Genomic DNA, 72,089 nt, shown 5'->3' with positions numbered 1-72,089 from the left:
GTCTCCAAGGATCTGCGTTGTTGCTTCTTTTTCAAACACCGTCACACCATATGGTTCGATGTGGATTATTTTCAACAACATGCCATCCGCTTTGCTATCGGTTGCAGGTGAGGTGTTGAATGTAATCGGACAGCCTTCCCCTCTTTCCAAGCATAAAAGCAGCATTATCAGTCGAATGCTTCTAAATGTCGTAAAGGCAGACAGTGCCATAGTTCCTTTCTATCCTGAAGAATTAAACAAACATTAAAAACAAACAAATATATGATAATCATGGGCTAAAAGATTTACAGAAACATTTTTACTGATTTCTTGTAGTGATGAAATTTACCTATCAAAAACGGAAGGATTCTCCTTCTGCCAAGGGATTGTCAGCACTCGGACAGAATGACCTTTTAATAAAGCGTCCAACTCAGTTCACTGAGGCTCAAGGTATCAAAAAATCCTTTCAAAATATGATGAAATAACTTTGATTAGTAAACATGCATCTTCTAATACGCAGCTACGAAAAATTAACGATTTCGCCGTATAAAAAGTCTAATATGTGAAGATTTCTTTCCAATGAGATCTAACTTAATATGTCATTATCGCGATATGTGTGTATATACATTTTTTTATTCATTACCCATTACTCGGTAGGTTAGATTTTTGCCATTACACGCTGTCAAGAAAATTTGGTCTATCATAAAAGTTATTTCATACAGTACAACGTTGGAATCATTGACGGTATGTGTTTGTTGTTTTTATCAACGGAGCTAATACGTACCAATATCTTTTATTCAATTGTTACATTGCAGATGGCCAATCATACATGTATGAATAAATGTTTTATAAGGAAATACACACAAACACACACACACACACATATATATATATATAGATATATAGATGTAGACATAGACATAGGTATAGATATAGATATAGATATGGATATAAACACATTCTGCAGGAAAGGAAACATGATACTCACTTAAAAACTGTGTCCAACTGCTTTATTGCTGTTTAAAACCAGCCTTAGCGAGTACAAAATTTAGTTCCTCTCCGCACTTGATTTCGCAGAAATATTCCTGCAAAGTGAAGCTAAAGCTTCCTAACTCCCAGATTATCAATGGAAAATGTCAAATGGCTCTTAGTAAAACTGCGCATGCGTGAAAAAGTAGCCAATGATATGGCTTATTGGAAAGTGGTGACATAAGAGAAAGAGAAAGAAAGAAAAGGAATGAAAGCTGAGATGCAATGCAATATTTATAATCAATTCTGTCACGTTTAATGCTATTTTGTACTATCACATTTTATTGGTAGATTATATCTATAAAAGTTCTCCTTTATACCTGTTCTTTAAGATTAGAAATGTTTATATTCATATGGCTAGAAATGTATTGACATGTTATCCAATACAAACAGTGAATAGTAAGTGCAATAGCCTATAGAAATAGAACAACTGAAGAAGTTTGGTTAGGCGTTAATCATAATTCAATTTTATTACCAAATACACGTCATTGTCTTTCAAAATGAAATATCCCCTGGTTATGCAAAATAACAAGAAAACAAAAAAAAATCCCTCTAAATTTATAATACCAATAACTATTCCTACAATTTCACAAGCAGAGTAATTCAGTTGGTATATTGTTATTGTTAAATGTGCTTTAGTCTATTCCGTACGTTCTTAGTGATTGATGTGTAGAGGAATGAGAATGTGCATCTTCTTGTACCCTCTTCTTTTTTCTTTTTTCTTTTTTATGACGCTGACTACATAGTGTGAGTTGGTGTGCATGCATAATTGTTGAAAAGAATGATGGAAAAGCACTAAAGAGCGAATATATGTAATTGACAGGGGAAAGGCCTATAGAGCTGGTATTGTGTTTCTTTATTGCATAATGTGATCGATTTTGTTTTTATAATGCAAGTCAATTCGAACTTGCCCAGAGTGAAGGTAATTAATGTGATCGCATTTTATATTATTCCTGTGTTTGTTTCTAACCCCCCTCCCCTTTATGTAACCAGCTATCACTGTCTATCAAAGTTTCTTTGCACAAATTTATACGTTAGGCATGCTAGGTGCATTCTTCCTTTTTTTAATGATATTGATAATATATAGCTATTTGATATATATCATAGAGCGCTTAATACTGATGTTTCTAAGCGCATCGATCCGGGAAAAAGAAGTATGACATTGAAATGTAATACAGCATTACGTACATGTACATATTATAATATAACAACAGCAACAACACCAAAAACATAATTAAAGTTGATTAAACAGATAAGTTTTAAACAATGACTTGAACTTATCAACATTTTCAGCATTACGAATATAGAGAGGGGGTTTATTCCAAAGAGACGGGGAAATAACAATAAAAGCCCTATCACTTAGCGGATACAGGTGCGGGGACCATGTGATAGTTGGAGAGTGGAAGAGAGAGTGGAGAGAAGCATACCACATGGAAAAAATAACAGCTATATAACTTTTTAATCTGGATATATATATATATACATATATATATATACACGTATATTCATCCATCTATAGGTTGATGTTTTGTAGAATAATATAGGTTTCTAAGAAGTTGGGGGTTTTTTCAACAGGAGAGATGAATAGTTTGGGGGACAGGATTTCAACGCAAGAAAAAAAAGTAATATGAGTAAAATCAAATTCCTTTCATTGTGATTTCTTGAAAATATTGAAACCATTAAATGGCGGTTGAAGGGAGAGAGCAAAATCACGTCCTAATAGAGTGAAAATAGAAGGATAAGATATCGATTGTAGATGAAACTACAACAATGGAACCTTTAAATCGATATGTTAACCAACACACCGAGAATTACGTATGAGACATACAGGGGAAAACCGACGTATTGGGAGGTGAGTCACCCCACCCCATCCCCCCCCCCCCCCCCCCCTTACAACAGACATTACTTTGTTGATTTAGTTTTGCTTTCTTCTATGAGATCGCAAGATAGATGGAAGATTTTATCTCATAGTGATTCCATTTGTGACCCGCTACAACAAAAAGGTCCTAAAGTCGCGCACGGTCGAAACCGTGAAAATAGAGTTTGAAGTCAGAGCATCATAATTGGTCAAAACTTACGATTTTCTGATTTTGACATATTATTGGACTCTGACATGACTTCTATCATCTGTCGAAATTTTGAAGCAAAATGATGAAAGGAAAGACCAAAAAATAGCGTTTTTCTGGGCCATGTTTTTGGCGTTTCAACCAAGCAGAAACCGGTTCGAAAATTTAGATTGAGCGCCACAGATAGGCTCCGCCCCTAACAACGACCGGAGTGATCTCATTGGTCAGTTTGTTGCTTGCCGCTATTAAACCGAAGCGTGAAGCTCGCACACTGCCAAGTCGACTGGTGCGTGCGGGCGGGGTGCGCTATGCCCAGCCGCTTCTCCTGGCATCCTGGTCACTGATTGGTCGATGAGGAGACCGCCGACGCTGTGCTTGAATGAGCATTTCGGGGGTTGCTAGGGTTTACCTTCTTAGTGGGGTGGCTTAGTGACAAATATACTGATAATCGTGACACGCCGGACAAAAGTGTCATTTTTTCCTCAGACATTTGTATATATATGAGGATCAAAATTAGGGGGTGCTCCAAGAAATCCGCTAACAGAAAAGATGAGAAAATGCCCTTAATTTGTACATAACAATAGTGTCTGAATTCAAAGACTATACACAGGGCATTCGCCAGGTTTCTGTACAATGCAATGCAATGTACATGGTTGCTAGTCTTAAAATTCAGACCCATAATACGACATATTGTGTGCATGTTTACAGTAATACACCATTTTTACTGGTTTTCCTATGGTAACAGGTGGTTAGTCTGTGTTGCAGACCTGAGGGAGGTGTGTTGGAATAGTCCAGTTTTCTTAAGCACCTTTTCATTAAATAATTTCCTATAATTTCTGGTAAAGGATTTTTTTAGTACTGTCTACCTCCTGTAGAGAAATGGCAAAGAGTGACATGTGACTCTGGCTCAGATACTTTAAATCTTGGGCAATGACTGAGCCAGGTGTAGGACTATGTCACAGTTCATTTTTTCTCCCAGAACTACTAGTTTACCAGTAGAAGAGCTGCATATTCCATTGAGAACTTAAGGTTTTGGGTATTGACCTACATATTTCCTAACAAATTTAACCCGTTTCCTCCAAGATTGTGTGAATTCCATAGGTTTAGCGCAGGGATTACCTGGTTCCCGTAAGCAATTTTTATAGTCCGCACCTCCCCTCTTTATATGTTTCTTATTTCTTGTGGGGGTTATTCAAATGTTTAAAAAGGTTAAAAGTCTATTTTCATAGATGAAGTTGAATTTAGACAATTTGAATATTTTTAAAAATATATTGATATTTGTAATTTCACTCATAAAGACTTAAAGCGGTTTGAATATTTTTGGTCTGATAGTTATGTATAGACATGTTATTAAAAAGTAAAAGCAATGTTTGATTGGTTCACATTATCCAAAGAGGGTGGGATGTAGTTGGCTGGTGAACAAAGTCTATGGGGAAGTTTAAAAAGTTGATAGAAATAAAACAAAATCGGCATAGAGCAGAATCTAAATCACAATATGATATGACAAAATTCCCGACCCCAAAGGCGGTTGATTCTATGATGCTTTATGTCAAAATACATTCCACCCAAAATACATGTGATTGATAGGAGGAAAAAGTATAGTACATTAAAAACAATATAGTTCAACTAACCCCATTAGTCGAGCAGCATAATGAAATGATTGTTAAGTTTTATCGCCTTGTCCATTGAAGATGATGTTACATAATGACAATTATCAAAGTCAGCTAGATCTACGAGTATATCAAGAAACCAAAAAGAAGGGGTGGGGTGGGGTGGGGAGAGAAGAATGAAGTAAGTTATTAGTATTTGTAGTTTTGGTTTTCAGTATATTCATTTTAATTTCCTTAATTTCCGTTAGGTCATCATGGATTGGAGCATTTGTGTACTAGTAATCTGCCAGGAACAAACACAAGAAAAACTTAAAGGTCCTATATTATACACTTTTGGGAGAGTGACTTGAAAAAAAAAATGTTCAGGATATCACATTTTATGCATAATATGTGTAGGTCTGGGGGCATTTCATGAAGCATTTTGTCCGACAAGTTGTCGGACAAATTTGCTCTCTGCCAATCAGATGCAAGGATTTCTGTAGTTTGTAACAGTTTGTCAGAAAAATATCTGACCAAACTGCTTCATGAAATGCCCCCCTGGGGGGCATTTCATGAAGCATTTTTGTCCGACAACTTGTCGGACAAAAATGCTCTCAGCCAATCAGATGCAAGGATTTCAGTAGCTTTTAACATTTTGTCGGACGAAATATCTGACAAAACGCTTCATGAAATGCCCCCCAGTTGTATCACAAGACATCCTACCATATACAGTTTTTGCAATCAAAGCAAACATATAAAGAGATATCAGTATTTTTCTCATTAAAGCATAAATGCGGACGGTTTAGTCTGGAAACATGTTATCATAGAAATATTGTTCACATTTTGTGTTATTAACAATACTTAACATTGATTATACAGATTCATTTTTTACAGAGGTTCTTTGTATCCGTAACTTACACTTAAGAATAATTTTCAAGCACTAATTTTGGGTTTTTGCCTTTAATTATCCACAAAAAGGAGGACTCAGTGCATAAAAGGTGTATGCTTTATTTTTGGAAAATGTTGAGGAGATCAGGAAAATAATATATATTGATGTAGATTTTGGACCTGAAGGAGCAGTTGAAGCATTTTTAAGAAACAATGCCTTGTGGCATCGTTCTTATCATCAAAAATTAATAATGGCAAACTCAAATGAAAATTGGAGGGGGGAAGAAAAGATGAACATAATGACATGAGACAGCTTGGTAAAGATTAAACGCTAAAATAGACAATGCAGCCTCTTTTCTCAGTTCATACTTATCCAGAGTGTGTGCTTTCTTTCCAGTACCGGTATTATTATTTAGATAGGTTAGGGGAATCCCTTTGAATTGTGTGATACATCATTTTAAAGCTTACAGTCTGCTCTTTCAGAATCTGTCCTTAAAGGACAAGTCCACTTTCATGCGCACGTGGATTCAGTGAATACAACAATATTAGTAGGACACATCACAGAAAGCTTGGAAAAAATCGTACAATCCGTTCAAAAGTTATGATTTTTTAAGGTATCTGCACAGTCGCGGCTGGATGAAAAGACTACCACAGTGTATGATGTCACATGCACACATTCTAAGGAAAATGAAATGAGAATTTCACAAAACCATACTTTTTGAATAAAGTTCACATAGTTTCTTTGACTTGCTACTTACGTATGTCAAGGGTAAAATTATTCCCCCTGCCTTCTGAAAGAGAAGTCGAGTATCCTTTTGTAAGCGAAAATAATTTATGTTGAATTTTCTTTATTCATTCTTTATATCGTTGTACACATGTGACATTACAAGGTATAGTAGTCTTCTCATCCAGCCTCGACTGCATGAGCAGAAACTTCAAAAATTCATAACTTTAGAACGGATTGTCCAATTTTCCTCAAACTCTCACTGATGTGTTCTACTATTGTTGCTGCATTCACTCAACCCACATGCTATAAAGGTGACAAATCTTTGTCTGGCGACTTTTTTGTTGATCAATTATACCAACCCTGATGGAAATCTCTTCAAATTCATAAGTTCTGAAGTCTCCTTTAAGTTTAACCAAAATCTATATATGTAGTTGCCATGGCAACATACCACTTAACACTAATGAAAAGTATTTCAAACCTCTATACATCCCGTTGATCAGTTGTACCTATTCAAATGGAATCTCTTCCAAACTGGAAAATAGCCTCCTGTAACTAACTTCAATCAAAAACCCTCGTTTTGGGTTGCCATGGCAACGCACAAATCAACAATTATATTTGACCCCTGGTTTATACTCTTGGTACCTTCTATATAACGTTCATATCAAATTTTGTGAAAATTGAATCTTCCTACCTGGAGAAATAAACAAAAACATGATTTTTAGAAAAAGTTCATTGACCTTTGACCTTTGACCTTTGGAAAATTCACCCCAAATTCAATCAAAATATTTTACTTGTTCTCAATATTCTTCCTGCCAAGTTTTATCCAGATTGGATATTCCTGACCTGAGAAATAGCCAAAAAACCTATTTCACAAATAAAGGTCATTGACCTTTGACCTCTGACCTCCTTCCCAGCATCAATTTTCTTGGAGCACCCTATTTTTTGAGAAGGTACATCATGAAGTACCTTTGGTGAAAAAATCATGCTTTTGTCCGCCGTGTCACGATAATTTCACTAAGCCACCCCACTATCTATTGTCCGGAGGTGAAAATTGACTAGCGTGACCCTTGAGCGCGATTGCGTCGCAAGGAAAACTTTTAGGGCGCTTTTCTCGAAACAGTGATTTCCCATACGTCTCGACATGCTCTCTTTTAAACATCGATATCTCCGCAGCCGATTATTTTCATAAGATGTGTTATATATCAATTTAAAGCAGAAAGAGTAGGGAATTTTGTCATGCAATTTTTAAATAATCGACCTCACCCGACTTTAGGATCATTATGTTGTAGCGGGTCACATTTGTTTTTTATAATGGATGAAAATTTGCTTCAAGTAGTGGAGTGCATATCAGTTTCCTATCGAAGTGAGGACAATCCGCCTTTTCAAATATTAATCTGTTGAAGAATCTTTCATCGGCTAAGGTATTTTGTTGTGTTTTGTCGATTTTTTTTTCTTTTAAGCAAGAGTGATACCGGAGGCATTATGTTTTCGATTTGTTCGTCCTTCCGTCCGTCCTTCCGTAATCAATTTTGTGGACAGCGTAACTAAAAAGCTTCTGAGCTATCCTAATGAAACGTGGCTTGTTATACATTATGAGGAGGTGAAGTTTGTGCCTATTAGCTTTACGTTGCACATGTTCAAGGTCAAAGGTCAAGGTCAAATGTTAATTTGTCCATGCTCATTTTATCATATTTCCCCATATCAATGCAATGCCCGAAGGTATTTTTCTTGGAATTTAGTGTAATACATGAACTACCGAAATAAAGATTCTCCAGAGAGAATTTCGGGTCAAGAGGTCGAAAGTGAAAGGTCAAGTGAAAATGTTAGGATTTCATTCTTTCTGAAAGCTTTCAAGGTATCTTCATGGAACACAGTACATATGCATACGTACTGACTGGCAGTGATTACCTAGGGAATTTGGGGGTCATGGGGTCAAAGGTCAGGGTCAAAGGCCAAGGTCTACTCTTCAAAATTTGTTTTCCCTCATAATTAAGGAGCGCCTGCAGGATTTCTTTTTTTTAATTTGGTATATAACATATGTATTACCCAGTAGAGATTCTCTGGGAATTTGTGACAAACGTGTCATTTTAGTATTTTGCCAATTATGTGAAACTGTCATCACACACTGTCATAATGTATTGTACACCTATAAGGAGAATCTTGCATTATGGCGGAGGCATACCAGACGCCACAGCGACATTTCTGGGCTTTTTAATGGCATTATACTGTACTTTCAAGATCAGAAACGAAGGAGGAGTATAAGTAACCCTGCATCACGAAATGAACAAAAAAAAAATGGCAGACATGGATTTATAGGTAAGGAAATATTCTGAAAGAACAGACCCTATAAACTTCAAAATGATGTTTAACTCAATACAATTGGACTTTCCCAACCCATTTACATAATGATGGAAAGAAAGGACACACCCTGGAAAGGTGTTTACTGAGAAAAGAGGTTTTGAAGTTTAGAGTCTATTCAAGTGCTTTGTGTTGCGGGTCTATTCGAGGGCCGTGATATTGCTCAGTCAGTACCACGTCAGGCTCCAGATCTTGGGGACCCGCGGTTTCGATTCCCGAGTCTAACTGAGCAATGTTGTCTTATAATCATCCTGTCCCTTCAAGTTAGAGACAAACACTCTGTCCCTCGAATAGGACATTCAATGAATGACCCATGTGTGAGAAAGTGGAGAAAGTATGCTCAATTTGAGCTTAATACGATAAGCCTTAGAGATTAACACCTTGTATTATCCCGTCTATTACACTGAACACAGTATTGTGAAATTAAATTGAAATCGAACAAGCATTTAGCCTCCTTTCTCATTTAACACTTTTCAAAAGTGTGTACTTTCTTTTCATTATTTATATAGGTTTTGATACAAAAGTCCATTTTTACAGAAAATGCCCTCATTCGTCTTGAAATTGAATCATGTAAGAAAGGGTTCTAAGAATTGAAAAGATACCTCTAAGGCATACTCGATTACACTATTCTACACAAAAAAGTGTTGAAATAAACGACACAAAAAAAATAACACGATGTCCCAATCCTCTCAGTATTTCTCACTTGATGACAAATCAATTATTGAATTATCTTACCCATTTCATCCATTTTTAGTCTTTGTGTATCTTAAATCGGGGCGTGCGATTCTTTTTCTTGGTTTTGGAATGCACGGTCAGAAATACAGTGTATGATGGATTAACAGAATGCAAATTTCCCTTTAATCTAATAATTCCTTCACGTAAAACTTACTCTTTCTTAGATCATTTCGAAGTAAAATCACATGAATCAAGATAGATCACTTAGAAAATGGCCGTGTAATATATGTGTAATTTGCTGCAAGCGATAAGAAAATTGAACAAAGATAGGTTTTAGGTAATGTAATGAATTAATCAAATATGTTTGTTCGCAGAAGAGTTGACAACAAATTCTTGTTAAATCCCCAAAATCATTGACCAAGATGTGTCCAATGAATAAATAACAAGTAAATCATGAGTCATCGACCTTATATCATGAGTGACATCTTGACAACATGACATAACCTTTAGCATGCATAAATACACCAAAAAATTGTCAAATAAGTAGTTGGTATGACAAAATAAAAAAGAGTGATATGCAGACGCACTCCACGTTCCTGTTTAGATCCGGTGCATTCTGAATACAGAACTAAAAGTATTGTTTACCATTGGGAGCAGTGATTTTAAAAATGTCCAAGTTATCACATTTGATGCATATGTTTGGGTCAGATGGTTTACCAAACATCCTACCATATAAAATTTTGTTTATCAAACAATACAATCATTCTGATTAACATTTTTATATTGGTCGTTTTTATCCCTTACTTCCATTTTAGAACTATTTGAAGCATTAAAGCTGGGTTTTTGTTTTATCTGCAAACGGTAAATGATGCCTTTAAATCAAGCAAAGAAACAATGAGGATCTTTATATTTCTTCGAGGTGGGAGTGCAATGTTAAAGTCCATTACAATAACGAAACATCCCTAACAAATTGTATCTTTGACTCCATATTTCTGGGAATCCTATCCTCACAGATGGTATAATGAATTTTATTGACTGCTGTTAAGAAATATTGTCATGATTGTTGGATGAGAAACTGAGAATACATTCATACATGCATTATCTGCGTCCTTGAAAACATTTTTTTCGTTTTTCAATCTCCACTTCGGTCACAATCAGTTTACACATTATAGGGAAGCAGGGAAATCACAGTCATTTCATTTCAAACGGAAATCAATATCATTTTGTATCATAATATCCTTCGTACAATTGTAAGAAATTTCTCTGCTACCAATTTGCGTTTGGTCAGGTTTACTTTAAAGATGGGCAATCCCTTTAGCATTCCTTCCCAAATAGCACAGAACATGAGATATACACCAGAATGACAAGACTATTGTAAAGCTATAACATTTCCGTGATATTTGAAGGTTGTTAGCCGTTAAAATTCAAATACTGCACCAATTAATGCTCACCGTAACGTATTCTGTGTACGAGGCACAGCTGCATATACTAATCCTCTTGTGGTTGAATGATATTTATACTTCGAGCAAAAGATATGCATGTTAAAGCTGTCAGAAAGGAAGAATTTACTATATAGCTTCTTTTACTTTGTTATATATGACAAATAACAACACACCACTTACATGAACTACATAAGTGCATCACATAGGTCTGTAAATCTAGACTAGAAATTTAGATTTGTAATTTTTTCGTAGTACGAAATAATTATTCGAGATAGCTTAACGGTCAGTTTCACTCGACAAAATTTAATACAGACTCTCTTGAGTTCAAAATTTACAGTAGGTCTACGAACAGTGTTTTCTTCAACGCCTTAGTGTCCTCACCAAATTTTTAAAAATGTGCATGATAAAGCGATGACCTATTTTTAAGGGCACTCAAGTTATTGTAGTAGATCTTCTTTCACTCTTTTCTTACCATATTCACATCACATACATGTATTAGCAATGTGCCTCTCGTTAATCTGACAATGGTTGACAGAAGATCGTTTCGGATACACTTTAAATGGCATTGGTAGCCATCTACCAGTTGTCGCGATCGGTAATGACCGGAGAGTGCTGTCATCATTGTCGGTCCGTCGAAAAACTCAAGTGCGGTAAGATTCTCGGCACGCTCAAGTGTATTTCACCTATATGTTGTTATGCTGAAGGTACAAAGTGAGCAATAAGTTGAAATTTAAACAAATAATACCAAGGCAGAATAAGCCATTCCTGACGTGATTAGATGATTTCAAATAGTGCACATTTATTTACTGTCTGCAAAACACACTGGTATTGCTATATTACTCTTACTGTAATATCACACAACTGCTATCATTGTAGTAACCATTTAATACTACTGAAACATCAATTGCAGTACTTTTAATAACCCCGCAGTGCTCGAAGGCAGTGAAAAAGTCATACATGTGCCAAACACCAAATACATGCACTCACACACTCGTTTTAATGATATATAAATACATATTGGCCGTTGCGATGTGCTATAGACTTGATAGACGCTAAAGCTGACATATCAACACAGTATCATATTGTATGTGCAACATCACAATTTTCACCTCAGAGATTTAAATGATGAACAAAGAAACTGCATGAGTAATGATTTAAGAGAATGTTTAGTCTCTCACGAATATCAAAGTTTGCTTAATACGTCTGTTTTTGACATGTAAATATCAATGTGTCGGAGTGTTGACATTGGATATTGCATTTTTTCTTTATCTTCACCAACCACTTCGTTCGATACGACAAAGGATATTGAATGGGCGGAGCTTACCTTCTCCCTATTTAATTCAACGGAACGACAGTGCATGTTTCAAAACTCATGGACGAAGGCAAGATATCATTGGTCGTCTTAAAGTGTTATATATCCGAACGAAATTTGTATGTTAAAAAACTAACAAATAAAAGATGTAGAGGGCTTCATCTTAAAGCTCTTAATACTTAACTAAAATTGATTACATAACGGCCAAACGCTTACTATAAATCATTATCATTCCGACAAATATGTGTGGCGAAAGCTTGTAGCGAAAACTCTGTACCAAACAGAAGGCGACTCCTGATTTTGGATAATCTATCGTTTATTCAGTTAAATTTGCCACATTTAAATGTCTCTCGTGCCTATTGAAGTTATTGACATCGCCTTGCGGAGTTCTACTGAATAAACAAATATACAGGACTGCATTAGAAATTCCACATAGAAAAGTAATGCGAATGAGCGATCAAATTAAGTTAGATATTGTCACATATCTTAAAATGACATGTTATTTATCACAATAGATACGTTTACACTGCATTAGCATCAAGAGTTATTAATCATTAGAGTCGTAAAAAATTGTAAAGCGCTTTTAGAAATTAAACGAACTTTAAAAGATACGGATGCACAGTTTCATAATTCATGAAAATCATGTGAGACTGTATCAGAGGAACTGAATGAAACAATAAAACACATTGTACATTACTGTGCGTTGGCAACGCAAACTTGGCATTTCTGAATCCAGTCGCTTTTTTGTGATCACGCATCTTTATCAGGACTGGTTAAAAACGAACAAAGAAACATGTTTGCGATTACTTTTAGGCCGGTTTCGTTCAGTAAATAGGTCGTCGGTGCAGATGAAATATTATTTTGGCACTGCCCAGCAGTTTTGGAGATGTCGAGCAGGCTAATAAAATCTCAGCGATGCCCGAGCGATGCCCTGTCGATTTCCCGTCGGTCACCGGTCGATTTAAGGTAAAAAATGCGAAATATGGGGGTCTTTCTCCGCGCAGAGACTGAGCAGTCACCGAGCGATGCCCCATTGGCAACTGGACGATCTCCCACCGGCCACCGGCCGATTTTTACGAAATCGCTCAGAGACCGACGGGTGATCGATAGGTCATCTACCGGTGTCCCGTAGGCGTACCAGCGGCGGCCCGCCGGTTTCTGCCGGAAATTTCTCACGAGCTACCTTGGTTTATTCATGTACCTATATATGCAATTTGTGATGTTATAATTAATTGATTAATTAGATAAAACTCGAGGCATCAGGTCAATGAGTTTAATTACAAGCTATAAACCTCAGCTTTGTGAAACCACAGATAACTAGAAATTAGGAAATCAAACAAAATGGAAGAAAATCAAAGATGGGACAAAGGTTAAAGTAGATTAGACTTTTCCAAAATATCTTGTGTGCTTCTTTATTCTACAGTATTTTTTTATTCCTATTTAATCTAATATTTTCATTTTCCCCATTTCTTGCCATTAATTCAAAATGTCATTACTTCTTCATTCAGTAGACATTTAATAAATGATAAGATAACCAAACCATAAGTCTACATATCGACTCTAACTTTTAGCTTTCATCTCGTTTGCCCAAAAGTGGTTGTCCCTGTCTTACATGTCCCTCATGTTGGTTGGCGAGATGTTGAGATGCTGAGATGTTGGTGGGGTTTCCTTGCCTCTATCCCTCCCCTTGCTTCTTCCACATTGCCCTGGCTTCTCTTCCCCATCTAGTCCCTCGTTTCCTTCAGTGCTTCTGTCATTTTTTTTTTTAGCTTTATCATTTTTAGTCCCTAAATCGCTCGACGGCGACCGCTCGATCTATTCGCATGGTTTTCTTCTGTGCTGTTGTCATTTTTGTCTCTATTATTTTTGTTCCCTAATACGCGCGGCAGCGACCGCTCGATTAGGTTAGTGCCTGGGCGGTTGCCGCTCGGACACTGAGAGAACTTTGGGCCGTGAGTGAAAACTGGTCGGTCGCCGCTGAAATTTTAACTCCGCGTTAAAATTTCAGCGGCGACCAACCGATGCCTTACAAATCGGTGGTGCCTGGTCGGTCACCGGTCGGTCACCGGTTGTTGTCCAACCAAAATTGTCTAAAAAGTCGCCGACCTGTCGCCGAGCAGGCTGATTTGGGGGGTTGTGACCGTAGCCTAATTTGAAAAATATATATATTAAAACTTTTATTTGGATACAAAATTATATTACGTTCCAAGAACGACTAGGCATCAATGTATCCACTTTCATCATACTTTACCGGTTTCCCCTCTGTTCGCTCACTGAAAAGTGGTGCCCTAGTTTTCCCTTTCTTTGCAGAAAACAACTCTCCTATCGCACAGCGGAATTCTGGATAACGAACGGTGTAGATAATCGGGTTTGCGCAGGAGTTTAAGAAGGACAGGACGACTAACCCGTTGTCTAATGGGCTGTACAAGTACGAGTCGGGGAGCAATCCTAGATTGTAAAAGAAGAAGGCACACTGCAATGGACCCCAGCACACGATGAAGACGAGAACCACGATGAACAGCATCTGTAAGACGCGTTTCCCGGCTGCTAAATGCCTAGCCGACGGGTTCGATCCACCCTCCTGATTGCCCTCTTTACGGAACACCCGAGACTGGCGGTAAAGGGAATGCGCCGTCATTGCCTGCATAGTAAGTGACAACAAGGCGGGACTGACGAATTGCATGAGGAACAAAATTGTTCCGATAAGCATCTGGACAGCTTTTGAAGGGAATGCTGAAGAGCAGTGATTCGTGACGTTATCAACGTTTGCGACTTTGAATTCAAAAGAAGTGATCATGACACCGAGGATCCAATTTGCTACAATTACGACGATGACTCTGCTGCGAGTTACCAAATATTTAAAATGGAAAGGATATGCCACGGCGATGTACCTTTCTACAGCTATGGTCGTCAAGGTAAATATTGATGCATCGAATGATACCCAGAGAAACATGGAGGTGTAAACTACTTTGCAGTACATCTGCCCAAGCACTGATGAAGGGACCGTGGTAGGCAGCGGGAGTGGTATCATGAATATGGATGCAAGAAGATCTGCTGCAGCCAAAGCACCAATCAGGATATCTGTGGAGCGACTGAGTTGTCTTCGGGTGAAAAGGACGATGATCACTAAGGAATTGCCCACAATACCCAGCATGGCGGTGAACATCTGAAGGATCAACCTCCATGACCAAATTGTGGCTTGCCAAGACCATCCGAAAGAAGTCTCGACGTCAGAACTGGTATCAGACACCAATTCGTCACAGGAAGCTTCCACACAATCACTAAATACCGCCTTTGAAGGCATAGTAAAGCGGTCTCTGTTCCCAAAGGGTGATCTAGTAATCTGCAGCGTAATTTCTTCTTCGAACATTGTAACATCGTATGCCACGGTTTGGATCGTTTTCCACAACGTATTATCTGTTTTGTTATCTGTTTCAGGTAAGGCGGAGAATATTGGACTGCTCCTTACTCTTCCCAAATATGAAAACAACATTACCAGCTGAATGGTGATGAATATGGTAGAGGCAGACAACGCCATCTTCTGTTTGCGTCCTGCAAAACAAGCGAATATAAAAGTAGATTGAATTGCGTTATTGCTGAGAACAAAATTGTAATAAATTACCACTTCTGATTTATCTAGTGATGGAGTTTACTACAACAGGAAGCTTCTCTGTGTGCAGCAAGGGAGTGGACATCTCAAAATAGTGGCATTACAATAAAACTTGTAACCAAGGAGGAAGAGGAACATCATCTCCTACAACCGCATTGGTCCAAGTAGTTATATTCAATAAATATCCTGCTGTAAGATATTTCTTTCATAAAGGAATTATAAGCAATGAACATCATTGATGCAACATATTATACGTCCGAGGTGGGTATCTCCGAATATCGAAAATCATATGACTAGAGTTTTTTTTTTTCTTTCCTTTTTTTCGAAGGTAATTTCACTTTGAGTACAATATCATGGTCAGGCTGATAACTTATCAACACTTTTCAAAGTCTTATGTGATCCTGCATCACAGAACCAACAAAAAGTAGCTTGACAGAATTTTTAGATAAGGGCAGATTCAGAAAGAACAGATTCTAAGCTTTAAAATGATGCCTAACTCAATTCAAATTGACTCTCCAAACCTATCTAAATATTGAAAAGAATGCACACACTCTGGAAAAGTGTGAACTGAGAAAGGGGGCTCTGAAGTGCCGGGTCTATTCAAGCGCTAAATCCTTACCAAACCGCGCTATAACTGTGCGACGAATGGGACAAAAACAGGATGTAAACCACTGGAGCACCAACAGTGAAGGAATTTTTAAGATTAGGCTGAAAGTAAGCATGCTCTTTCAATACATTTGTTCTTGATTGGTGCAAACTTTCAAACCAGTAGTATATTATTCTTTCAAAAGTTATTAGAGTTGAAAGAGAAGGGTATGTAAAGGATTTTCAAGAAATGATAACGTGCATCCAAACATACCTAATCTCACTACTATACAAAAAAAAAGTTGTAGGACAACTGCTGAAAACACACTTTCCCATTCATCTTATGATCCCAAATTTAGGAGTAACGGAGAAGAAGAATAGATCTCTTAGAAAATCTGAAAAACTCAAGATTGACTCAGTTAACCTGTTTCCTCTTTTTGAGTCCTCACGTGAAATCAAGCGTGACTTTTTGTTGGTTGTTGTGATGCACGGTTACTATGTTAGGTAGAATTGTTTTTCGTCATCACATATAATATCCGCTAACGTTTGGCCTGTGTCAGCCATATGATCTTGACGGTTAACGTTGTAATCCTTGACCTATTGCGAACATTTTTAGAGTAGAACTGAAACCTACCATTGTCGTAGGTAATTTTTTTATTTCTCCCAGTTTAGTTTTCGTGTTTGGAGTAAATGAAACGATACCAGACTAAACTCTTATATTTATACCTTCTGCATGGAATACTCATTATACTTTGGAGAACAAAAATGTGACACTTACTTGTTTATGCACGACTTGTGGTCAACCGCTTTATTGGTGTATATAGATCCCAGTTTCTATTGTACCGCGAAACAATGTTTCAGTTCTTCATAGAACTTTATTTCACTGAAATATACTTGCACAACTGAAGCTAAAGCTGTCTGTCAGTGAGGTTATAAACTGGCTAGTCATATACGTGCGCTTGCGTAGTATACTTATCCAATCACTGTTCATCAGTACCTGCGGGCGGCGTTATCTCTTTGAAATAAATATATTTCTCTCTCTCTCTCTCTCTCTCTCTCTCCCTCTCTCTCTCTCTCTCTCTCTCTCTCACTAAACACGAAAAGATAGAGAAAGAACGAGGAGGAACTGTGGCTGATATGCAGTTGATAATATTACGTGAAAGAGCATTATTATTGCTCTGTTGTTTTTTTCATGTTCATTTACATTCATGAACAATAAATTGTCTCGCATAATCTGTAAAATGTTTCGAAAACTGCATAATCATGTACTCGCTAATATGCAAATAGAGATATGATTATAATTATTATGACTGTTATTATTGGGCTTCCAACAAAATCAATAAATAATGTCTGCAATAACTTACAGAAATAAAAGAATCATAAAAGAGGTTTGTTATAAGATTCAATCACGATTTTAAAACGGTCATGATATTCATCAACACTATAAACTCTTCTATGATATTGTCATCAATAACGTAAACACATACCGCAGCTCAGGAACTAAAAGGTACAATCATACTGGCTCTATTAACATCACAGACAATGTCACCCTTTAATCAGCAACTGCATTGCTGTATCTTGAGAATGGCGACATCAAGCCCCCCCCCCCCCCAAAAAAAAAAAAAAAAAAAGAAATGAATGTAAATCCTACAAATCCTGCAATTCAAATTCTAGTAAAAAGTTATACAATAATTCAACTTGGGAGTAAAATTATGTATCCTTTAATTGTAGGGATGTTTGAGGATTAAATTAAACTTTAATATACGCAAAATAAGTTTGTGGTGTTTACGTGTTGTAACACGTGTGTTGTATTATGAAGTCTGAAATTTAACAGTATTTCCGACTACGTTTCATACCGATAAATAGATTGATACCTGGCCGAATGATAGAGTCCAAAGTCCTGAGACTGGGTTTAAAGATCAGTTCGTTTTCTTTCCTTCTCTTGTAATCTCTTTTGCCTTTAAATATTCCCGTCTCCTGATATACAGTACAAACGTATTTCACTAACAAAAGAAGGGTTAAATGGTTTTGAAGGATGTGATACAAATGCAAGAGGGGTTAATTTTATATCAGTACTACCGACTTTCTCTTGAATCTGTGTGTTTTCAAATGTTTGAGTCATTCAACAGCGGTAAAAGAGAACGAAAAGATCACGTCCTTGGAGAAAAAAAAACTATAAAATATGAAGACAGATTATCGATTGAAGATTGAGCAGCAAGAAGCAAAAGAACTCGGGGTAGATCGAACAAGAAACAACAACAAATGAAATGAAAAGCTGAGTCGATTTGTATAAGAACACACCGAGAAGAACTTATGACATAGGGGGAGATAAATAGGAGAAGATAGAAGGTTCAAACCCTGCTTATACAAGAAAAATGAAATAATTGTGAACATATCATTTCAAATTAGTTTTACCTCCTACAAGCTCACAGGATCGATAAATTAATTTAGCTCAGATTCTTGCGTATTTGAAGTAACGATGCTGGCGATTAGTTTATTGTCCATTACCAGTGGTAAAGAAATACATCAGTTGTATGTTGGCATGATGACATTTTGCCCCTCTTTATAAACTACTTTATGAATTGAGGAATCTTCTACCATCTAGTAGGTTATTATGTATGAAAAAGAATATCTCTTTTTCTTTGTGGCATTGTGCTTTTTCTGTGTGTGTGTGTGTGTGTGTGTGTGTGTGTGTGTGTGTAATCGGAACGTCATTACTGCCCTTTCGCCATCGCCAGCAAACACGGGCTTCGTTTAAGACTTACCTTCTTCTGTTCCAGGTTTGTTGCAGTGTTCGTCAACGTTTTTTTCCCAAAGTGCAGAATCCGCTTTGTAAGTGTAAAATGCATTTCGGAAATATCAGGCTCGATTCATGTCTATTCAAAACCGTTTATGCCACTGCGCGCGTGTGCGCTGTGAAGAAATCATTGAATCCCTTGAGGCCCGCAAATAAGATGCTATGGAATTATGTTTGTTTAGAGTTTTGACGAATTAAAATGTGCAAGTTCAATTCTGTTGCAAAATCACAGAGTGAGGATGAGAAGAACATTTTCTTGTGCTTTGTGTCACAATGTTCAATGATGATAATCACCTAAGGTTAAGTAATACACCGGTAGAAAAATACTGATAATAATGTTTACACTGTCAAAAAAAAAAAAAATGTCTGTAGAGGTGATTTGGGTGGCTTCATGATAAATCACACACACATACACACGCTATGTACACATCATAAAGGAAAAAAATAGTTTACTTAAATTATCCTCTGTTTTTCGACAGGGACAACTGCGTCTTCTCGTAGAAGTTAAACCTGACATCTAATCATAACTCTCCCTTGAACATTACAATCTTCCTTCTAACAGATAGATGAGCAGACAGACTATGTGATTAACTTGGCAAAAGTATGTGCTCTGATTCTCAGACGAATCCACGTATGCTTTAGCCATCAATTTGTTTTATGCAAGGACCAAGCCATGAGCTCAAAAAATGCTGTATTTGTTTCAATTCAAACTTTTAATGACCTGTTCGTTTCCATACTATATTTATATGGATAGGTATAGGCCTATAAAAATAACTTGAATATTAACGTTGAAAAGTTTTTCTAATCAACGGTATTCGAATTCGCCATGTCAACACTGTAGAGTACTTTGGATTTATCGTTGATCGATAAAGAAATACTTATATTTTTTCTTCAAGGAGATTTATAAGCTACTGCTCATACTTGTCCCTACTGCATGAAGATTCCAATTTGATACCCATTTCCTATGTGATGATTCTACCATATTGGGACTTTGTAGAGGCATTTTTTTTCTAGCTAATAGTTAATGTATTGAACAGTTGCAAATACTTCGGGGCAGAGCCGGAAGAAATTCAATTCAATTCAATTCAAAGTTTGTTTCATTTTTCGACAAAACATATAAGTTACACTTCTTTTGACAACAGAAAATAAGGTAAACAGAACATTATGTATCGAAAAGAATGTGAAACAGTTGAGGAGGACCTTATAGTAATTATACATTGTAGTAAAAAAAAAACAGAAGTGATCGAAATAAGGTACATGTATAACTTTGCTTAAAGTGTGAAAAATGGAGAGACCCACTAAAAAGACAGAGCTTGTAGAATGTGGGCCCCTCTGGAAAAATAACATCAATGGAAATATCAATTGAAGCATCATAAATACAAAAGGAGAGAGGAAAAAAAGAGGAAGAAGTCTGGAAGCCCACTGAGAACTAGATTCACAGATAAATATACTTACTATCATAGACGTGAACAACATAGGACAAGACTAGACAACAAAACAACTGCTGGAGAAAAGGCTGTACGGGACAAAACGGGATGGACAAGACTTTCAGACGCGAACAAACATGAAACAAGACTAAACAGCAAAACAACTACTGAAGAAAAGGCTGTACGGGGCAAAACGGAATGGAAACGCTGAACAAATAGAAGACAAAATAGCAAACGAAAATGCACAACAGAGACAGCGATCTTCGACAGAAGCGTATCAAGAGAAACAGATAATGGTTGTGGAGGGGGAAAAAGTGATTGTAGCGTCTGAAAGGAGAAAAGCAAGGAAATGAAGGGACGTGAGAACAGGAATAAGACAGACATTCATGTCTTTGACTCTTTTGGCGAAAGCGTAGATAGCAGCAGACATCCAAAAGATTACAATTTATTCTTGAAAGAGGAAAAAGTAAGTCTGTATGTGAGAAAGAAGGCCAAATGGCTAGTTGTGTCCTGCAAAGTCATACGACTGCAATAGAAAGGACTTCAGTCTCCTCTTGAAAGAACGTATGGATGGGGCTTTTTTTATATCATGATTCAGAGAATTCCAATAATTTGGGCCGATATAAATAAGTGTATATTTAGCAAGAATCGTGCGTAAGAGGGGTAAATGAAATTCATTGGAACGCCTAGTGGGATATTCATGAAATGATTGGTTTTTTAGGAACATGGAATCAAAAATAGATGGAAGCAAATTGTTACAATACTTGTACATAAATTGGCCTAAATTATACAAAAATAAATCTTTAATTTTTAAGAGCTTATTAGAGGTAAACAACGTGTTTGTATGAGAACGTACAGGGGAATGGCAGATAATGCGGAGGGCTTTCTTTTGCAGGAGGGACACTCTTTCAAGTAAATTCTGATGCGTGTTGCCCCATACTAAAACTCCATAATTCAAATGAGGCAATATTAACGACGAATATAACATAAGTAATGTTTTTTGTGGAATATAAAATTTCAATCTATTAATAACACCTGTATTACGCGATATCATATCACAAATAGATCTAAACTGAATCCGTTTTTGTTATTCTTGCTTTGCGTTCGTTTATTTCAAGACGCCCAATGCATATAAATATTTCGTTCATGTATTTGCCAATAGAATGCTGTTGTTTTTATCAATTATTTTTTCACAATAGATATTTACAATAAAATATATGTTTTGGGGTTTTTTTCAACTACCGAAATCACACACTGACTTGAGCACACTTGCGTGTTTATATGTATGATCTGTGCAATACATCAGCTTGCAAATCAAACTAACCTTACGCTGAATATGTGTGCATTCATGTGTATATCTATGTATATTAATAGATAGATAATATAAATTATGCTTCCCATCCATACTGTTTTCATCGTTCTTTACAAAATAACCGAGTTAAGAACTTGAGCTTTATTACAATACCACTTTCCGTGATTGTTTTTTAGAATTGCAGTCATTATCTTTACAGTTTGCAGAACATGTTCAGAATGTTTAAAGAATTTTCCTCTCTTATTGTTTGTTCAAATACCATTTTGATATGTCTCACGTTGTTTTGTTGTTTGCTTGACTGCATACATTGGGTTACATGTATCTGTTACATAGACCCCCATCAAAATGAGTTTTGATATCTTTCCCTAACTGTCCTGTGTGTGTATGTGTGTGTGTGTGTGTGTGTGTGTGTGTGTGTGTGTGACTGTGTGAGTGTGACTGTGTGTCTGTGTTTTGATGTGTGTCTGTGGCGCAGGATCAATATTAGTAGGGATACCGTAATGTATGTATCGATAAATACCGAATTAGGCCTAATACCCAAATCAGGTTGTTGTTGTTGTTGTTGTTGTTGTTTTCATTCAAACATCACATAAGCATGATTACCATACTATGATTTATTTTACATTAAAGACAAACAAATATAATAATATGATAATCATGGGCCAAAAGTTTTACACAAACACCTTTATTGATTTCTTGTAGTGATGAAATTTACCTAAAGCGGAAGGATTCTCCTTCTGCGAAGGGATTGTCAACACTCGGACAGAATGACCTTTTAATAAAACGTCCAACTCAACTCAATGAGGCTCAAGGTATCAAAAAATCCTTTCAAAATATGATGAAATATCTTTAATTAATAAACATGCATCTTCTAATACACACCTACGAAAAATTAACGATTTCGCAATATAAAAAGTCAAATAGGTGAAGATTTCTTTCCAATGAGATCTCACTTAATACTCACTTAAAAACTGTGTCCAACTGCTTTATTGCTGTCTATCTCATCGAGTACAAAATTTAGTTCCTTTCCGCGCTTGATTTCGCAGAAATATTCCTGCAAAGTGAAGCTAAAGCTTCCTAACTCCCAGATTATCAATGGAAAATGTCAGATGGCTCATAGTGAAACTGCGCATGCGTGAAAAAGTAGCCAATGATATAGTTCATTGGAAAATGGTGACATAAGAGAAAGAGAAAGAAAGAAAGAAAAGGAATGAAAGCTGAGATGCAATGAAATATATTTAATCAATTCTGTCACGTTTAATATTGTTTTGTACTTTCACATTTTATTGGTGGGTTATATTCATTAAAGTTCTCCTTTTATTTGTTCTTTAAGATTAGAAATGTTTATATTCTTATGGCTAGAAATGTATTGACAACTTTTCTAACACAAACAGTGAATAATAAGTGCAATAGCCTATAGAAATAGAACAACTGAAAAAGTTTGGTTAAACGGTAATCATAATTTCATTACATTACCAAATACACGTCATTGTCTTTCAAAATGAAATATCCCCTGGTTATGCAAAATAACAACAACAACAAAACAAGAAAAAAATCACTGTAAATGCATAATACCAATAAATATTCATACAATTTCACAAGCAGAGTAATTCAGTTGGTATATTGTTATTGTTAAATGTACTTTGGTGTATTCCGTATGTCTTTAGTGATTACTTTGTAAAGGAATGAGAATGTGCATCTTCTTCTACCCCCTCTTTATTTTCTTTTTTTTTAATGATAATATCTACATAGTGGGAGTTGGTGTGCATGCATAATTGTGCAAAAGAATGATGGAAAAGCACTAAAGAGCGAAGATATGTAATTGACAGGGGATAGGCTTATAGAGCTGGTACCGTGTTTCTTTATTGCGTGAAAAATGTGATCAATTTTTTCTTTCATACTGCAAGTCAATTCGAACTTGCCCAGAGTGATGGTAATTATTGTGATCGCATTTTTCTCCATTCCTATGTTTGTTACCCCCCTTTGATGTAACCAGCTATCACTGTCTGTCAAAGTTTCTTTGCACGAATTTAAACTTTTCATTTTTTTTTTCAATCTAATTATAGGCATGCTATGTGCATTATTTTATCTTATTTTTCCTGGAGAGAAGTGTCCCACAGGAAAAAACAAACCAGCTATATAACTTTTTATCTAGGTATATTATCCATCTATAGGTTGATGCTTGGCAGAATAATACAGGTTTCTCCATAACAGCTATATAACTCTTTATATAGATATATCACATATTTTCATATATTTATCCATCTATAGGTTAATGTTTGGTAGAATAATACAGGTTGCTCCAAAGTTTCTGTTTTGTTTTGTTTTTCAACAGAAGAGAGGATTGACTTTGAGGGACATGATTTCAACGCAAGAGGAGAAAAAGTAATATGAGTAATATCAAATTCCTTTCATTTCTTGAAAACATTGAAACCATTAAATGGCGGTTGAAGGGAGAGAGCAAAATCATGTCCTATGATAGAGTGAAAATAGAAGGATAAGATATCGATTGTAGATGAAACTACAACAATGGAACCTTTAAATCGATATGTTAACGAACACACCGAGAAATACATATGAGACGTATTGGGAGGTGAGTCACCCCTCCCTTACGACGGACATTTCTTGTTGATTTAGTTTTGCTTTCTTCTACGAGATCGCAAGAAAGATGGAAGATTTTATCTCATAGTGATTCCATTTGCTGTTAAGTGAATGGATGAAAATTTGCTTCAAGTAGTGGAGCGGATATCATGCAGTTTCTATCGAAGTGAGGACATTCCGTCTTTGCAAATCTTAATCTGTTGAAGAATCTTTCATCGGGTCAGGCATTTTGTTGTGTTTTGTCGATTTTTTTTTAAAAGCAAGAGTGATGACGGTGGCATTATGTTTTCCGGTTGATCGTCCTTCCGTCCGTCCTTCCGTCCGTCCGTCCTTCCGTAATCAATTTTGTGGACAGCGTAACTAAAAAGCTTCTGAGCTATCGTAATAAAACTTGGCTTGTTATACATATGAGGGGGTGAAATTGTGCCTATCAGCTTTTGGTTGCACATGGTCAAGGTCAAAGGCCAAGGTCGTATGTTCAACATTTCACTATTTACCCATATCTATGCAATGCCCGATGGTATTCTCCAGAGAGAATTTCGGGTCATGAGGTTGAAGGTGAAAGGTCAAGTGAAAATGTTAGAATTTCATTTTTTCTCCATATCTCTGAAAGCTTTCAAGGTATCTTCATGGAACACAGCACAAGTATTATGCATACGTATAGACTGGCAGTGATTATCCAGGGAATTTGGGGGTCATGGGGTCAAAGGTCAGGGTCAAAGGTCAAGGTCTGCTCTTCAAAATTTCTTTTCCCTTATATTTATGCAGTGCCTGTAGGATTTGTTTTTTTAAACTTGGTATACATGTATATTTGTATTACCCAGTAGAGATTCTCTGGGAAGTTTTTTTTTTTTTTTTTACCAAAAAGGTCAAAGGTCAAAGATCAAGGGAAAGTGCTGAATTTCACTTCTTCCTTCATATCTGGGAAGTGACTCGAGGTATCTTGAAACTTAGTACATATTTATGCATGTTCTGCCTGATAGTGATTCTATTTGCAATTTTATGGTCACAGGGTCAAAGGTCAAGGGTCAAAGGCCAGGATAAAATGCTAACAATTTACTATCTAATACAGAAATCCCACTCTTTCTCAATACCTTGAAAATAACTCAATGCATAAACTTATGAAAGGGTCAAAAGTCAAGTAAAAGTCCTCAAATCCCCAAATGCAAGTTTTCCCATTCATCCAATTAAATCTAGTTCAAGGAAAGTGAACGCTCAACACTTTTGTGACAAACATGTCATTTCAGTATTTTGCCAGTTATGGGAAACTGTCATCACACACTGTCAACTGTAAACCTATTAGGAGAATCACGCATTATGGCGGAGGCATACCAGACGCCATAGCGACATTTCTGGGGTTCTTTTTAAGGCATTATTCTGTACTTTCATGATCACAAACAAAGGAGGGGTATAAGTGACCCTGCATCACGAAATGAGCAAAAAAGTTGGCAGACATGGATTTATAGGTAAGGAAATATTCTGAAAGAACAGACTCTACACTCTTAAAAATGATGTTTAACTCAATGCAATTAGACTTTCCCAACCCATTTACATAATGATGGAAAGAAAGAACACATCCTGGAAAGGTGTTTACTGAGAAAAGAGGTTTTGTGGTTTAGAGTCTATTTAAGTGCTTTGTGTTGCGGGTCTCTTCAAGGGCTGTGGTTTTGCTCAGTCGGTAGCGCGTCAGACTCCAGATCTTGAGGACCCGGTTTCAATTCCCGAGTCTAATGTTGTGTTATAATCATCCTGCCCCTTCAAGTTAGAGACAAACACTCTGTCCCTCGGATAGGACATTCAATGGAGGACCCGTGTGTGAGAGAGTGGAGAATGTATGCTCAATTTCAGCTTAATACGATAAGCCCTTGGAGATTAACACCTTGTTATTGTCCTGTCTATTGCACTGAACACAGGATTGTGACATTAAATTGAAATTGACTAAGCCTCAGTTAACACTTTTCAAAAGTGTGTACTTTCTTTTCATGATTTCTATAGGTTTTGACATAAACGACAATTTTTAAAGAAATTGTCATCATTCGTCTTGAAAATAAAGTCTGTAAGAAAGGGTTTTAAGAAATGAAAAGATACCTCTCTAAAGACATACTCTATATTCTACACAAAAAGTGTTCTAATAAACGGCACAAAAGAACACAGTGTCCCATTCCATTCAGTACTTCTCACTTGATAAATGTGACAAATAAATGTTTGAATAAGCTCTCCCATTTCACCCATTTTAAGTCTTTGTGTATCTAAAATCGGGGCCTGCGACTGTTTTTCTCGGTTTTAGAATGCACGGTCAGAAATACAGTGTACGATGGATTAATAGAATGCAAATTTCACTTTGATCGAAACTTCACGTAAGACTTACAGTTTCTACGATCATTTCGGAAAAAAAAATAATATGAATCAAGATAGATCACTTAGAAAATGACGGTGTAATATATGTGTAATTTGCTGCAAGTAAGAAAATTGAACAAAGATAGGTTTTAGGTAATGTAATGAGTTAATTAAATATGCTTGTTCGCAGAAGAGTTGGCAACACATTCTGTTTTTAAATCAGCACAATCATTGACCAAGATGTGGCCAATAGATAGTAACTAATAGCAAGTAAATCATGAGTCATTGACCTTTATGAGTGACATCTTGACAACATGACATCACCTTACTGAACTTTAGCATGCATAAACACACCTAAAAATTTGTCAAATAAGTAGTTGGTATTACAAAATAAAAAAGAGTGATACGTTCCTATTTAGATCCGGTGCGTTCTGAATACAGAATTTAAGGGACTGTTTACCATTGGGAGCAGTGATTTAAAAAAAAATGTTCAAGTTATCACATTTGATTTTGATGCATATGTGTGGGTCAGCTATATTACCAAACATCCTACCTAATAAAAATTTGGCGAAAGCCTACGATATAAGGAGATATCACTACTTTTATTGATAAACCATAACTGCAGTTGGCTTATTCTAGAAACAATTTTATTCTTGATATAATTGTTCACATTTTGTCTATCAAACAATACTTGAAATTTGTCATTCTGATTAACATTTTTACATTGGTTGTTTGTATCCCGTACTCCCATTTTGAGCTAGGTTTTTGCTTTATCTGAAATGGTAAATGATGCCTTTAAATCGAGCAAACAAACAACGAGGATCTTTATATTTCTTCCAGGTGGGAACGGACTTCCAAGTCCGTTACAATAACGAAGCATCCCCAACAAATTGTATCTTTGACTCCATATTTCTGGGAATCCTATCCTCGCAGATGGTGTAATGAATTTTATTTCCTGCTATTAAGAACTATTGTCATGATTATTGGGTGAGAATACATTCATACATGCATTATCTGCGTCCTTGAAAACATTCTTTCGTTTTTCAATCTCCACTTCGGTCACAATCAGTTTACACATTGTAGGGAAGCAGGGAAATCACAGTCATTGTATTTCAATCAGAAATCAATATTATTTTGTATCATAATTTCCTTCGTAAAATTGTAAGAAATTTCTTTGCTACCAATTTGCGTTTGGTCAGGTTTACTTTAAGGGCGCTCAAGTTTACAAAACTGCAAATGCTAAAGTAGTTGCTGTTTCACCCTTTTTTACCGTATTCACATTACATAATTATTGCTAATGTGCCTCTCGTTAATCTGACAATGGTCGACTGAAGATTCGCCATCGTTTCGGATATACTCTTGGCATTGGCAGCCATCTACCAGTTGTTGCGATCGGTAGTAACAGGGACGTGCTGTCATCATTGTCGAAAACCCCGTTCGTCGAAAACCTCGTCAAGTTCGGTAAGATTCTCAGCACGCGCAATAATATCTCACCTATATGTTATTATGTGGAAGGTACAAAGGGAGCAATAAGTTGACATTTAAACAAAAAATACAAAGGGAGAATAAGCCATTCCTGATGTGAATAGATGATTTCAAATAGTGCCCATTTATTCACTGTCTACGTACACATATACTGTTACTGCTTTTTTACTCTTATTGTAATATCACAACTGCTATCATTGTTGTAACCATTTAATACCATTGAAACATCAATTGCAGTACTTTTGGTAACCCCTCAGTGTTCGAAAGCATGCAGTGAAAATGTCATACATGTAGGTGCTACCAAACACACGCACTCACACACTCGTTTTACTTATATTTTGATAATTTTGTATAAATTGTATGGACACACTTAAACGTACACATACGCATACAATCACACATCAAATGATACATAAAAGTTAGCCGCTGTGATGTGTTATAGACGTTATAGACGCTAAAACTGACATATCAACACAGTATTCTATTGTATGTGCAACATCACAATCTTAATACTCAGAGATTTGAATGATAAACCTAGAAACTGCATGAGTAATAATTTAAGAAAATGTTTAGTCTCTCAAGAATATGCAAGTTTGCTTTATCCGTCTGTTCGTTTTCTGACACGTAGATATCAAGGTGTCGTAGTATTGGATATACTTTTTTCTTTATCTTCACCAGCCACTTCGTTCGATACGACAAAGGACGTTGAACAGGCGGAGCTTTACCTTTTCCCTATTAAAGTCGACGAAACGGCAGTGCATCGGAGCAAGTTTCAAAACTCATGGACGAAGGCAAGATATCATTGCTCGTCTTAAAGTGTTATATATCCGAACGAAATTTGCATGTAAAAAACGAACAAACAAACAACAGATGCAGAGGACTGCATCTGAAAGCACTTAGTACTTGACTACAAAAATGATTACATAATGACAAAACGCTTATTAAATCATCATTCCGACAAATATGTGTAGCGAAAGCTTGTAGTGAAAGCTTTGTACTAAACAGAAGGCGACTCCTGGTTTTGGATAATCTGACGTTTATTCAATTAAATTTGCCACATTTAAATGTCTCTTGTGTCTATTGAAATGATTGACATCGTCTTGCAGTGTTCTACTAAATAAAAAAAATCAGGACTACATTCGGATTCCACATAGACAAGTACTACGGATGAGTGATCAAACTAAGTTACATTTTTGCACATATCTTAAAATGACATGTTATTCATTACAATAGATATGTTTACACTGCAATGGCATCATCAATAGTTATTAGTTATTAGAGTCATAAAAAAGTGTAAAGGGCTTTTAGAAATGAAAAGAACTTTAAAACATACTCTTGCACATAGGCCTACACACAAAAAAACACAATTTTTTGTACAAATTAAGGTGTCAAACAAGACCCTTTCTACAAGTTCTTTAATTCAGTTCTGTAGAATAAAGGAGATTTGCTCTATTGCAAAAATTGACTGGGTAGATCCACTTCCCATAGAAGTCTTCGTGGAAAATCGGGACGTTTTGTTAGTTTTTTTATGCACAATTTCATAATTCATGAAAATCATGTGAGACTGTAACAGGATAACTGAATGAAACAATGAAACACATTGTAAATTACTGTGCGTTGGCGACGCAAACTTGACATTTCTAAATCCAGTCGCGTTTTTGTGATCACGCATCTTTATCAGGACTGGTTAAAAAAAATACAAACAAACAAACATGTTTGCGATTACATTTAGGCCGGTTTCGTACAGTAAATAGGTCGGCGGTGCAGAAGAAATAACAATGACTACCCAAGGCGGAGACAGCTTTTGACTGGATTCAAGTGCACACGTCTATCACAGTGCAGTAAAATGATTAAGCCACGACACTAGTGCTGTGGTCTACATGGCATCACATGGCATCATAGTAGATTTTGACAGATTCAAAATTACCATGACTGGGTAGAACGTAAAATCACATTAAAAATGTACGTAGTAATCTAGTTATATACTTTGCAAGGGTACATGCGTAAACTACGTAAAGAAAAATTAAAATCTTGTTTCACAGTCGATTGTAAAATTTGTAAAATTGAAAATTCCTAAGAATGCCATGAAAGAGACAGATCTCGAAAAGGGGATTGCAATTAGACGTCTTCCAACTAATCCCAGTGCGTTGAGTATAATGAACAAAAAAAATATATCATAAAGCCTGATGGTACATACGCTGAAGAAATTGTTGCTGGGTTATTTTTGTTTGTTTGATGTTTTTAGTTCAAATTACCGCTATGTTGTTTTCATAACAATTAACATTGCAATTATGGTATTCTAAATTGATTAAACTTCCCTCAGTGAAGAGAGTGAATGAAATTCGATATAGGCATACGAACCGACAGAAACGTGACTGTATGAATTTAATCTAATTTGTACGATGAATTTTTTTTTTTTGGGGGGGGGAGGGAGGAATTCAAGTGTTTAATTTGAAATGATATTAAAATTTTTATTTCGATACAAAATTATATTAGCTCCAATGATGGTTAGGCATCGTTGCATCCACTTTCAACTGACTTTACCGGTTTCCCCTCTGTCCGCTCACTGAATAATGGTGCCCTATTTTTCCCTTTCTTTGCAGAAAACAACTCTCTTATCGCAGAGCGGAATTCTGGATAACGAACAGTGTAGATAATCGGGTTTGCGCAGGAGTTTAAGAAGGAAAGGACGACTAACCCGTTGTCTAATGGGCTATACAAGTACGAGTCGGGGAGCAATCCTAGGTTGTAAAAGAAGTATGAACACTGCGATGGAGCCCAACACACGATGAAGACGAGAACCACGATGAACAGCATCTGTAAGACGCGTTTCCTGGCTGTTAAATGTCTAGCTGATGGGTTCGATGCAAACTCTTGATTGCCTTCTTTCATACGGAACAACATAGACTGGCGGTGCAGGGCGTGGGCAGTCATTGCCTGCATGGTGAGTGATAACAATGCCGGTATGACAAACACCACTGGAAATAAAATTATTCCAGTGAGCATTTGGACAGATTTTGAAGAGAATACCGAAGTGCAATGACTTGTGAGGTTATCAACTTTTGCGACTTCAAATTCCAAAGAAGTGATCAGGAACCCGACGATCCAATTCGCTACGATTACGAAGACGACCCTCTTCCGAGTTACCAAATACTTGAAATGGAAAGGATAAGCCACCGCGATGTACCTTTCTACAGCTATAGCTGTTAGGGTGAATATGGACGCATTGAATGACACCCACCGGAGCATAGTGGTGTACACAACTTTACAGTACAATTGCCCAAGAAATGACGAAGGAACCGTAAGTGGCACCGGATGTGGTATCATGAAAACGGATGCAAGAAGATCCGCCGCAGCTAGTGCACAAATCAAAATATCTGTGGACCGACTGAGCTCTCTTCGGGTGAAAAGGACGATGATCACCAGGGAATTGCCCACAATACCCAGCATGGCGATAATCATCTGAAGTATCAACCACCATGACCACACAGTGTGTTGCCAGGACCAACTGGAAAACGTGCGGACAGTAAAGTAATCAGATCCAAAGCCGTCAGCGGGAGGCGACACAGAGTCCAGAAATACTGTTTTTAGAGATGCAACTGATTTTACTTCGGAGGGCGTGGTCCAGCCGCCACGGCTGCTCCCGAGGTCGTCTTCAGGTGTCTGCGTTGTTGCTTCTTTGTCAAACACAGTCACACCATGTGGTTCGATGTGGATTGTTTTCAACAACATGCCATCCGCTTTGCTATCGGTTGCAGGTGAGGTGTTGAAATTAATCGGACTGCCTTCCCCTCTTTCCAAGCATAAAAGCAGCATTATCAGTCGAATGCTTCTAAATGTCGCAAAGGTAGACAATGCCATAGTTTCTGTCTATCCTGAAAAAAGAAACAAACATTAAAATTTTCAAATACATGATATTCTTGGGGTAAAACTTTTAAAGAAACATCTTTACTGATTTGTTCTCGTGATGAAATTTACCTAAACCGGGAGGGCTCTCCTTCTGACAAGGGAATGTGAAATATTTCTCGGACAGAATGATCTTATAATAAAGCGTCCAACTTGTTGAGGCTCAAACTATCAAAAATTCATTTGAAAAGACGATGAAATGATTTGAATTGATATACGTGCATGTTGACTACACAGGCACGAAAAGGTGACGATTTCGCCATATAAAAAGTCAGACAGCGGAAGATTTCTAAATATCGACTTCACGGAAGGTGTCCATTCGACAAAATTCCAATAGCAATATTTTGGGTTGTCGTTGTTGTTGTTTTTTTATACCAAGAGGCAGGTAATACGTACCAATATCTAAGATCATTCTTAAATCATCGTTACACTGGAGGCATGGCTAAGTTATATATACATGTATACGTACACTTTGCAGAAAAGAAGAAAAATGATACTCACTTAAAAACATTTGTGAACTTCACTTGTGTTCAACTTCTTCACTGCTGTTGAAAAGCGATCTATCGTGCGAGTGAAAAAAAAGGTCCTTTCCGCACTTGATTTCGCAGAAATATTCCTGCAACAGTGAAGCTAAAGCTGCCTAACTCCCAGATTATCAATGGGAAATGTCAAATGGCTCATGGTCAACCTGCGCATGCGTCAAAAAGTAGCCAATGATGTGATTTATTGCAAAGTTGTGGTATAAGAGAGAGAGAGAGAAGGAATGAAAGCTGAAACGCAATCCAGTACTTTTCATCAATAGTGTCACGTTTATCAATGCTCTGTATTATTATAATTTTGTGGGTTATATTCATAAAGACACTTCATCCATATATCTGTCTCTTTCAGGTTTGAATAGAGAAGTTTATACATGTACTCATATGGCTAGATATGTATTGACATGTCTTCCAACATAAGCAGTAACCTATAAAAAGTAGAGAAAATTGAAGAACTTTCGTTAAGCGTTGATTATAATTTCATTACATTATCAAATACATGCTGTTGTTGAGCAAAAGGTAATATCCCCTGGCTATGCAAAATAACAACAAAACAAATATCACTGAAAGTTCATAATACGAGTAAATATTTTGTGCAATTTCACATACAGAATAGTTCAGTAGGTAAATGAATAAATATGATTTGGTCAGAAGTATTTTAGTGTCTTTCAGACGTTTTTGATGATAGCGGAGTAAGAATGTTGATCCCCCCCCCCCCCTCCTTTTTCCCCTTTTTTGATGATGATGGTGACTTGATAGTTCGAGGTGGTGTGCATGCATGAGTGTGGAAAAGAATGATGGAAAAGCACTAGACAGCCAATTGTTGATCTAGTAACCGGTCCGTGTTTCTTAATTGTGTGATGTGAGGGATTTTATTTTTCTGCTTGCCCATACACACGATAATTAATGGGATAACATTTTCCTTCATTCATAATTATGCGCAATTCCTTTCTTTTATTTTTGACTGGAGATAAGGTACAAAAAAAAAAATATTTCTTTCTATGTAGATATATTATCCATTTGTCTATCAAAAAGTTGATGCTTAGTCACAAAGTCAATGTTTTACCGTCGTTTCTCCATCTATCCTATGTGTCTATCTATTTATCTATCTATCTATCTATCTGTTTATCTATCTGTAATTGAATTTTGGTCCGATAATAAGAGTCTAAAGTATCCATCATCGCTTTGAAGGTCTCTCTGTCTTCACTTTTCTCAGGTACTTGATTTTTATTCCATGAGGCTCAATAGCGCATGCTTATTCTTTGTGGCACAAAGATTTTTTTTTCATAACAGTAGAGAAGAATGGTTTTGAGGGACAAGATTTCAGTGCAAGAGGAGGAAAGTAGGTATATGAGTAACATCAAATCCCTTTGATTGTGATTTCTAAAAAATATTGAAACCATTAATTGGCGCTTGAAGGGAGAGAGCAAAACCACATCCTAATAGAGTGAAAATAGGAAGACAAGTTATCGATTGTAGATGAAACCACAATAATGAAATCTTTAAATCGAGGGAAAGACGACGTATTGGGCGGTGAGTCACCCTTCCCTGTACGACAGAAGCTTTTTTTTTTTGTCGATTTAGTTTTGCTTTCTTCTACGAGATCACAGGAGCGATTTTGGCTCATAATCATTCATGTTTCTTGGAACAAGGTTGGGAATTTGCAGTCATCTTTTCTGAAGAGAACATCCATTGCATATTAACCTGATGTATTAAAGAATATCGGCTTAGGTATTTTGTTTTGTTTTGTCGATTTTGTTTTCTTTTGTTTCAATTCGAAATAACGTAATTTTACTTCACTTTCTTTTCTGATTTAGTTTCTTAATTGATTTATTTTTTCCTTTTTCTACGAGATTACAGGATGCAATTAAAACTTATAGTTATTACTTTTTGTATTAGCAATGGCTGGGAATTTTCAATCATCTGTTGTGAAGAGAAAACCAATTGCCTATCGACAAGGAGACATTCTGCCGTTGTAAATCTTAAACTATTGAAGACTTATTTTCATCGGCTTTATTGTTGTGTTTTGTCGTGTGTTTTTTTAAATTCCTATCAAGGGTGTTAATTCACTATAATGTAATTAAACTGCACTTCCATGATCAAAAACGAACACAAATTACACGCGCACGCGCACACACATACACACACACACACACACACACACACACACACATATTTATAATGCGAATAATACATGCACATGTACATGTGACCCTGCATCACAAAATGACCAAAATCCAAAATCCAGACATGGATTTTTCGTTACGGATTGATCGACGCCTTAGAATTATGTATAACTTTACAAATGGACTTTCTTACTCTACCTTTATACTGGAGAGAAAGAAGAAACTCACCCTGAAAAGGTGAAGAAAATGGCTTTGAAGTTTACCGTCTATTCAAGTGCTGTGTTGTGGGTCTATAGGAGGGCGGTGATTTGGCTCAGTTGGTAGAGGACCCGGGTTCAATTCCACCGCCCATATTGGGCAATGTAAATTATCTTGTCCCCTCTAGTATAAGAAACAAACACTTTTTCCTTCGGATAGGACATAAAATAGAGTTCCCGTGCATGAGAAAGTCACAACTTCTACGCGTAACGCTCACTCAGTCATTTATCGTGTAGAGCAGGATGCATGACCCGTGGAAGTGTTCCTGCCTCACGTCCAGCTGGACCCTATGTAATGGGAGACCAGCTAGTGCGGAATACTTCTGAATATGGGCTATCCATCCGTCTTATCAAATGGAGAAATGAGACAAAACGAGCACGTTCTTGTCGAAACTATTAGTGCGATGATGCTACTATTATGAAAGTAGTTATTAGTCATGAATAGAACTTCGTTTCATTTCATTTCATTTCATTTCATTCATTTATTGTCCATAAGTGGAAACTCTTCATGAATCAATTGGCACAAATAACTACAAATAAATAGAGCACACATTTCAAAATGAAACAGAGAAGATAATATAACAACACACGTGTCATTAATTCATATGTAAATAACACAGAGCAGTCAATAACAAAAGAAACTACCATCCACGACATCAAAAATTGCACCTGTTTCTTCTGAATTAAATTCATATGCATAGGCCTGGTTTTATAATAAGTATGGAGCAATGTATCCAACACTACAATGTATTTGCCGTATACCTGTATACCATTGTATCTTGTGTATTTATGTTTACAAAAATATGCAAATCTGCATGGTATGAATATTTTAGTGGGATCTTTGTATTATGTATTTGTATATACCTTAGAAAAGGAATTCCTGTTGTTGCTCGTGATCACATGTACGTTTTCTTTGAAATTGTCGCAAATATGTTCTGTTAATGTATTGTATATTAATTTTCTTTGTTTATTCAATGGAAATGGAAATAAAAAATGAACTAAGTTGAACTAATATAATGTGTTTCATGCATATAGAATGTATTTCGTAATAATGTTCAATTTCAGTTCAATCTGATATTCCTTTCATTGAGGTTGCCTTGGAGATAAACATCCTGTTTTTTGGTCCTATCCACTGCTGTAGCACATGTTGGAGAGATTACGCCCTTATCTAAAATCCGTATTTGAGTCTCCATTCTCAGTAAACACTTTCTAACAGTGTGTTTTTCTTGCATTATCTCGATAGATCTTAAGCTGAAAGTCTAATTATAGCATATCTGCTCTTACCTAAGAATCCATGTCATGTGACTTCTTGTCGTCTTGCGATGACGGGCCACATTTATGACTTTCATATACCAACTTTTTAAGCAGTTGTTATCTATTCAAACGTTATTAGCCTTGAACAGTGTTGAAAGTGAATTGTGTGTAAAGGGCTATAAGACAATAATACGGGACCTCTAAGACATATTTTACTATATTAACTTTAGAAAAAAAAAAACGTGTTCTTTAGAAACGTTAACAAACCCACAATTTTCCATTCGTTTTTAATAGTTTTTTTTTCTTTTTTATTTATTTTTTATTCTAGATAATGCAGAAGAGTTGCTCTATCAAAAATATAAAGATAGAGAAAACTTAAAGATGCTTAACAATTTTACCAGGTCTTCGTGTATATCTAAAAAAAAAAGAAAAAAAGCTAATGAATTGTCTGCAGATCTTTAGAAAACCAAGTACATTCATTTCAGTAATACCAAACTGAAATACAACTGAAAGCATTGTGCTTTTTTGTGGGAGGATGTAATTACTAACAACGGAAGAAATTGTCTTCGAGGCTACAGATAGTCAGTATCTGAAGAACAACTTCACGTTACAATGTATTCAAAGGAGAATGAATCCCAAAAATACATGTTCAGTGAACAAATGGAACAATATTAGGAGAATTCATCAATGAGCGTTTGAAGAAAATAGGACAATTCGTTCAAAAGCTGTGAATTTTTAAAGGTTTTTGTGATGAGACCGTTGCATTAGAAGACTATACACACTATGGATCGTGATGTCACATATGTAATACCATATAAGGGAAATATTAAAAAAATGAACTTTTTTGACTTTTCTTGCATAATGAATAAGCACTGTAGACTTACCTCTTTCAGAGAGCAGGAGGAATAACATTAACATTGACATATGTCAATCAGAGGTCCATGGAATGTGTATTTTTCATATGAAATGATATTTGTGGAATGAAGATTCGACTTCTAGAGACCTATGGATACACTCTTGGCACCGACAGCTTTCTATCAGCTTTCGTGGTAGGTAATCACGTGGTAATGGTCTGAGGAGGGCGTGCCGATGTCGTCATTGTCTTTCCGTTTGTCAAGAACGGCAAGATTCTCGGTATGCTCAAGAACGTTTTCCTTATCTTTTAGACTTGGAAGGTGAGGGTGAAAGTGAGCGATAAAGTTAAATCTAAACAAATAAACCAATTCAATATAAGCCATTGCTAAACGTGATTTGATGATTTGAAACAAAGCTCCTTTATTCACTCTCTGTATTACGTGCATACAATCCATATATACCGACGCTGCTATTGTATTCTAATTTTTATGTTATAACTGCTTTCACAGAAGTAACCGTTAAATACCATTGTAAACATCGATTGCAGTATCTTTAAAATTCTCGTAGTATAGGCATTGAACATGTTATACTACCTGTAGGCACTACCACACACACACGGACTCACACACTTCATCATATGATATTTCTTTTTTTTTGCATGCACACACAAACACGCAATCAAACAATACATTTAAGTTCATCGTCCTTAAGACTGACGTATAAACACAGTATTCCCTTGTATGTGCAATATCACAATTTTCATCATCAGAGACTTGAGTAATAAACGCAAAGACTCTAGGAGCCTTTTTCTCTGGGGAATATCCCCGTTTGCTTTAACGTGTAAAAAAAAATGGCTGTAGTATTGCAGATACTTTTTCTTTACCTTCATCAACCACTTTGTCACGACATAGCATGTTAAAAGTCAGGAGCTTTACCCTTTTCTTCAGTCAACGAAATGGCAGTCCATCGGGGTAAGTTCCAAAGCTCGTGGACGAAGGCAAGCCGTGATTAATTTTCTTAATGTGCTAATTAATATCCGCTAAAAATCTGCATGGAAAACCTCTCAATAGATGCAGAGATCTGCATCTCAAGCACTGTGTACGTGACTAAGTAATTACATAGTAATAGAACTGTGCAGTATCTATTCGTTATCATTCCGACAAAATAGTGTAACGAAAGATTTGTACTAAGAAGAAGGCGACTTCTGAGTTGTAGAACCTAACGTTTCTCCAGTAAAGAAGTTTACCACATTATAAAGTCTCTTGTCTCTTGTGTCTATCAAAACGTTTGACATCGCCATTCGGTGCACTGATAAATTGACAAGGCAGGTCTGCATTTAATAAAAACTCCACGTAAGAAACTACTGCGATGGAACGATCAAATTAAGTTGACATTTTGCACATTTTTTTTAAGGACACTCTATTCATTACATACTATAGATCAGTTTCTAATGAAAACGCATCATCTTTCAAAAGTTATTAGAGTCGGAAAAAATGTAAAGAGCTTTTAAGAAATGAAATAGAATTTCTATGACAAAATCTCGCAAATACACAGAAAGGAACAAATTTGTTGTATAATCATAACATAATGACAATTTCCCGTAAAATTTCTTATAAAATAAGGGAGACTTGCTCTTTTGAAAATCATAACAAAGCTGGAAATTGACTGCGTTGGTCAATTTCGCATCTTAAGAAGTCCACATGTAAAATCGGATTTCTTTTTTTAATGCACAGTTTCGTTATGAATGAAAACCAAGTAAGATTTTAACATTAAAACTGAATTCAAGTGCGCTGGCGACTAAAAGTTGACATTTCTAGAATTGCCTTATTGCGTACGTGCGATCATGCATTGTACCAGGCCTGCGGTTTACGAGAGAAAAAAAAATGACAATTTTTGTAATGACTTTTAGTCCAATTTTGGCCAGGATCGAGTAATAGGCATGTGATGAAGATGGGATAACTTTGATTTCACAAGGAGGGGACAATCACCCTTTTATACGTTGAAAAAAAGAATTATTGCTGTATTAGTTTTTGTTTGCTGTTATTAGTTCAAATTACTGCCATGTTGTTTTCATAACAATTAACATGGTATTCTATATTGACTAAATTTTCCTTTGTGATGGGAGTAAATGAAATTCGATATAGGCCTGCGAGCTGACAGAAATGTGACTGTTTGAAGTACATCGCGGTTTTAATTGTATTGATGATCTTCTTTTTTTCGGGGGGGGATTAAATGTTTATTCTACATAATACTACAACTTTATTTCTATACATAAATTATATTGCACCCCAATGACGACTAGGCATCATTGCATCCAAATTCAACAGACTTTACCGGTTTCCCCTCTGTCCGCTCACTGAACAAGGGTGCCGTAGTTTTCCCTTTCTTTGCAGAAAACAGCTCTCTTATCGCCGCGCGGAATTCTGGGTAACGAACGGTGTAGATAATAGGGTTTGCACAGGAGTTTCCAAAGGAGAGAACAACTAGACTGTTGTTTAATGGGCTATACAAGTATGAAACTGGGAGCAATCCTAGGTTAAAGACGAAGTAGGCACACTGTGATGGTGCCCAGCACACAATGAAGACGAGCACCACGATGAAGAGCATCTGTAAGACGCGTTTTCTGGCTGCTAAATGCCTAGCCGACGGGTTCGATCCACCCTCCTGATTGCCCTCTTTACGGAACACCCGGGATTGGCGGTGCAGGGCGTGGGCCGTCATTGCCTGCATGGTAAGTGACAACAAGGTGGGTATAACGAAGAGCATTAAGAACAAAATAGTTCCGATGAGCATTTGGACTTCTGCAGAAGGGAACACCGTAGCGCAGTATTTCGTAGAGCCATCAATTCTTACGACTTTGAATAAAAAAGACGTGACTACAAATCCAAGGATCCAACTCGCTACGATTACGACGACGACCCTCCTCCGAGTTACCAAATGCTTGAAATGGAAAGGATAGGCCACCGCAATGTACCTTTCCACAGCGATGGCTGTTAGGGTAAATATGGACGCATCGAACGATACCCATCGGAACATTGAGGTGTACACAACTTTACAATACAACTGTCCAAGAACTGACGAAGGAACCGTAAGTGGCACTGGATGTGGTAACATGAAGACGGATGCTAGAAGGTCCGCTGCAGCTAGTGCACCAATCAGGGTATCTGTGGAACGACTGAGCTGTCTTCGGGTGAAAAGGACGATGATCACCAGGGAATTGCCCACAATACCCAGCATGGCGGTGAACATCTGAATGATCAACCACCAGGACCATACTACTGCCTGCCAATCCCACCCAGACGACATCTTGACTTTACGAATGATGTTAGACCGAAATTCATCACTGGAATTCGCCGCAGAATCCTGAAATCTTAAAGATGACAAATGTGCTCCAGAGGTCGCGGTCCAGAGATCTCTCTTCCCAAAGTTTTCTCCAGGGTTCTTTGTTGTAGCTTCTGTTCCAAACGCTGTAACATCATATAGCTCGGTTTGGATGGTTTTCAACAGCATGCTTTCTGTTCCTTTATCGGTCGCAGGCGAGGCGGGGAATGAAGAAGGACTGCTTCCGCCTCTTCCCAAGTAAGAAAACAGCATTACTAGTCGAATGCTTGTAAATGTAATAGAAGCGGGCATTGCCATACTCTGTTTATGTCCTGGAAAAACAGACAAATTTTATAATTTTGATAATACTATCACTGGGGAAATAAGTTGTAAAATAAATACTTATCCATTTACGAATATATCTCACAACATATCAAGCAGGAAGATTCTCCGTCATTACAAAGGCAACTAAATCTCTCAAGATTTTCCCTTGATGGCATTATTTAAAACAAGAACTTTATTGAACAACGGTGATTCTTTACAGAAAGAAGGGTGTTTTTTTGGGGGGGGGCATATCAAAATTCAGATAAGTTAAGATTTGTTTTCATAGGTGACTTTTTTAACAAAATGATGCTGATAGATATTAGTGTTTTTAACTTTTTGCAACGCCCTATGAAAAACGGTTGGTTTCGTTCCTGTCATGCCACTCCAGACGATTTGGTCATGGAAAACTTGTTGGTATTTGCACAGAAATTCCTGACGGTAAGCGTTGAAAGCACACATGAAATTGGAGTAATAACTGAAAGTAATCCCAGATCAATTTGTTATTTTTCCTTTATATTCGACATTTGTTCCGTAAAATTACATGTACGAATACACACATAATGGGTGGGAGAAAAGAAATTGTCATACTCACTTAAACGAGACTTGTGATCAGTTCCTTTATTTGCTGTTGGCATAACACTAATCTGTGCTACACTGCTTACGCAACGTATACATCAGTTTCTTAGGTTGGTTGATTTTATACAGAAATACGTCTACACGAGTGCAGCCACAGGTATTTTAAAACTGTGAGACCATCTTGCCAGTTATGAATCTGCGCATGTGTAATAAAGATAGCCAATAAAGTATCCGGTTGAAATGACCAATCTTTCTCTCTCTCTCTCTCTCTCTCTCTCTCTCTCTCTCTCTCTTAAGGTAGTGAATAAGATAGAGTGAGTTTGAAAGATAGAAAGAATATTTTTACGTTAGGCCTAATGTGCCTTGTTTCTTCTGCGCTTTATATCTTTTTTTCTTTAGGGTTGCGAAGTCCATGAATATGTTTTTTCTCATGTTTAAAGAAAGCTGTACCTCTTTGCATGATTTTACATCATGCACAACAAACAGTAAATATAAACTACAGCAACCAAGAGCCTGATATAAAAATTGTAGCAAGTTGGTCAAATACCTGGGTAGCGTGCATAAGGAAGATTTGGTGGTCCGATGTAATGAGTCAATCTCCATTCACTGCCTGCTGGAGTTTTCATCAGATATCTGTTCATCTTGTGTTCAAATCGTCTTTCCTAACATTGTCTGTATAGTTCCATGGGTCTAATGTGTATAGAACCTGAAGTCTGCCTCTACACCGTTTTAAGAAAAAAAGAAGAAACATTTTCTTACTATTCCTCCCTCATACGCTATCATAATCTTACTGTCATATTAAAACTATAATATAGTCTCTAACATGTGCTTCAATTATTATTGCTATAAAACTGTTAATAGGTATTCTTGTAGGATCGTTTTTAGTTTTTCTTTAATGTGCCTGTGTTTATTCTCACTGTGATTCATTTCAAATGTCGTTAACTTCTGTCATTTAGGTTTTGATGTATCAATTACAATTCGTATTATGGATAATTTCAAGACAATTGCAGAAGGGTGCATTTGATCTTAAGAAAAGCACGCTGTCATTTTATTGTACCTGTTATATTTGAATACTTTTTTTTACTCTTTTTATAAATGATTTCATTATTGAATAAAACGTATGAAGTATGTATGAATTGAAATACTGTACAACCCTTTGTGCAAATGGTCTATATACACATATTCTTTTTTTCATGCACACTCATCCTATTTTAAACGCACAAACACCCATGATCACAATTAATGTCAACCACATTCATACACCATAATTATGACGAGCTTCTTTCCAAAAAGCGCTAGATCCATAATTTTCCAATGGATTTAGCGCTTTATATATATATATATATATATATATATATCGACAATTAGCATGGCCTTTAATTCTTTTCAAGTTTTATCAAATCACTTCGATTTGTGATGTGTTTCTTTCTTCATTTTTGGTCTCACGATACGCATTTGGAGCTCCTTAATACACATGTCAAATAGTCGTTAATATATTTTATTGTGATTTATCATTCTGTTTTTTTTACTATTTTCAAATTTTTAAATTTAAATGTCGCCCGACAACAAGTGAAATTTAATGATTTTGGAGGCCTAACTATTAATGAGCCACGATGCACCACAAGAAAAAAAAAAAATATCATGTTGAGCCTACATATGTAGCATGTATGTGTGTTCAGTTGTGTCATTGTGTTTAATAAATTACATGTGTGTTCACACATTTGACTTTATGATATAATACAGCGGCCATTTTTCTCCTTTTAATCATGCCACTGCCTTGACTCAAAACATTTGAAACATTTATATTGGGCCTATGAGAGAGTCCTTTTTAGTATTTAAAGTCACCTTGTTGTCTGTTCTTCTCTCAAGCCTCCTTCTATATACCTTTTTTTCTGGCTTTTTTCTGCCATACTATACAGAGGTATCGTGGACTTAATGGGGGTGGGGTAAGGTTTTGAGGATACGATGCAAAGCAAGACGACGAAAAGGTAAACAAATTTCATCATAAACCTTTCAAAGTATTGCACTTTCTTTACAAAATACTGAAATCATCCAACGGCGGTGAAATAGAGAGAACAGATCACGACTTTGAAAAGGAACAGACGTGAAGACAAGTTATCGATTGATGTTGGAGCAACAATAGGCGAACGGAAATGGGGGAAGAACGAATGAAAAAATAGCGAATGAGACATTCAAATCGATTAGCAGGGGGGAAGGATGGTTGAGGAGGAGGGTCAGTCGTTGCCTATGCCGATACGACAGAAGTAAAATCTTAATGTTCATGTATATTTGTTTTCTTCTACAAGATCATAGGATCGATGAAAGATTTTAAGCTCACAATGCCGTGCATCTCCGATAACATTTCAGAAAGAATATTCTGTTGTTATTGTACTGTCAGTAATATGTGAACAATAGGGCTTTTTGCCATGTCTAATCTATCTTGGAGCGGTTAGATCAATTGAAGAATATTTCTGTAGCTCTAGGAGAAAAAGTAGGAAAATTAAGTGATTCATATTATGTTGGGGGTTTTGCTTCCAAAGAGTTATCTTTTATTTAACGGAATAATGTCATTTCGCAGCGTCATTACGGCCCTTTCAAGGTCGCAAATAACAGTAAATAAAGAAACAGAAGCTCTCAAAGTTTTTTCTTTCATTTTGCCATTTTTTCCGAGATATATCATTAAATGATATATGTACTAAATTTTATTAAAGTTTAAATACCCGTATTACAATCATAATGCATCCACACTTGTTTGTACAATTTTCTTTAGAAGAACATGTTCATTGTTACTGCTACACTCCATATTTTTTTTTTTACATAAACCACGAAACTTAAAATATCTACAATCGTTTCATGGTATCAGCATAAAGGATTTCATTCTAAAGAATCAATGCAATTAAATTTGACAATTTATTTACATTGAGAGCGTAAGGGAAATGTGGGTTATCTACCTTAGACAGTGTTGGATATTGCAACAGTTTTTTTATATGAAACATGTGGGTGTAACATTTCTATTGCTTATACATGTATATCTTTCAGGTGCATACAATAATAGAAAAAATATATATTTTCTATCAAAATGAAGGTTTTTCTTTGCAAAAACCGATAAGTCCATATTTGCCAAATGGAGATATTTGCGATGAAATGGCAAGAAAAATAAAGAGAATAATAAGACAATTTTTGCTTCCTTTGGCCATAACTTCAAAGATATACCTTTATATGTAGTGACCAATATATCATTTCAAAGGTATTTATACCTTATGATAAAGACCGTACTTCAAAATCTTCAAAAATGGACTTATCGGTTTTTGCGAACTCTTCAAATATAGAGAAAAAAGAGACACAGTGTCTTATCATTATGACGATTATTAAAGCAATGTGATAAAAACAGAAATACTCAAAGTGGTATCTGAATCACAGACCTGACAGTAAAATACTCATGAAATAATCGTATTTTCACCATTTTCCTTACTTTATTTCCATTAATTGTACACTTGTACCTTTTTTAAATTCTTTTTATCATTCCAACCAAAAGCAGGTATGCGGGTATATATGAAGAGTTTGTTTGCAAAAACTGAGAAGTCCATATTTGCCAAATGCAGATATTTGCGATTAAAGGTTAAGAAAAATAAAGAGAATAATAAGAAAATCTTTGCTTCTTTTGACTATAACTTCAAAAATGTACCTCTGTATGTAGTAAACAATATATCATTTAAAAGGTATTACTCTGTACTTTATGACAGAGACCGTACTTCAAAATCTTCAAAAATGGACTTATCGGTTTTTGCGAACAAACTCTTCATATATAGGCCTATATATATATATATATATATATGTGTGTGTGTGTGTGTGTGGGTGTGTGTGTGTGTACAGGTATGCCAAAAAAAAACAATAACGCAAAAGCGCCACATAAAGATAAGTTGTTGTTGTTGTTGTTGTTGTTGTTTACATTTTATGTGGAGGGATCTAAGTACGAATATAATCACAATAGAGCAAAGATTGTAGTTCTAATACCTGTGTCCGTACACCTTTCTATTCCCTTATCTATCATAATGATTTACACCAACTTGGATGTAAATGACAAATCCTCGTATCAAACGCCAGCATTTCATTTCGATAACTTTCTACCTGAAGTTTTCCCTACGGTGCTTTATGGTTTGATCTGAGGAAATAAACAAGAGAAAGAGAAAAAGAACCGATTTGTTTGGTTGCTGAATTTAAATGTGATGACTTCAATATTTTGTCCCATGTGAGCGCTTGATTCACGATCTGGTGAATGTATAGCAGCCATGTGGAAAGCTGTGAATGACACAAACTAAAATGCAATTATACGGGGAAAATTCAAATGCGTCCTTCGTTTTCGGAGGTTCTTACGCATTCGCACGGTTCAAATTTTTAAAAAAAAAGTTTGAAGGTGACATGAACGGTCTCTACATCCATATTGCACAAAGTAAAAGTCACAACCACTTCCAAAATTTAAGCACCGAACTGTTTAATCCAGTCCGTCAGAAACGTAAGCTCATTGGCCAGATCGAATTTATAAAAAGTAGCCAAAATAACATGACATCACACACATCCACAAACTTGCACAGCATCCACGTTGAAGACGAACACTGGAGGACTGCAGCATCGCACAGCATTTTTCGCTTTCATTGAAAGCAAGGAATATGTCGGTGACTTTCACTGATGTGGATCTGAAACAACGGGAAGTGCCGGTGATAGCCTCGGCAATATCCGATGAAGATGAAGGCGACATCGGGAGTGTTAGCCTCTGACATAGTCGCTCGGGGGTGATGTTGTTTCAGACGGCTCCTAAGAAATGATAATGAAAAAAAAATGCATCACATGCCGGTTTGGTAAGTGATTTCTTGTTCAAGGTAACATTGAAAGAGAAAAAAGAAGAAGATAACTGCAACCTTTCTCAAGAAACGATGCTATTTTCCATAATACTACCCGAGTAAAAATATCAAAACAAAACCTATAATTTATATATATATATATATATATATATATATATATATATATGGGTCAGAATTTTGAACGATGTACAATTGAGCCAAAACAAGGCAAAAATTAAAAAGTAGGAAATTCTCCAAATCATTCATCTTACCTGAAAGAGTATAACTCAAGCTTTAATATGAACCCAATTATACTAGGATTTTCCCGGAGGAACAAGTTTTATTCACCGCTGAAGTTTACCATGTCCAGAGCAGCGAACGTTTTACAGAAACTCAGTATTTTCACCTCTTATTTCACTATCCCATACTTTAATCCTCACTCCCAAATAATAATATACCTTTTTAAGATGTATCTCATCTGGGCAGTCTCTATAACCCAACAAACATAGCATAGTTTTCATCACGGAGGTTCGCATGTAGCTCACGGACGTTCGGAACAAACAAGATATTGAACAATGCAGCTCTCTTGAGTTGGAAACGCATTCTACTCACAACAAACAGCAATTTCATGTCGAGAACGAACTCCTCTGCAAAATCCTGAATAGATATTACCAATTCTCAATTACATAAGTTTGTTTATCTTCTCATACTGAGGAATCAAAGAAAACAATTTTTCCATCTCTCGTAAATGAACGTACAAACGTACGTGTAATCTCAGTGACGTAGTCCATCCTTGAGAACGAATATATTTATCAAAATTTCGTTATCATGAAGTAAATATTCAGGTCCTAAACTTGCTATATAAAGTCTTCAATGCAAAATTTGCTTTTTATATAACGAACATGATCACAGCTAAAATTATGATAAAGAATTAATATAGAAAAACAACAGAAATGTGCTCCGTTATAGAAATACGAAGTATAGCTGGGGAGGGCAAACGAATACGTTAGGAAGAAATACCTCTGTGTTTGCTCCTTGTGTTACACACTGTTACCGAGGAGAATTTGTGTTATTGTATTAGTCAGAAAAAAAATAATAGGTTCGATACTGCGAAGTTTCGTCATAACAAGACACAATAAGTCCATATAACTTGGATGGATGTTTGTGACTTCGATATTATACAATATGGTTTGTTATAACAAACCTTTTGTAGCGCGTCATTTCGGAGGCTCGTTATTCATACAGTTTGTCAATATGAAAATTGATAGAGTTCGTATAATTATGAAGCCTTTTTATTCGGTAAATGATAGGAATCTCCGAAGGTTAACCGAAAGGCTCATTAATTGGAACATGAAAAATTATGTTCGCTTATCCAAATGTGGAGAACAAGTTAACAACTAAAATCCTCCAATTTCAAAACCTCATAATAACCGTTTTAACCTAAACGAATATCAGGCCCATCCCACTTTTAGAAGAATGGACCTAAAAATAATGATCCTTAATATCTATTTTTCGAAGAACATTTCTAATAACAAACCTCCTGAATTAACTACAATTTTTTTCCATTTTGGAATAACAAACCTTTGGACATCGGAGTAACGAATCTTTGGAAGAGCGAACGTATCAAAGTGCAACCTTAAACCTATTCTTAATCATTACTTTTTTAACATGTGTTTACAAAGTAAGCACAAAAGCACAAACAAATTGACGATCTCTCTGTATCTTAGATGTAAAATGAAATAAAAAAATCTTGGAAAAAATTACAAATGAATATTGCTTTTCATTGATGAGTATAAAACAACATCATGTGATGACAAGCGGAGGATTTGTATGTTTTCATTAGACAATAATTGTGTACTGCATGACTTTTGTTCGCTTGTGACGGCATTTCGATGAATAAAAAACATAAACAAACAAACAAAAACTTCTCCAGAGGAATTTGGTATAACGGGAGTGCACTGGCAATTCTTTTCTCTGTGTGTTGGAGCTCGATCCCTTCTCTGTTTCTCAGTCATTTTCATTCAACTGCTTCCACGTCCTTTTGAAACTTTTCCGTTTCTTATTCAACACATGCTCATTACAGACTTCTTCCGTCATTATCCTGAATGTGATTGCGTAGCACTTTTCGGATTTGTTTTGGTTTGTTTTGTTTTGTTTTTGTTTTTTCTTTGGTCGCACCATGTTCAGGCTATTGAGGGAATGAGAGAAAAATCGTCATGAAGAGAAAAATAAGAATGAATTAAGGCATTTAATATCATGACAATTACAGCGAACGTCCGTTATGGAGACCAAAACTGGATGTGTTCTGTTTGAGACGGCAGCCACCATACTCAAAAGATAAACACTTGACGCACCTGTCACTAAAAAGTGGCGCTGATCCTCTTTCTCCTACTATGTAATCCACTGACTTATTCAACCAACGAACATCCGTGAAAAAAACGTTTTCCGTTTGTTATTACAGGTAAATTGAGTGCTGAACGCTATTCACTTTCGGGTATGAGCGGCTCGGTGATTTGGTAATATTTTCAACTAACATTAATCTTATGTGCAGTGATATATTTGTAATTGTCAGAAATTTCCTTTCTCGGACAGAACGTCCGTGAGCGAAACTTTCAGAACCTGTAACAGTACAAATTGTCTCCAGAACCTCATTAGAAAGAAATTTAAACGCACAGAAATTACAGATTACGCAAAATTCCATTTTCCTATAACTTTGTTTTAAGTGTTTAGCTGTTTTTTGTATAATTAGAGGGAAAACAAGCGTAAAATTGTGAGTAAATTTTCAATTGTTTGTTCATCATGATCACATAACGCCTTACAAATTCTGAAACTACTGCTCTAAACTCATTTTCTACTTTGTAAAACTTTATTTGTCGCTATTCGAGCCAAAAGTTTTAAAGAATACAGGACACTTTCGGGACAAGTTATCCCTATCGGAGGGATTGCATACGTCACGGACGTTCTCTGGAATTATCACGGACGTTCGTTCTACTACTAGGGTCATGTTCCAGGACGGATAACTAATCGGCAGAGAGTACCTAGCCTTCCTAACTCTTTCAAAAATTTGAAAATGTATTGTCAATGCAAATTATAAGAAATTTGACATCCTTACAACATATGTATTGCTCAAAGGGGGGTCAGGAGGTGAATTTTCAGAGAAAATATTAATTATTTTGCTTGGTTTTGGTGAATTGCATGGTCCAAAAACAGCGGACGAACCTCAGTCCGCTCCAAAAATGGCATGCAGCTCCTCGGCTAGAGAGCCAAAGGTAAAATGCACCTTCGCCATCAAAGCAAGATGGTGTCCCACTCGAAAACGTTTTAATCATCACGGACGTTCTTTTTTTCTTGGAGGTTCGTCTAACGATATAATTTCGGTTCCTATTTGACAAAGGATGGACAGAAACTCAAAACAAACACATTATCGTGTTGCTAGATCTTAGTTGATTACGACTCAGAACAATATCGCCAATAACGTTTCATGGGCTACGATCTTTATTAGAAAATAGCGGAGGCACGTCCGTGACGAAAACTGAGTATAATTTGGCATAAAAGAATATTACGTCCCACGTACAGCCAGCAGACGTACAATTTTTGCAGGATATGTTCATAAGGTGGAACACCAAATTTTCGTATACGTTACAGTTGGGACAACAAAGTAGAATTTGCAGCAGCGATAGAAATAAAAGCATCACGGACGTTCGTCTGTTTAGGACTTTGATATTTTAATTGTTCTCTGTAATTTTATACGTGCTCATAAAGTTCTTATACTTTTGTGGTACATACCCATGATATGTCAGATCCAGAACATGGTCAGATATTAGATGCCACGTACCATTAAAAATGCACATCACTAGTTTGAAAAACAAAAATAATTGTGAAAATAGCGTTTTTACCGTATTTTTACGCTTTAAGTCCTTGTGAAATGAAAAAATATCAGGCAAAAGTCAACCAAACCATATATTTCCTGAAAGGAAATTTATCAATCTTTGAGATGACATGAAAAAATCTGGTTTCTTAGATCATCCTGGCGTGTTCTAAGGGAAAGAATGTCATAAGGTACGAAAATTGGCAATTGTACATCGTTCAAAATTCTCACCCATATATATAATATCTATATAGTATAACATTCATGTATATGTGTGTGTGTGTGTGTGCGTGTGTAAATGTATAAAGTCTGAAGGAAAAGACTCCTGGTGTATTATCATGACCTTATTTGATTTCATCCCCTTTTTGGGGGGGGGGGGGTGGGACTGGCTCTTATTCCTCATGTGATATGAATTATTATTCTCTTGGTTCCCATTAGGCACACGTACACGCACAAACACACTCACAGTTTATCTCACTTTGCCAATCTCTTCTTGTACAGAGCTCGTGGATTTTACGATATCACTATTACACACAAAAAAAAATTAGTATTGGTAATTACAATACTATAAAATACCATTAACAATACAAAATGCTAACGTTATATCATAACATAATAGAACAAAGAGATTAATCAAACAGCAGCGACAAACTTTATAACATTTATCATGTATCGAATAACTATTTATGTGCTGATAAATCTTTCAACTATTAGTCTAACACGCAGCATCTTAAATTAAAGAAAAAGAAGAAGATATCTCACCATGTTTACCGATTCCTCATTCGCTTTTCCGCAATACACACAAGTCGGTTTCTCGAAACCACTGAAATCAATGCAGGACAGTGAGCTCGAGTACGCTCCAATATCTGGTGAAAGAGAATAATGTGCGTTTGTTAAAGATGACGTGTGTTTCTAAATCACCAGGGCCCCGTTTTGTCAAAACATATAGTCGATTGCAAAAATTCCCTTACTACACAGGCTGCCATAAACTTTTAATAGAAATCAAGTATATAATCAATTACAACTTGTCATAAAACAGGGCCCATAGCAGAGTTCCAGAAAAAAAAAAAGATATCACTGTAGTGACGCCAACGCAATAATCATATCGATAAAATGTCTTGCAAAGACATGTTATCCTCATAACCGTACCCTGATTTCGAATAACAAAACTAACCGTGATGAGAAGAAAACTATTTCTTAATGTGTATTATACAGAAAGAAGAAAGAAATGTGTATGACATTTATCAAAGCACAATTATTTGTTTGCTCGTCCTACTTTTGCAAAAGTAGTGCTAAATGCTTATGCTTTTCATAATGGAACACCGTGATATGATTCTGGCAAAGACACGTTATCTTCACGTATAACCTCACCCTGACTTCAAATAACAGAATTGTAAGAATGTGAAGAAAGTCTGCAAGCGAAACATCAAAAGTATCTATTTTGTTTATCGTCCACTGTGGTTTGTCTAAAGAACATGTACATGTAAGAATAATCGATTTATGCTTTAAGTACATGACAATACGATGGTTGAGGAGGAAAAAGTCACCATAAACAATATCAAACTTAACACTAATCTACAAAATAGCCGGGCCCTGTTTCATAAAATAATTATGGAGAGCCAAGTGGATTTCCTAATCATTGAAAAAGTTGAAATTTGCAGATGATAATGATTATTCCTACGATTATGTTGACACAACCTGGGTTTATAAATTGGTACCCTGGCAACGCTAGGGTAATAATAATAACAGGGCCCTCTGGTAGAGCAGTGGTAACACTGAAGAGGATACCCTGTAAAAATAAGACCTTATCTATTATTGTTATTGTTATTACTATTATTATCATTATTATTATTATAAATACTTTTACTATAGGTATTATTATTATTATTATTATTGTTATCATCATTATTATCATAAATATTATTACTATAAATATTAGTATCATCATTATTATTATTATTATTGTTATTATTATCATTATTATTATTATTATTATCATCATTATCGTTATCATTATTACTATTACTGTCAACAAAAGACAGAAAACAAGGATTCCTCACCCCTGATGAAGAGCCAGTCTCCTTCCTGTAAGTCTGGAAGCAGGCAACGCTTATTGACGCAGTCGATGCCGCTTGTTGAATGTCCCCACACGATGGATGGGTAGAGCGGCGTATGGCGTTCACCAGTCTTAGGCAAAAGAAGGAAATGAATGTGTTCATAATCAGTATCTTCAGAAAACATTCCCAGAAAAACTTTGGTATTTTTTATGTACATTATTGATCAATCCCTTATCATTGGCAGTAATTCCGTTAAACGAGTGGGGCAACTAAGGACGAAAACGAAGTGCATGAATTTCTTCCGTCGAGATGTTTTCATTGCAACTGATTGACAAATTGCCCTACTTACGTCGATGTAGGGCAATTTGTCAATCAGTTGCGATGAAAACGAAGTAGTTATATACCTTGCTCGGGAAAATAGCTCCAGAAATTTAAAACATACCTAAAAATTCATGGTCGTATCTTATTTCCGTTTGTTTGTTTGTTTGTTTGTTTGTTTGTTTGTTTGTGTGTTTGTTGTGTTGTGTGTGTGTGTGTGTTCTTTTTTTCTTCTTCTTCTTCTTTTTGTGCGGGGGAAGGACAAGAATATTTAATTATTGGATATTTGGGGGAGGGGATACGCGAGCGAGGGAGTGATCGAAGGGGCGATTGAAGGGACAAGTGTGGGACGAGATATCTCCGCCAGTGCCCTGCCGTTGGAAGAATTAAAAAGCATCGGAAGGGTGCATGTGACACAGTCTCACAGGGTCCAAGAAGTCGTCCTATGAATTTTGGCAGGTCTATAGGCAGGAGGATAGTGGAAAGTTCATGGAATAGTTGACAATGTCTTCACAAAATCAGTGGTAATTTATTGGCATCACTTTGCAGGTAGACGATAAAATCTGTAATTGCTCCCTACGTTCTTACGTCAATGGACTTGCAACTGCATTGCCAATTTGCTGCCTGTATGGGATGACGTTGCTCTTGTGATGATCTTCAACTGTGACAACTTGAATGATGCGGAACGAGGCTTGGATGAAAGAGTGTAACTTTTCATTGGCCAGGGTATGTTGTTCTGGGGTTAGGAGGCATACTGACTGTTTTGTATGATGTGGTACACTTATAACAAAATAATTGTTTGTGGTTGTGTGAATTCGGAGAGAGCAATTCAGGTTCTTGATTCGAATATTGAGATGATTTACTGTGTCTGTCTGTGGTGATGAGTTGTTGACAACTGTGTAGCCCATGTGTGACGACTTGATAAATACTTCTTATTGTTGAAGACTTGAGACCGTTTTTGTTTTTGTTTTTGTTTTTGGGGTTTTTTGATATCAAAACTCCAACAATGTATACAAAAGAATGTAAAAAAAAACAAACAAAGGAGGTAACGAGGGATGTAGTCGAAAACAAAATATGATCCAAAAAGATGAAGTAGAATAATGCGACAGCAAAGAAGATAGCATTTGAAAAAAAGGAATTGTACTAACTGGTAATGACTGTAAGGAATATTCAAGGTTGCTCATTACTGCATCCTTCACTGTCGTGTAGATACCGGTGTTGACGTAGTAGGCTGTTTGGATCTGAGAGGCATCGCCCTTTATTACCTCCTCAATGTGACCTGCATTTGTTGATTCAAGAGCATGGTAAGGACGGACCAGCAATACCTCACTGTGAAAAAGGCTTTCCTGCCCAAGTATATGACATTTTACTAACAGAATTATGATGGTACACTCGGTCATGTTGGTAATGAACTGCCTTGAATATAATGCTTTCAGTCCCTATATTAAAAGATTAAAGCACGGCCGGTGCCAAGTGAGGGAGCCCACTGTATGGGAACAGTGACGTCAATTCATTCTTAAGACATTGTAAGATGGAGGAGAAAATACATTTTACGGGAAGATACCATATTTCTGGTTAAAAAGGATGGCGGTTCCTCCTGGTTGCGCCGGCCCTGAAAAGTGTCGCTCCCACTGACAATTATACTTAGAACTTGATTTACCATCATCATCATATACACCAGATACATAGGGCCTCGCGATTGTATATTCGCTGTAAAGCAAATGTGAATGAAGCACATTTCTCTGTTGAGTAACCGCGGTAATTGCTACGTAAATACTTTTTACAATTTATATCTTAAATATTGTATTCTTCATGTTTGATCCCGCTCCGGAGATCCCGGTCTCTGTATGACAAATAAATTGGACAATACATATTTTCAAGGAGCGTTTCACTGTAATGTCCTATCAAACCGAGAACAGTTTTGTTTTTGGAGGGGGGGGGGGAGAGAGAGTTAACAAAAGGGTTAATTTTATCTTACCTGAAGAATATCGCTGAGGATTAAGGGAAAGATCTCTTTTTCCGATAATTCGCATCACCAGCGTTGTTGTTGATGTGGCGTAATATGTTCCAGGCTCGGCGATAAGGCGCATGCTCCGCTCGCCACGCGGAAAAAAGTCACTAAAGCCCCGTCGCAACGCAGCGGCAAACTAATCAAATAAAATACAATAGAGAAGTATTTGGTAAAACATCATTTTCTACAACTTATACACATGTATTCATGATTATCTATAAGTTTACTTTCAGCCACTTAAGATATACTGTACAGATTGTACAATGTATTCATAAAAAGACAATCAGCTATTCTTTTGATGATGGAATACTTTTAATCAGATTTCAATTGCTTTTTCTCGCTGTTTGTGTAATATTCTATTTCCTTTTGCAATGTGGAATATGGGCTGGTATAATGTAACTTCCCTTCCTAGAATACTATAAAGCACCATACACTGTCCTTGCGTCTTTACTTTAATTATTATTTCATTTCATTCAATTCTACTTCATTTCATTTTCATTTCATTTCATTACATTACATTACGTTACATTACGTTACATTACATTAAATTACATTACATTACATTACATTACATTACATTACACTACATTTCGTTTCATTTCATTTCATTTCATTTCGGTCGTTGAAGTATTTATCGTGTTTTGTTTTTCTTTTGATATCATGGTGTTGATTATGGTTATAATTGTATAGTGGACATACTAAAGCGTATTTTGTACCTCCGTTACAAAACAAAAGTTGGAAACAAAAAAAAAAACCTTCTCAAATCCCAATGTGTCTGTGTCTACACCGGGAAAACCACCTCCGACGTCGATTAGTTGAAGGTCGAACCCGTGAGAGATTCCGATGTCGACCGCAGCTCGAGCGTCTCTGAGTGCTTCATAGTATGTCTCAGGATTGCCGCTCCCAGAACCAACATGAAAGCTGCGGAAAGGATATCAGAGGTAATGGCTGTTCAATAAATAACAGTACGAAACATGCAATGTCCTTGTCCTCTCGTGTTTAACACTGCACATTAGATTTGTTTTTGGTAACGCCGCATCTTTAAGTGTGATAATCTTTAATACACCTGATCCCAACTCGAAACAGCTAAAACAGGAATATGATATCCCATGAGTCTAACTGGTATCACGATGTTCACAGACAGGTCTCTCTCTTTATGCATGATCATAACAATGCAATAATACAGCTGAATAATACAGCTGTTTATTACCATTAATAGTATTGTATGCCACACGTATTGTAATAACTATAGTCTACTAGCTGATAAAGGGTATATGGTGTTGACATTTGAATAAGAAATTAATTTTACTTTGATATCAACGCTAAACACCTATGACAATAATGAACGTAATTTATATAGAGCATAATGATTATTATCTATAGGCCCTTATACATGTAAGTGCTAGAAGTTGTAGACACTTGACAACATTAAACCCTGCTAAAGTAATGTAGAGTTGAAAACAATATATATATATATATATATATATATGAAGAGTTCGATCGCAAAACGGGTATAAAGTGTTGTATTCTTGATGTTATGATGAGTAATGATAATAATAGTAATAATAGTAATAATAGTAATAATAATAATAATAATAATAATAATAATAATAATAACAAGAAGAAGAAGAAGAAGAAGAAGAAGAAGAAGAAGAAGAAGAAGAATATTACAATACATTTATAAGGCGCTTAATACGGGTGTTTCTAAACGCACAGTTTACCGGAAAATTAGTCCAAAACTATACAAAAATACAAATACAAAAATATAACAACAAAAAATGATACCACACATTTTCTCATTAGTTGCCTTTTCCTTTTGCATCTTTAATTACAGATATCTGAGTTTGACAGAAGTGGAGATTGTTTGCCATCAAACACTCTTGATACAGAGAGGGGGGGGGGCAAGCAGACAGAGATATTTGTGTGTGGACCTATTTACAAATCTGACTACTGTATGAACTGCTTGGACAAAGTTTGGAATATATTGACGTATCAATCCTCCATTCATCTGTTTTCTGAAAGTTTTCAGTAAGTCTTTGTTTGATTCTTTCTCACCTGATTCCGCAGACGTTGAGACCTAATTCACGTGCCAGTCGAAAAAGGCTTGGCACCCCGTGAAATCTGCATCCAAACTTCACCGAAAGGCGACAGTACGCTGCTGGGTCTTCGGCCCATATACGTAGCACTAGTCTGAAGGAAAGAGAGAAAACCGGAGAAATTAGCGATGAGTGTTTGAAATGAGGACAGAAAGCATATGTTGAATGACCACATTTTGCTCTATACATATCATGTAATGTGATGAAATATTCTGGAAACAGAAAAAGCAAGAAATGAGGTCATCATGCTCTCCCATTTCATCGAACGATGTCGAAGATTATAGAAAAGGCGGGTTCAGAACACGACACTGTGATACCAGTAAGATTATATTGGTCTTAAAGTCAACTGAGACGTAAAGCAAGCTGTCGGTTAACTCGTTCATGTCGTAATTATGTAGGTATGACACAGCGAGTTGTTGGGGAACCTATACAGAGGTATAGCCTATAAATCCGTCACATGTTTTCAAACTTACCCCTGCACTGAATACGTATTAAAGGAGTCGGTCGATTTCATGTGAAATATAAAATGCTTATCAGACAGGTTTATACTTCAATATTACAATATAACGTTTTCTTCACACACTGAAGTAAGTGCAGGAAATGCAACCTCGGTGAAAGTTGATATGAAAAAGGACGACTTTCAACATAAATGCCGTTTGTTGTGAACAGGCCTAGTATTTTATTCTTATTTTTTATTCTATTTCTATTTTTATTTCATCATTATATTTGGCGAGCGCGCTGACCAAGAGTTTTACAGTTTGAAAAGAATTGTATAGTTTTGGTTGGTACTTTTCCCGAGATAATTAGAAACCACAATACGAAATACGAAAGAGCAGAATTATAATCTAAGAGAAATTCAGAATATGTTTGACGAAAATCGGTTTTGAAATGACTGGATTTTACAACAAAACAAGGTAAAACACAGTGTTCCTAACTTTCTGTTTATGAATATCTAAGCCATTTCAAAACACTTCTTTGTCAAAGAAACTTTTTGATATAAAGAAGTTTCTAATTATCGTGTAAAACGTTGAAATCTGAATTTTCATCTCAAGGAAAACTATAGATGATCCTTTAAACAGCCGTTATAATGTGCGTGAATGTGTGTGTGCGGGTTTTTATGACTGCATTTATAAAGCACTGTCACTTTAATTTGCATATCTATTGTCATAAAAAAATCATGTGTTTTTAATCTTCACTTGACATCTTTATTCTACTGTCATACATCTTTCTGATCTGCGTTGATCGTCATGTGGGATCCTCTTGTAAATGTTTTTAACATTTGATTTAAAAGGCAGTATAGTACAGATAATGCACTTTTTGAACGACATCGTACAGGTTTGATTTGAGTGCTCCTTTTATGGACTTGTCCGTTCATGTCCGAATTTGAATTCAGAAAGAGCTGCTGACGGGTGGAGGTGAAGCTATATAGATTATAGGGCCTACACTATATATGTATATAATTCAATGGCAATGAAAATGGCCCGGGGGAACCTTTATCATAAGCATTTACAACCATGAACATTTTGACGTAACTCTTTTTTTTTCACCAAAGACAAGAGCAATCTGTAACACTGGTCTATGTGAATGAGAGGAAGACGCGATAACGTTGCAGCGTGCCGGGCAGTTGCAATTGTTTATGTATTTCTTTTTTTTTGCCGCATCATGGTCAGGCGTAATGAATCATCTATTCAAGTCACCTGTCAAAAAAAAAGGGGGGGGAAGAACCCGAACCTACCAGCACCGAGCTCTGTGGATGTAACTGGTTATATGAGAGGTCAGGAAACGATAAGACTTCATTTGCAAACTTTACTGGTAGTGTACTGAATATGTTTCTGAACAGGGTCTTCAATGTAAACAGGAGGGGTACCACTTTAGGAAAAACAACAACAACAACAACAACAACACCATACAATCTGTTTTTTAATCCTGAAAAAATGACTTGCTTTTTAGTAATGACGTCGTAAGTTTTAAGTGGTGGAGTTGACGTCTTGATTTTACTTGCAGTTGCTTGACCGCCTGAAAATATCAAACAATACTTTACGCTTATCAATCTGAAGATGATTACGCAACTTTTGCCAGCTTTATCTTTCTTCAAACACCTAAACGAATATTCTAATGTACATGAATGTAAACGCATTGCTGTCTTACTTCGCTTCAGGGTAGACATCTTTCACTTTCCTTAATTCCGAGGCATTGTCGAAAGTCATGAGAGACACACCCCGTTCCTTCGCAAACTGGAGATGGGAGATAGCCTTGCACGGATTCGCGTAGATAATCCTGTCAGGGGACACGCCTAAACCGAGAACCTGACGGATCTCCGTCTGAAACGGAATGCAATTATTATTCAAACATTGATTTCTTTATAACTCCTTCTATGCCAACGACTCAATTGTGCACAAAGTTCAAATACGTATACGTTTGGACAGGTAATACACGTGGAACGCAGCAAGAGAGTTAGATAGTGAAAACGCACAAAAAAATGTCATATTACACAAACGCACACACGGGATTATTGCATTCCCAAATGGTACATGGCCCGAGAACAATGACAGGAATCAACAATAATTAACATGAAACGTGAGAGGGAAAACATCCATTAGTAATACATGTAGAAAGAAAATTGAGCAAACTGGCAAAAGTAAAATAAATGTGTAGTATGGCAACAACTCTTGGCTTCCATATCCGAACGTTTCAGGGAGAAGATTCGAGAAGGTAAGTTCAATATGAGTTTCTTTATTCGTCAGTCAGTGGTCCCTCAATAACAAATTAACCCGTTTATACCCCGATACTGAGTGAATATTAGACTCAAAATATGAGAGAGAGGGAGAGAGAGAGAGAGACTGGTGGTAGGGGTCAGGTGTCAAAAAAAAAGAAATCAATGCAGTCTTGTATATCGTTGCATACATGCAATGAACAACTCATGCTAATTATTGTTAATGGTCTCAAGGGGATGGAATGATAAAGGACAGAAATGGAGAAATCTATATTGTTGGATAAGAACAACTACGAATCTCGTTTATTGGTATGTATATTAGCTTTTGAGAGACATGCAGTCATTGCTGGTGGTTTGAAGTCTTAGCTTGTTGCTTTACAGCCAAACAATCTATGTATAGGGGCCTACATGCTTTTATGTAAGTGAATCTTTAGGTTAAATGAGATTTGTAACATGTTTTTTTGCGAAAATGGAATGTAGAATCTTCAGGTGTTTGAAAATTTGTGAAGAAATCCTTGCAATTTCTTATTTTCAATGTATATTCTCTCTTATGATGTGCAAAGTTTTAAATAGGCGGACTTCGAGCAATAAATGAGGACTAGGTTAAGAAGATGATAATACTGAAAAAAAAAATGATTGTATTGACAAAGAAGAAGACAAAGAAAAAGGTGATGATGACGCTTGATTCCCCTATTTTTATTTTTTTTTTTACAAGTGTAGTGTTGTCATGATCATTTTGGTACAATGTAATGTCAATGGAAGCCAAATTTCTATGTCTGACATAGACCAATTAAGAATGAATGAATGAATGAATGAATGAATGAATGAATGAATGAATGAATGAATGTGCATTAAATGAAACCATCACCACTAAAATATAGTTTAAAGTTCACCATACCTTACTTGCACAGTCAAAGCCAGCTCCTCGGCGTACTAAGGTCTCAATAATTCGCTGATCCGGAAAGCATTTTACGGCTTGAGATTGACACAAATGATCCATAATGTTTGTTTTCAATGGTTTTAGTGCACCTTATGCCAATCCAACTCCATGACATTGACGGTATTGAGGAGTTGGTATACTGGTAATAAAGCTATTACACTCTGTCAAAATGAGGCAGCGTATCACTAATAATTTTTTCTTCTAATGCTATATGCTTTTGTGGCGCTTTCTTTTATAGGTTCTGTGTCTACTTCTTCATTTTTCTCTTAACTATTGTTTGTTTGGGGTTTTTCACATTAAAACAAAACTGTGCGGCTCTTTGTTTTGAATCATGAGTAATGTGTTGCAACGGATTGATGACTGCAAAATAACAGTACATGTTGCAACTATACTCTCTGTTCCTACATTTCAGTTGTTCACAATTTTTTTAAAACATAGTATAAGAAGGCAAAGAAACAAAAATATTGTAATTTCATAATCAGCTTTCATAAGAACGATCATACTGTTTCTTCTATGGAATGAATTGCATGTCTTACTGGTTGGTATTAGAAATCATGTTTAGAAATTACAGTCATATTGACTGTAAGCTATACAGCAGAAAATGACATGCCCATTGTTCCGTATTGAAACCTTCCAGACATAGGGACTACTGTTTATAATGATTATGGAAATATGGTTGGATGCTGTAGTTATACTTCTCGACTCTTGTTTAGGGATTATAACTTTGGCTTACCATAGAATGGCTGAACGCCCGGGAGTTCCTTTAGCCACTGGTTGTGTTTCTTTACAACTTGATCCAAATTACAGATGTAGAATGGGTCATCGGAATCCTGGTAGGAACATGGAATGAAAAGGTAATTTACCTACAGAGTATATGGGTCAGAATTTTGAACGATGTACAATTGAGCCAAAACAAGGCAAAATTTAAAAAGTAGGAAATTCTCCAAATTATTCATCTTACCTGAAAGAGTATAACTCAAGCTTTAATATGAGCCCAATTATACTAGGATTTTCCCAGAGGAACAAGTTTTTATTCACCGCTGAAGTTTACCATGTCCAGAGCAGCGAACGTCCGTGAAGAATAGTACAGCACATACACTAGAATACCATTTAACATAGTTTGCAAAGATCTGATTCAGTTCAAAATCCTAACAAAATATCTTAAGGGACATGTGTACGTGCTTGCAGAATATTAAGCTTGTACTCTTAACCTGTACGTAATGGTAGACAACTGATGATTTAACTAAATTCGTCGTTTCTGTTGAAATATTGCTCTTCCGCTAAACACTTTCTCCACTTTACGCGCATTTTACAGAAACTCAATATCTTGACCTCTTATTTCACTATCCCATACTTCAATCCCCACTCCCAAGTAATAACATACCTTTTTAAGATGTACAGTAAACCTCGCATGAGTCGAAGCTCTCGGGACTGACAAAAATGCGTCGACTTAAGTGAACTTCGACTCTCGCGAGAGTCGATTTTTTTTCGACTCACAGTTATGTACATGTGTTATAGTACATTTGCATGCATGTGTGTGTGTGTGTGTGTGTGTGTGTGTGCTTGTGTGTGTTTGCATTCAAATTTGTCTGTTCTCGAAGATAATGTTCTTGTTCTAAATTGAACATGGAATTTGCATCAATACTGGTAGTTAAACGTAGTTCTGAGAATGTCTGCGCTAATGTGGCAATGTGCATGTGCTATATGTCTATGGTGCAATATAGGTAGCCATCTCTGTTGACCTACCCTGAGACAAACACTCTCCCAGGCCCATCCCACCTCCATTGAACAAAACTAGACAGCCAGCCGGGCACGCACAAACAAGCTCCGCCTACTTGGCCTGTCACCAAAATATTAAAGCAGCGATTGGTTGACCAAGGAGTTCTGGCTTGACATGGATAAAGTATGGATGTGCTGTGTGTATATGGATAAAGTATGGATCGATGTGCTGTGTGTATACATGTACAGATGTGTATGTATTCGACATGCGTGCGGAGCGGTACGGTGAGTGTGCATGCTTACTGCAGCAAGTCAGGGACGGGGTTCTGCAACATGCCGATTTTTTTGTTCTCCTCTAAATGTAATGAGAATGCCAGATAAATTTTCTTCGGCTCAAGTGATGTAAACTACGTGTATTTTGTACAAAAGGGACTGAATGTTTTACTTCGACACATCCGAAATTCGACTCTCGTACTTCGGCTTATCCAAATATTTCTTAGAGAATATACATAGGGAAAAATCGGGACTTTTTATTTTACTTCGAGTTAAGTGATTTTCGACTCACTCGACGTCGACTTATCCGAGGTTTACTGTATCTGATCTAGGCAGTCTCTATAACCCAACGAATGTAGCATAGTTTTCATTACGGAGGTTCGCATGCAGCTCACGGACGTTCGGAACAAACAAGATGCAGCTCTCTTGAGTTGGAAACGCATTCTACTCACAACAAACAGCAATTTCATGTCGAGAACAAACTCCTCTGCAAAATCCTGAACAGATATTACCAATTCTCAATTATATAAGCTTGTTTATGTTCTCATACTGAGGAATCAAAGAAAACAATTTTCCATCTCTCCTAAATGAACGTACAAACGTACGTGTAATCTCAGTGACGTAGTCCATCCTTGAGAACGAATATATATCAAAATTTTGTTATCATGAAGTAAAGATTCAGGTCCTAAATTTGTTATCTAAAGTGTACAATGCAAAATTTGCTTGTAACGAACATGGTCCCAGCTAAAATTATGACAAAGAATTAACATAGAAAGACAACAGAAATGTGCTCCGGTATAGAAATACGAAGTTTAGCTGGGGAGGGCAAACGAATACGTTGGGAAGAAATCCCTCTATGTTTGCTCCTTGTGTTACACACAGTTACCGAGGAGAATTTGTATTATTATATTAGTCAGAAATGATAATAGGTTCGTACTGCGAAGTTTCGTCATAACAAGACACAATAAGTCCATATTACTTGGATGGATGTTTGTGACTTCAATATTATACAATATGGTTTGTTATAACAAACATTTTGTAGCGCGTCATTTCGGAGGCTCGTTATTCATACAGTTTGTCAATGCGAAAATTGATAGAGTTCGTATAATTATGAAGTTTTTTAATTCGGTAAATGATAGGAATCTCCGAAGGTTAATCGAAAAGTTTATTAATTGGAACATGAAAAATCATGTTCGCTTTAGCATCCAAATGTGGAGAAACACGTTAACAACTGAAATCCTCCAAATTTCAAAACCTCATAATAACCGTTTTCACCTAAACGAATATCAGGCCCTTTCCACTTTTAGAAGAACGGACCTAAAATAATGATCCTTAATATTTATTTTTCGGACTAACAAACTTTCGGAATAAGAAAATTTTTAATAACAAACCTCCTTAATTAACTACAAATTTTTTTTATTTTCGGAATAACAAACCTTTGGACATCGGAGTAACGAATCTTAGGAAGAGCGAACGTATGAAAGTGCAACCTTAAACTTATTCTTAATCATTACTTTTTTAACATGTGTTTTCAAATTAAGCACAAAAGCACAAACAAATTGATGATCTCTCTGTCTCTTAAATGTAAAATGAAAAAAAAAATCTTGGAAAGAATTACAAATGAACATTGCTTTTCATTGATGAGTATAAAACAACACCATGTGATGATAAGCGGAGGATTTGTTTGTTTTCATCAGAAAATAAATGTATACTGCATTATTTTTGTTCGCTTGTGACGGCATTTCGATGAATAAAAAAAACATAAACAAACAACAACAACGGGAGTGCACGGGCAATTCTTTTCTCTGTGTGTTGGAGCTCGATCCCTTCTCTGTTTCTCAGTCACTTTTATTCAACTGCTTCCACGTCCTTTTGAAACTTTTCCATTTTTTATTCAACACATGCCCATTACAGACTTCTTCCGTCATTATCCTGCATGTGATTACGTAGCACTTTTCGGATTTGTTTTGGTTTGTTTTGTTTTGTTTCTGTTTTCTGTTTGGTCGCAGCATGTCCAGGCTATTGAGGGAATGACAGAAAAATCGTCATGAAGAGAAAAATAAGAATGAATTAAGGCATTTAATATCATGACAATTACAGCGAACGTCCGTTATGGAGGCCAAAACTGGATGTGTTCTGTTTGAGACGGCAGCTACCATACTCAAAAGATAAACACTTGGCGCACCTGTCACTTAAAAGTGGCACTGATCCTCTTTCTCCTACTATGTAATCCATTGACTTATTCTACCAACGAACATCCGTGACCAAAACGTTTTCCTTTTGTTATTACAAGTAAATTGAGTGCTGAACATTATTCACTTTTGGGTATGAGCGGCTCGGTGATTTGGTAATATTTTCGACTAACATTAACTTTATGTGCAGTGATATATTTGTAATTATCAGCAATTTCCTTTCTCGGACAGAACGTCCGTGAGCGAAACTTTCAGAACCTGTAACAGTACAAATTGTCTCCAGATCCTCATTAGAAAGAAATTTAAATGCACAGAAATTACAGATTACGCAAAATTCCATTTTCCTATAACTTTGTTTTCAGTGTTTAGCTGTTTTTGTATAATTAGAGGGAAAACAAGCGTAAAATTGTGAGTAAATTTTCAACTGTTTCTTCATCATGATCACATAACGCCTCAAAAATTCTGAAACTACTGCCCTAAACTCATTATTTACTTTGTAAAACTTTATTTGTGGCTATCGGAGCTAAAAGTTTTAAAGAATACAGGACACTTTCGGGACAAGTTATCCCTATCGAAGGGATTGCATACGTCACGGACGTTCGCTGGAATTGTCACGGACGTTCGTTCTACTGATAGGGTCATGTTCCCGGATGGATAACTAATCGGCAGAGAGTACCTAGCCTTCCTAACTCTTTCAAAAATTTGAAAAGGTATTGTCAATGCAAATTATAAGAAATTTGACATCCTTACAACATATGTATTGCTCAGAGGGGGATCAGGAGGTGAATTTTCAGAGAAAATATTAATTATTTGCTTGGTTTTCGGTGAATTGCATGGTCCAAAAACTGCGGACAAGCCTCAGTCCGCTCCAAAAATAACATACAGCTCCTCGGCTAGAGAGCCGAAGGTAAAATGCATCTTCGTCATCAAAGCAAGATGGTGTCCCACTCGAAAACGTTTTAATCATCACGGACGTTCTTTTTTTTCTTGGAGGTTCGTCTAAAAATATAATTTCGGTTCCTATTTGACAAAGGATGGACGGAAACTCAAAACAAACATATTATCGTGTGGGTAGATCTTAGTTGATTACGACTCAGAACAATATCCCCAATAGCGTTTAATGGGATACGATCTTTATTAGAAAATAGCGGAAGCACGTCCGTGACGAAAACTGAGTATAATTTTGCATAAAAGAATACTACGTCCCATGTACAGCCAGCAGACGTACAATTTTTGCAGGATATGTTCATTAGGTGGAACACCAAATTTTCGTATACATTACAGTTGGGACAACAAAGTAGAATTTGCAGCAGCGATAGAAATAAAAGCACCACGGACGTTCGTCTGTTTAGGACTTTGATATTTCAATTGTCCTCTGTGATTTTATACGTGCTCATAAAGTTCCTATAATTTTGTGGTTCATACCCATGATATGTCAGATCCAGAACATGGTCAGATATTAGATGCCACATGCGCTTAAAAATGCACATCATTAGTTTGAAAAACAAAAATTATTGTGAAAATAGCGTTTTTACCGTATTTTTACGCTTTAAGTCCTTGTCAAATGAAAAATATCAGGCAAAAGTCAACCAAACCATATATTTCCTGAAAGGAAATTAACCAATCTTTGAGATGACATGAAAAAATCTGGTTTCTTAGATCATCCTGGCGTGTTCTAAGGGAAAGAATGTCATAAGGTGCGAAAATTGGCAATTGTACATCGTTCAAAATTCTCACCCATATATATGATATGAATACCTGAATATAAGAACGACCCTAGACCAAATTTGGCTATCGCCTTTGGAAACCATTTACGAAGTCAAGCAAATACAGATTATCATGCAAGTGACTGTTTTTTCTTCAAATTTGTATGAATAACATCCCAATAACTGAAAACACTAAAGGCAGTAGGAAGTTATTTATTCATTTCTATTTTTCCTAAATTTTCTCAAATGGACTTGGGTCGTTCTTATATTCAGGTATTCATATATATATATATATATATATATATATATATATACATATATATACTTTATATATATACTATATATAATATGAGTGTGTGTGTGTGTGTGTGTGTGTGCGGGAAGTTATGTTTGTGTATATGTTTACATGAAATCAATATTACACTAACATATTCAATAGGCATATACATCCATCATGGTTGCCGGAAAGTTTAAAGAAAAATGAACATGCAATTATTTTTCTTTTCTTTTTTCTAGGATCGGAAAAGGAACTGTTTCTAATTTTGATGATTGCCTACAAAATGAAAGGACAGGAGCCTATTTTTAAAAGCATTTGGCCAAGGAAAACAGAATGCATATCCCAGTCAACTCTGCCAGTGCCAAATAATCATAATTATGCAATAATATACTTTCATAACTTATCATTTACTTTCTTTTTATAATGAGTTGACCCCTGCTACTGCCAAATCTATGTTTTCTGCAGGTCTGTAAAATTCTGAAAGTTTTTTTATTGGTATTTTAAACGTTTAGAAAACGTTTTTATAACGTCCATTTGAAACGATTTAAATACGTCGAAAACCTTCCACAAAAAGACGTTCTCAAAACGTTTTGACAAAAAGTCCAAATAACGAACTTGGAACGTTTCAAGAACGTTCAGAAAACGTCCAAATGTTAGCTGGGTGTCTTATTCGTTTGCAATGACACAACAACGCCATATTGCATATCCTAGACTTGTACTATGAATTTTGTACTAATTGTACGATATAATAATTATTGCTATAAATCAGCACAGATGAGAAACACAGTTGTAGGACTACTATAAAAAAAGATAAATCATTAAATTGTGTGATATGGGCCAATTTGGTGTAAACATGCTTTTTGTTGAAGTGAGCACGCCTCCTTTTGAAAGTAGTAAGACGGTAGAATATATAAAAATACATTTCTGAAGCTCTTGTGCTAAATGGTAACATTGTCACAATAATTAAGCATATACAATTATGTATATTATGATATTGGGCATAGGAAAATCTGATAACACTGACATCAATCACACGTTTATCGAAACTATTCTAGATCACAATGTCACATTAGCAAAATATGACCCAAACTAAAAATGAATATCAAAGCAAGTTATATAATCGCCAAAGCGAAAAAAATAGATCATGCAGGGGACTTTAGAAAGGCGCACTTGTGTTAAATTTTATATAGGCCCTAACAGTCGGGAAATAGATGAGAAAAAAAAGATGTCATTTGATAAACCATATACCTTGCTTTAAAAAAGGCTGAAATGAGACGCGATGAGCCTCCAAGATGAATCAGCAAACAAGGTTTATTTTCCCCAAAATTGCTGCAAATGTTTATGATTCCACAAATTAAGTTCAGAAATGATATCATTATCAATTTGTTGTTAGTTAGTGTATACGCTGTTATTTTTGCGTACAGATATTTTCGCGAATGACAAGGCCATAGGCACTTTCGCGAGAGTAAGTAAATGCACTATTAACAGGGTGCATGGAGACATTTTCGCGTGTTGTTAAATTCGCGATCCAACTGTGATTCGCGAAATTCGCGAATATGAAACCCTCGCGAAAATAAGAGCTTATACAGTAGTGTTAGTTCTTGCTACTTTACGTCTAAAGTGGTCCCGTGCAATGCAAACTGCCATCCCCCCTCGATCTCAACGAGAAGCAACATTTCTGCAAATCCGATGGCAAAGAATGAATGGTCCCACAGATTTCCCCAAATGAAACCAACTCGTATAGATTTAATTATCATGAAAGCATGAAAACGCTAAAATAGTATTCTTGCTGTCTTTATTTTTGCGAATTTTTGCGAATATGCTTTTGGTATTGAAAAAAAAAGGCAAAATCTAGTGAATACTAAACCAGTTGGTTTTTAAGTCCCCTCCTCCAATCATTGCAATACTCCTACTTTTTTTCTGAGAAGCATGAAATCAAATAATGTCATGACAAAACGGTCTGTTCGAGGAGTTACATGTTTGTTTGTTTTTTATGGTTCGTTTCTGTTGTTTTAATCATTACGATACTGACAATACCACAAACCTCAAAAATTAATTGGGGAAAATTTCACATTAAGGGCCATTTGCGAAAATATGTGTGAGCAAAAACGTGTGTGTGCACAAAAATTTTCTTCATTTTCAAAATTCCCTTTACTGTGACCTGGTTTTTTATGTACAATTTTGTATTGATGACCTCATTATCTTAAAAGGAATACATCAGTTACATGAATTCATGAAGTCCTAACAACACCAAATCAAACACACCTAAGAAACAAATTAAACTATTACCGTTCGTGGATCATCTTCCTCTAGCGTACCCGCAATAACGTCTCGGATCGTCTTCATGACGATGTCGCCGCTGCCGTCTACGTGGTCCTCTCCCGCTGTGGTTGTCGATATAAAGTCTGCCATAATATTATCGAGGCTGTCTCAAAACTGTACGTCACTATCCCTACAATAAAACACACTTATCTTATAGATTAGTTTTTTTAATGCTTTTCAAATAAGCGGCCACATCGTAGGGTGCATTTGCTTTTTGTTAATAGGAAGGACAAAGTTTACCTGAGGAATATGTTGGCTGCGTAACACTTGCCCTCACCTAGCTCCGTTCAGTCACATGTGGGATACCTTATCATCTAATGAAGTGCGCATGAGTCGCAGTCATTGGTTTGCATAGAAAAGAGATAGACGGGCACAGAAAGAAAAAAAGAACAAACAAACAACAGGGCTTTGATCAATCTGCGGGTGTTTACGAATATCTATTATGGGACATGCTTGCAGTTACCCATCAGTAGAAGTCTGTTGCTCTCCTATACCATATTGTAATGTATCATACTCTATAGATAAGTATTAACTATGAAGTATTTCCTCGTTTGTGTTTGAGTCTGTTTAATGATTTTTTCTTGACATAATAGTTATGACGTATAACTTTTTTAGAGACAGTTAGAGACCCAGCTACATGTGTACACTGTGACCTTTAGTGTCTCGTTCTACATTTTGAGCAATGGGTGGATGTACGGTGTACTCTCGTTAGAACGAACGCAGTTCTAGCAAAACATCTGCTTGTCTTTACCCGGGATCCTCATTGTTGGAATTACAGGATTCTCCAAAATTATCATATATTATAAAGAACTTTCGATATAACGAGAAAGAGCCGTCGGTCCCGAGGACGTCGTTAAAAGGAGAGTGCACTGTATAAGCGTTAAACGATGAAAAAAAAGACAGTCGTCACTACGGTTTTAGAATGGTAATTATCCTTGTGATCTCTCAGAAACTTTTTTGGGGATGTTGTTATTTTATCAGTATTCCACGTCATACATTCAGTTTGAACAGAAGCTCAAACTACAGCTAGCAACAACCAAACGGAAATGTTATACATGTATACAGTATATACTTTGTTTTCTTACCGGGAATTTTTTTACGGAGGATATTAATTGGCTTGTTTGTAGCTTGTTTGACGTACAGACTTCTTCGAAAAATTGTGGCAAATTTTGGTGCTTAGCGACAAGACAGCCCTAGCATGCCTAGGTAGCCACTACTATTGTTATTAGGCCTAATATGAACATGGCTATAGACACGAGTTGTCTCAATTTTGTGTAGCATTAAAAGAAAAACGAGTAAAGAAATGTCTGCCTCACTGTCTTAACATTTTCAAACTCAAGACATCGCAGTGATAATGATTACGACACTCATGAATATGCCAGGTATAGGCACCGTTAGTATAGATTATGTGAGAAGAGAATATGTACTTGTGTAACAATGTGTTCCACTGAGTTTCACATTGTGTTTCACACTATGGAACACTGTGTTCTGTCAGGCAGGGGTCTGTGGTGAAAAAGATTATAAAGACTAAAAGAAAAGAAAAACAAAAATAATATCCAATAGTATTTCGACAAATGTTATCAAATACATGTATATAATATATTATGTTTGATAAAATCTGTCGAAATCCGATTGAATATTATTTTTATATCTCTTTACTTTCAGTTTTTCAATAATATCATTTTCCAATATTGAAACCCTGAAAACAGCTAAATGTATTTTTATGAAGTCTGTAACTTTAATCTGTCCTTGTTACAAAGCGGAAAACCTTCTATCTTCTGCATGAATAGCTTGATAGTACACTGTATGGTGTTCATACTTAAAGCCAGAAGGTCGTCGAGCCAATCGTCACTTTTAAAAACGAAAACGTGTTGGTTATGTTCTATGATCATGAAAAGTCTACATTGAACTGTTTGTTCCCATGATACATGCTTTACCTTTTGAAAAGATTGTATACACTTATTTTGTCGAATTAAACAAATATATATATTGTGAAATGAAAATGCCTTCCCCACATAGCCCCTCCCCCCTCATAAGACTTTCATGAAACGGACATCTGGATAATGTGTGAACCGTTGCTCATAGCAGGAATAATTCAAGATCGAGATCTATCTATCTTTTTTTAGTTCTTGTTCTACAAAAAGATTACAAACACCAGCGACACTAGACTCCTCTTTAAAAGTTATCATCCTATACAAGTGTGTGTGAGAGTATGTGTGTGTGTGTGTGTGTGTGTGTGTGTGTGTGTGTGTGTGTGTGTGTGTGTGTGTGTGTGTGTGTGTGTGTGTGTGTGTGTGTGTGTGTGCTTGCTCTTTGTGGGGAAATACAATTTACTGTATCCGACTTCCGGTGTCCGTTGCTTTTGGTTTTGAAGAGAGCGTCTGGCTTGGGTGGGTTTTTTTTAATGATATTGTATATGTATTGTATAAATATATGTACCTGTATATAACAGACATAAGATTATGATATTATGATATTTTGTTTGTATACTAGTGCACTCTGCAGCCCACCCTATCGGGCATGCTCTTTTGTCTGTGCACTGGTGTATAATAAAAACCGTTTGGATACATGTATATATGTGAACAAAACATCTATGCATTAAAATCAAATGTAGGAATCGACAGTAATCGTCAAAAATTTTCATTTTCATGTTGTTGGTATCACTATCGTGTTTTCATCTGTCTGTCTCCACCCGGGACACTGTTGGAATTACAGGATTTTTATTTCACCTATAGCTGCCGTGGATTCACCTTATCAGCGAACCAGCCAAATGGCAGAGAGCCCTCGATGTGCTTCACGGTAGCTCTGTGGTGGCGTTTGATTGGTACGTCATTTAGAAATTTTCATCTGTCAGAAATTGACTGGTGGCGAAATATGGCCAGACAGATGCAGTTCATGTAGGTGGGCTGTCTGTAAGAACATTTGTATTCAAGACTGGAGATATTTGTACTAAAGTATTCGAACGCGTCTGATGTTGATCAGTTATGTGTAAGACAGATGGTGGGATGAATTGGGTGCTGTTCGTTATTCCGAAGGTTCGCTATTCCGAAGGTTCGTTATTCCGAAGGGTCGTTAATCCGAAACACAGAAATTCCCTATACCTAGAGGTTCGATCGTTAATTCGAAAATGAAAAAGGGTTCGTTAATCCGAACATTTGTGGCGTTATTCCGAAGGTTCGTTATTCCGAAGAATCGTTAATCCGAAAATGAAATTCGGAACAATGAACCTTCGGAATAACGAATCTTCGAACTAAAGAGCCTTCGGAATAACGAACCTTCGGAATAACGAGCTGTAACCGATGAATTAACCCCCCCCCCCCCCCCCCGATTTTTCGGGTGCACGTCATGAGTTTGACACCCACGTGTCACGTGCACGAGTTATACA

At 36.3% G+C, this 72,089-nt stretch overlaps 2 protein-coding genes across 2 annotated transcripts; both read right to left on the bottom strand.

The window, feature by feature from the left end:
* Positions 1–39,451: 39,451 nt before the first annotated feature.
* LOC139733860 (allatostatin-A receptor-like) lies at positions 39,452–40,747 on the bottom strand. Its single transcript, XM_071644661.1, has one exon. The coding sequence runs from the start codon at positions 40,745–40,747 to the stop codon at positions 39,452–39,454; it is 1,296 nt and encodes a 431-aa protein (XP_071500762.1).
* Positions 40,748–45,524: 4,777 nt separating this feature from the next.
* LOC139733858 (ornithine decarboxylase-like) lies at positions 45,525–68,794 on the bottom strand. The gene is made up of 11 exons (XM_071644660.1): positions 68,672–68,794; positions 60,949–61,045; positions 60,174–60,250; positions 58,711–58,883; positions 56,522–56,656; positions 55,222–55,387; positions 54,434–54,602; positions 53,643–53,734; positions 52,141–52,267; positions 50,843–50,946; positions 45,525–45,536 (listed from the first exon to the last, which is right to left on the bottom strand). Exons 1-11 carry the CDS (start codon positions 68,792–68,794, stop codon positions 45,525–45,527), a joined length of 1,275 nt encoding a protein of 424 aa, XP_071500761.1.
* Positions 68,795–72,089: the final 3,295 nt, after the last annotated feature.

This window comes from Diadema antillarum, unplaced genomic scaffold, assembly GCF_040938485.1.
Source record: "Diadema antillarum isolate AM-2024a unplaced genomic scaffold, OU_Dant_1.0 seq00000501_RagTag, whole genome shotgun sequence".
In the NCBI taxonomy this organism is placed as follows: Eukaryota; Metazoa; Echinodermata; class Echinoidea; order Diadematoida; family Diadematidae; genus Diadema; species Diadema antillarum.
This window is presented reverse-complemented; position numbering and strand designations above follow the sequence as displayed.

What these genes read in the sequence shown, in the direction of transcription:
- LOC139733860 (XM_071644661.1), bottom strand. Translation starts at nt 40,747, where the DNA reads ATGCTGTTTTCTTACTTGGGAAGAGGCGGAAGCAGTCCTTCTTCATTC.
- LOC139733858 (XM_071644660.1), bottom strand. Translation starts at nt 68,794, where the DNA reads ATGGCAGACTTTATATCGACAACCACAGCGGGAGAGGACCACGTAGAC. An exon ending in GATGTCTACCCTGAAGCGAA is followed by an intron (nt 56,657 to 58,710) that starts GTAAGACAGCAA and finishes TCTTTCCTTCAG; the next exon opens with ACTAGTGCTACGTATATGGG. An exon ending in AGACTGGCTCTTCATCAGGG is followed by an intron (nt 50,947 to 52,140) that starts GTGAGGAATCCT and finishes CTCTTTCACCAG; the next exon opens with ATATTGGAGCGTACTCGAGC.